Source organism: Rhinolophus sinicus, linkage group LG01 (genome assembly GCF_036562045.2).
Source record: "Rhinolophus sinicus isolate RSC01 linkage group LG01, ASM3656204v1, whole genome shotgun sequence".
Lineage (NCBI taxonomy): Eukaryota > Metazoa > Chordata > Mammalia > Chiroptera > Rhinolophidae > Rhinolophus > Rhinolophus sinicus.
Genome location: NC_133751.1, coordinates 133,298,027 through 133,370,115, shown reverse-complemented (window position 1 = coordinate 133,370,115; position 72,089 = coordinate 133,298,027).

Genomic DNA, 72,089 nt, shown 5'->3' with positions numbered 1-72,089 from the left:
ATTTAAAGATAGAAATGAACAGCCAAATAAAGAGGTATCTAAAACAAGGTCTTGAGAGGTCCCGAGACAAGAGCTTCTATCCCCATAGAGTTGAGGCATGCCACCCTCCTGACATGTGAATGTGTTTGACAACTCGGAAATTCTCCAAATCCCATCATTAGGTGTTTTAATGAAGGTTTCATTACATAAGCATGATTGATTAAGTTATTGGCTCTTGGTGAGGAACTCAATCTCCAGTTCCTCTTTTCTTCCTAGAGGTTGGAGGGTGGGCTGAAAGTTCCAAACTTTTAACCAGGGTCTTTCTGGAGATCAACTACTATCCTGAAGTTATCTAAGAATTAAGAGTACTGTATTAAAACAAAGGCTGTTCCTAAGACCCTCATCATTAAGGAAATTCCAAGGCTTTTAGTAGCTTCATGCCAGGAGCCAGGGAGAAAACCTAAATATCTTTCTATGATCTCTCTCTCTCTCTCTCTCTCTCTCTCTCTCTCTCTCTCTCTCTCCATATATATATACATATATATATAATTATATATATAAAATTATATATATATGTACACATATTGCTTTTGTAAAAAGAAAAATACCATAAAATATGCTATTAGCAAAATATAAACTTCAAATAATATATCTGTACACTAAATGTAAAGTTTATAAATAGTTGTTTCATGCAGTGGATGTCTCTGAACTAAATTATTTATTGAGAAATGTTTAAAATATATCTGAAAGTGTATGTTGAACCAGGTTTACATGGTCACCTATGTGGTATGATTTAGGAGCCACAAAAACACCACCTTCTTACTTGCCATCACTACTGTCCTTGCCACAGATGTTGAATTACTATATAATGGGCATCTGTCTTTAAGTCTGTTTCTCGTATGGACAGCATGAAAAGAAACACCAACATTGACAATAAACCCTGAGAGTTTGTCTATCTTCTAGAAGTAAGGTTATCTTCTAGGAATCTCTCCAATACCTCCAGCCTCCCAACCCTTGGCAACTACCATTCTACTCTCTATCTTTATGAGTTCAGCTTTTTTAGATTCCACTTGAGTGATATTATGCAGTACTTGATTTTCTCTGTGTGACTTATCTCACTTAACATAGTGCTCTCAAGGTCCATCCATATTGTTCTAACAAGTCTTTTGGCTGAGTCTTTAAATGCAATAGCATAGATTTAGAAAACTTTGGAATTAGAAGTAAGTTGATAGATCGCCTAGTCTACTTTCTGAGGAGTGCTTTTCGATTTAGACCATAGGTTGGCAAACTACTGGTTTGGGGCCAAATTTGGCTCACCTTCTTTGTGTGTGTGTGTGTGTGTGTGTGTGTTATATTGGAATAAAGAAGAAGAAGGAGAAGGAGGAGGAGGAGGAAAAGGAAGGAAGAAAAGGAAAGGAAGGAGGGAAAGGAGGGAGGGAGAAAGGAAGAAAGGAAGGAAGGAAAGAAGGAAGGAAGAAAGGAAACTTGAAAAGCAATATAGTTCTTTACTTAAATCTCACAAATGCCAGAGAAAGATTGCATTCTATTCTTCTTTTTCTTGGTGTTACTATAATTGTTGTGTTTTTATTGTTGTTGTTGTTTATTTTTAACCTCCATGAAAAATCTCTTTACAATTCAGAATTTTCTGAATTTTTTCATAGTAATTTCTCTATGGATGTAGAGAAATTGAAATCTTATATAAAGTTGGTGATAATGTAAGATAGCGCAGCTGTTATGGAAAATAATACTGAAGTACAAATTAAAAATAGAACTACCATATGATCCATCAATCCCACTTCTGGGTATATATCCAAAGAATTAAAATCAGGATCTCAAAGAGATACTATTGCAGAATTATTCACAATAGCCAAGATGTGGAAACAATCAGAATATCCATCAAAGGATGAATGGATAAAGAAAATATGATATATACATACAATGAAATATTCCTCAGCCTTTAGAAAGGAAGGAAATCTTGCTATTTGTAATAATATGGATGAACCCAGTGGACTTCATGCTAAGTGAAATAAGCCAGTCAAATAAAGACAAACACTGCATAATTCCACTTATATGAGGTATCAGAAATCATTGAACTCATAGAAACAGAGCGTAGAATGGTGGTTGCCAGAGGCTAGGGAAAGAAGGCTGGAGGAAGAGAAGAACGGAGAGTTGTTGTTTTTTCAATGCAAAAGTTACAGCAATCTAAGATGAATATGTTTTAGAGATTTGCTGTACAACATAGTACTTATCATTAATAATATTATACACTTAAAAGCTTGTTAAGAAGATAAATCTCATGTTTAGTGTTCTTCCCACACATACATACATACACACACACAAAGGGACACAAGGAAACTTTAAGGTGATGGATATGTTTATTACCTTGATCATGGTGATGATTTAATGAGTGCAGCATGTTCAAGCTCATCAAATTATATACATTAAATATGTGCAGTTTTCTGTATATCAATTATATTTTGATAAAGCTATAAGGGAAAAAGAAAGCTCAGAAGATATGAAGCTAAATAGCCTAATATTTCCAATGACCAAGTGAAGCTAAATAACTGAGTGTTTGAAAATAATTCTATTTTAGTCCTAAACTATCCCCAAATAACCTTGATAGTCACCCAAATGCATGTTTAAATTGACCTCTATCTTTGCCAAATCACCCTGGAATCCAAGGTATGTTCTGTTTTGGCATTTATCCAGGATCAATCTCAGTGACGTTTCTTCCTCTACCCTTCCCCTTCATTGAGATTCTACTTACACAGAAGGGTCTAGTGCCCTCCTATTTCCAGTGTCTCAGTTTTTCTTCTCTCAGAGAACATTGTACACTCTGAATCTTTGCCCAACTACTTCCAGAAAGCAAAATGCAATTGTTTTTTATTTCATCCTATGTGGCATATTTATTATATGACCAAGTAAATATATATATACGTACTCTGAAACCAATGCATACTATCAGTTTTGTTTTTCTTCTTTCTGTATTAAACTTATGTTTGTGACATTTTGTTATTTATTAAATTGTGAGTTCCTTATAGATAACAGCACGTCTTAGTCATTCTTCTATCACCAAAATTAAGCAATTAATTGCTTGGTAGATGTAAATTCTAATCTGAACTAAACACTTGACGATAACTGGGCAAGGCTTGTGCTGCCCTGAACCAAACTTTGGTACTTAAATAACAATTAAAAAGACATTTTGAAATAGAAAAAATAATTATGAATAATCACAGTCTTAGCCTGTGCCCCTGACTTCTAAGAAAGAAAAATATTTTGTTGTTGCTTGGGATCCAAACTTTTATTTTGTTTATTGTGTTGACTAAACTGAATTGAGCCATAACTAAAAAGACCTGAAATGGGCTATATTGCTTGCCACCAGATAGATAAAAGTTAATTATAGAAGCTGAAGTACAGGCTTACTAGAAAAAATTCAGAAAATTCTGAATTGTAAAGAGATTTTTCATGGAGGTTAAAAATAAACAACAACAACAATAAAAACACAACAATTACAGTAACACCAAGAAAAAGAAGAATAGAATGCAATCTATTATGAATAATCACAGTCTTATGTGATTCATATAATAATTTGAAGTACTATGTTGTACAGCAAATCTCTAAAACATATTCATCTTAGATTGCTGTAACTTTTGCATTGAAAAAAAACAACTCTCCGTTTTTCTCTTCCTCCAGCCTTCTTTCTCTAGCCTCTGGCAACCACCATTCTACGCTCTGTTTCTATGAGTTCAATGATTTCTGATACCTCATATAAGTGGAATTATGCAGTGTTTGTCTTTATTTGACTGGCTTATTTCACTTAGCATGAAGTCCACTGGGTTCATCCATATTATTACAAATAGCAAGATTTCCTTCCTTTCTAAAGGCTGAGGAATATTTCATTGTATGTATATATCATATTTTCTTTATCCATTCATCCTTTGATGGATATTCTGATTGTTTCCACATCTTGGCTATTGTGAATAATTCTGCAATAGTATCTCTTTGAGATCCTGATTTTAATTCTTTGGATATATACCCAGAAGTGGGATTGATGGATCATATGGTAGTTCTATTTTTAATTTGTACTTCAGTATTATTTTCCATAACAGCTGCGCTATCTTACATTATCACCAACTTTATATAAGATTTCAATTTCTCTACATCCATCCCAATACCTATTTTTTTATAAAAAAATAATTGCCATCATAACATATACAAAGTGATATTTCATTATGGTTTTAGTTTATATTTTCCTAATGATTAGTGATGTTGAGTTCCTTTACATATACTCTGAGTTTTCTGTAAGAGGTGATAGGTTGGTCTAAATATTTCCAACAACACAAAAATTAAAAAAAACACATTTTGCTTGTGGTTTTCACACACACACTCAAAATGTGATATTTTCCAACTGTGGATTATGAGAATGTTCCCCTTAAATCTGGGCCAAAATCACTGAGACTCCTGAGAAGAAAATTCTAATTCCAAAATCTGGAACAGTCAGCACAGCTGTGAAGCCAGTTTGTGGGGCTTATTAGAGCAGCAGCTGGGCATGGATTGAACAAAGAGGATAATTCCAGTGCTTTAGAAGAAAGAGTGCAGTGAAAGGCACAGTTTGGTCTTCTCTTAGCGAAGCACAAAAATCATATATATATATATATACACACACACACACACACACACACATATCACTAAATGATTGGCAGTTTGAATAGCAATGTCATTTTTACAGCACTCTGTAAAGTTCATGTTCCTCATCTCCCCCACACTCATTACTGTCACTCACAGATGATTTTCAAGTCAAATTTTCAGCTCATTTGATTTTTAAACTGGGCATTAGAGTAACTTGGTGTTTAAATTTGTTGAGAAAATTTTATTTTAAATAGGAAAAACAAATAAGGACCCAGTCCACAACACAACCTTTGTGAAGACAAATTAAGGAATTTAGAATTTCCTAAGCGTCCTGACATTGGACTTCAGGGCAAAATGCTAGAAACAGACTCTTTGAAGAAAATTAAAGTTTGCCTTGATTAAATTATCTCTTCAAATGTTTTGTTACAAGATATTTCAGCCTAAGGTTAATTATCAAGTGGTTTGGAAAAATTTTATAGGTGCCATATAATGTTAAAAATAAATCAGATCACATGTGGTGAAGATGGTGGAGTAGGTAAACACTGTGCTTACCTTCTCTCATGACAATATCAAGATTACAACTAAATTAAAGAACAATCTTCATTGAGAATCACCTGAAGTCTAGCTGAACAGAAGTCTCACAACTAAGGATACACAGAAGAAGCCACATTGAGACTGGTAGGAGTGGCAGAGACATGAAATAGGCTGGTCCCACACCCACGTGTGACCATTAAAAATGGGGAGGGATATCTCCACCGCAGAGGGCCTCTTTGTTGAATTTTCTTTCCACCCAGTGTGGTCCTTCCACCCAGCACACACATGCAGGTGGACACTATATCTGAGTCTCCACCAACCTGGTTAACACCATCCAATCCAACCTGGTGATTCCCTGATAATCCTCCCCACCCAACTTGTGAAGCCACCCAAGCAGTTTCCATGGATTTTCCATACAAATGGCCCATTTTGGCTTATGCTGCAGCTATTCCTAACGTCTCTCAAAGGTTCACAAAACACAAACAAGCAGCATCTGGCTTTGGCATGCCCTATACCACTTGCTGAACTGCCCCAAGCCAAGCATTGTGGCAGCCAAATTTGGTTCATCTCCCAGGCGATTCCAAGCCCAGCAGAGGTGGTGACCATTTGTGGATTGCTTTGTGGTACATTCCAGGTTGTCCTGGGCAGGACCCAGACTAGAGCTGAACTTGGTCTGCAGCAGGGCATCTCCCAGGTGGCCCTAGGGCTGGCAGACCAAGCTAGAGCACCACCCAACTACCTCCATGAACAAAGTACCCAAAGGGCAGACTGAGCCTGCATCAAAGTCCTGCTAAAGCAAATTATTCTTCATAGGGTCAGCACCTGCATAAAAGCTCCTCCACTATGGTCATGGCCAGTCCTCACAACCAATCAGTCAGAGGATGCATTCCTCCCATTGACATGCAAAAAGTAACCAAGGGTCAACTACAATTAAAGGGCACATGTAACCCACAAGAAGAACACATTTGCAGCACCCGACTCAGGTAAGCAGAAAGACTATGTCACTGGGTCTTACAGGACACCTACTATGTAACTCCACTGCACTAAGACCAGGAGACATAGTAGCTCTACTTGATACACAGAAACACACACACACACACACACACACACACACACACACACACGGAGGTAGCCAAAATAGGGAGACAAATAAATATGTAATAAATAAAAAAAGAAAACAAAGCTCCAGAAAAATAACTAAATAAAATGGATACAAGCAATCTACCAGGTGCAGACTTCAAAACACTGGTTATAGAAGAAAGATCAAAGATAGCAGAGTAGCTAAACACTGTGTCTGCATACTTCCATGAACACATTAAAATTACAACTAAATTACAGAACAATCAATCTGGAGAAACATCTGAAGTCTAGCTAAACAGAAGTCCCATAACTGAAAATATAAAGAAGAAACCACATCGAGACTGGAAAGAAGGACAGAGATGCGGAACAGGCCCCAAATCTCCCTGTTGCAGTTAAGAATCAGGAGGGATATCCCAACCAAGGAGGTTCCCCTCTGAGGTGAGAAACCCCAGGCCCTCACACCAACCTCCCTAGTCCAGAGTACTGATGCTGGGAAGAGGAGCCCCCCAACATCTGGTTATGAAAAACAGTGGGGATTCCAACCATTTGGGTGGGGCAAAAGGCTATGGGAAACCTAGACTTCCTCTTAAAGAGCCTGTACACAGACTCGCTTGCTCACAGGCACTCACCTTGGGTTCAGCAGAGGGATGGTAGCTCAGGGGGCCTAGGAGACATACGGGTGGCAGACTAGGTATATGGCTTCAGAGGAAGGGCTGGAGGACTTTCGGAATTTTCCCATGAGGGAACTGCAGCCTGTGCAGACTGCAGGCAGGCACCATATTGCCTATGTTGAGCCCGCCCCCACAGGCCAAAACTGAATCTGATTGGTCTGGTGAGCTCTACGACTCTGCCCTGCTGACTCAGCTGGAACCCCATCCCACTCAACTAGCACATGACCAGAGACACTTTCTCCGTGGGCAGCCAGCCTCTCCCGCATTGCACTCTTTGAAAAACTATCAGAATTCATGGGCTCCAGGTGGGTGGTGACTGACCTCAATGTGTCCTGAGACTTTTGCTGAGTAGTTCCAGGCTCATACTGGCACCAAACCACAGTATGCACTAACCTGTTGACCAAAACTTTTCCCAATCTAGTGAATCCCTGGGACCCTGCCTCACCTAACTCACGTACCACACGAGGCTATATCAGTGGCTGAAACTGAAGAGATCCTGCAGGTGGCAGCAAGCCTCCAGGTGTCCTGGCTTTTTTCAGAGTTGCCCCAGACCTGGTGCTGGTGGAAGCCATCCTCATTTCATAGCATGGCCTCTCCCACACACCTCCAAGTTTAACACAGGCAGTAAACAACAGAAGATCGCTTTGTAGCTCCTACCAGGTAGCCCCTGGCCAGTCACAAGCAGTGGCTGACCTGGACCTGCACTGGAGCACCACCCAAGAGGCCCAAAACCAACACACTTGGAAGTTGGCTTCAAATCTTATCAGAGCACTGCTCAATTAGCCCCACATGTGGCACAAACAAAAGGTAGTCTCAACAAGCATCAGAACCTGCTGGGGCAAATCCCATTCAATGGGGTAAGCCTCCCATACAGCAGCCAATAAGCTGTGGACGTGGCCAAACCCCACAACCTGTCAGCCTGAGGGTCAATCCCACCCCTGATGTGCCAATAGCAATCAAGGCTGCACTATAACAGAAGAACACATACAACCTGCACAAGGGACACTCCCTGGTCACCCTGGGTAAGGTGACCAGGGAGACTGTGCTACTGGGCCTCACAGGACACCTGTTACATAAGGCCACCCAACTAGCACTAGGAGACATAGCAGATCTACCTAATATATAGAAACAAACACAGACAGGCAGTCAAAATGAGGAAACAAAGAGCTGTGTCCCAAATGAAAGAACAGGAGGAAAATCCAGAGAAAGAACCAAATAAAATGGAGGCAAGCAACCTAACAGAGACAGAGTTCAAAACAATGCTTATAAGGATGCTCAAGGAACTTAGTAAGAACTTCAACAAAGAGTCTGCAAGCATTAAAAAGGACATAGAAGCCATAAAAAATAAAAAAGAAACAATGAAGAATACAATAAGTGAAGTGAAGAATGCACTAGAAGGAATCACCAGCAGACTAGATGAAAAAGATAATCTAATCAGTGATTTGGAAGATAAGGTAGCAGAAAACACCCAATGAGAACAGCAAAAAGAAGAATGAATCCAAAAAAATGAGGATAGTTTAACGGGTTTCTGGAGCAACATCTAGCATATCAATATTCTCATCATAGGGATACCAGAAAAATAAGAGAGAGAGCAAGAAACTAAAAACCTATTTAAGGAAATAATGACAAAACATTTTTCTTACCTGACAAAGGATATAGACATACAAGCCCAGGAAGCACAGTGAGTCCCAAACGAGACAAACCCAAAGAGGCCCACCCCAAGACACATCATAATTAAAATGCCAAAGGGTAAAGACGGAGTATCTTAAAAGCAGGAAGAGAAAAGGAGTTACCTACAAGAAAGCTTCCATTAAGACTATTAGCTGATTTCTCAATAGATACTTTATAGGCCAGAGGGGATTAGCACGAAATATTCAGTGATGTAAAGCAAAACCTACTATCAAGATTATCTTGTGAGGGGTGTCAATGTCTGCTACACTGTTTTGTACACCTGAACTAATAAAAAACAAATTACTCTACCTAGCAAAGCTATCATTTAGACTTAAAGGACAGATAAGGATAGGTAAATTATTTTACAACAATGTTGGACTAGAAGTTAACTTATGAAAAAATAATACTAATGCAAATCTTTACTGCCCATAATACATATGAGCACATATTATCCCTAATATGGGTTCATACGTGTCAGCAAGTGTATTATTTTATAGAGCTGCCACAACAAAGAACCACAGACTGAGTGGCTTTAAACAGAAATTTATTTTCTCACAGGTCTTGAAACTAGCAATCTGAGATCAAGGAATTGCCAGGTTGATTTATTGTGACTCCTCTTTCCTTGGCTTATATATGGTCATCTCCCTGTGTTCTCACACAGCTTTCCCTATGTATGTCTGTACCCTATTTCCCTTTCTTGTAAAACAAAAACAACAACAACAAAACTATACAAATTGGATTAGGACTTACACTAATGACCTTGTTTTAACTTGAATTACCTCTTTAAATAGTGTTTCTCTAAATACTGTCACATTCTGAGGTACTCAGCATTAGGACTTCCACATATATATTTTTATGGGGACAAAATTCAGCCTGTAATGCCATATTGCTTCATGAATTGAAGAAAATCTGGTGCTCATTTATGTTTACATTATATATATATATATATATATATATATATATATATATATATATATATGCATATTTGCATGTCATTATCCATACAGGTTTTCCTTGTTTGATCTTAATTTATCAGGAAAAAGACAGGGGCTATGCCAGGGTTTGTTAAGTCAGGTCCTATCTCTTAACTACATTAAAGCAAGCTCCCTCCCTAGTAAGAAAGTCATACCGTGTTTCCCCAAAAATAAGACTTAATCGGAAAATAAGCCCTAGCTTGATTTTTCAGCATGACATCCCCTGAACATAAGCCCTAATGCGTCTTTTAGAGCAAAAATTAATATACGACCCAGTCTTATTTTTGGGGAAATACAGTATGATTTAAAAATAATTTGCTTATTGTCTATGTTTGTGCTTCACACCCAATGTTAATGTTAATTTTCTTGATATACATTGGCCAGGTTTGTATGAAATCTCAGAACAACGAAAAATCTTCAGAAAGATTATGAAATTGTGTGTCAACAACATAAGGAAAACAAGTCCTCAAGAAAACCTTGACCTTAAAGTTACAATTCACCTTCAATTCTTCCTCTTCTTAACTAAGACAAGTGAAGGAAAGAGTAAAGGGAAGAAAATCTGATGTGTGTTTTGATAACAGACTAGTTTTCCATGGAATTCTATAGTTATCACTTCGTTATTTCTTTTTATTAAAGCCTCCTTTATTAAGGCCTACTGGGACCAATATTGGTTGAACTGGCTGGTAACCTTTTCCATGAAATGAAGATGATTTTTAGAGGGCTGATGGTATAATGGGGAGAAGAGTGAGAGAAATAAGTACAGATATTAAGCTTATCAAGTTCAGGTCCTAGACTGGAAGAGAGAGAGGCCGAGCTTCATTTCTGTTGGCTCACAAACTTTACAGAAATCTATACTTCTTTTCGTTTAGATTATGACACATTTTAAAAAAGGAGTATGGTTCAGCTCATCTTAAAGATTAGTCATTTCAAATTGTTATGCTTAATTATTTAAGAGCAAATTTATTATAAAAGATGCATTTTGGGAAAATCCCTGTAAGTATATCAAACATTTCTAATGCCGATATAAGAAACAAACTAAAACACTGTGATAAACCACCACAAGGAATGTCAACGACAGCATACCAAATTGTTGGCAAAAAATCCATGCCAAAGAACTTAAAGAAAGGCTTTTAAGAATGCTACACACACCTATACATTTGATAGAACAAAGTGAGGTTTTAAAAATATAAACAAAAACACATCTCTAAGTTACTTAAATCCCTTCAATGAGTCCATTACTTCAAGATAAAATCCAAAGTCTCCATGTGGTCTAAGATAGTCATGACTGAGTTCCTGTGCTCAAGACTCTGAGATTAATTCATGCCACATCCCTGTTCAATGTCCTTGCCTAAGCCGCACAGCTCTCTTTCCATTTCTAAAACACAGCAATCACTTTCTCAGCCCAGATTTTCCCAGCTGTTAAACCTCTGCATGGAGGCTACTCTTTCACATAAAGAGTTCTCCATGCTGGACAGTTCACCATCTGGTTCATCTTAAATATCATTCCCTCAGAAAAGACCTCCCTGGTCACCCAAACTAATAGAGGCCTCAAATTATTTTTTTTATTATAGCATTGTATTCATTTTTATGGAGAGCATTTCTTATAACATATTAAATACATGTGTTTGTTTTATATATATCATATCACTTCCAAAGATTTTCAACTAAGTGAATGCAGGGACTACGTCACTTTGCTTTAAGCACTGTGTGCCCATCTCTTACACTGAGTGCCCATCACCTGGCATGTAGTATGCAGGTGATGCATATATCTATATGAATAAATGAATCTCCAGTAGGAAATACAGAGATATTTGGCTTGAAAAATATCCAAAATGGAAATATTCAAAAGTGGATTTGTAATCATTGCTATACACCGAGTAATTAAAACTTTGGGAGTGAGTGAATGTGATGATGAGAGGAAAACAAATGGAAGATGTAGACTAGGATTAAATCATGGGCATGTGAATACTTACTAAACAAACAAACAAACAAATTTTAAATTTATAAATGTGATACATGATTGTTGTAAAAATAAATCAATAAATGTTCTACTGTGCACTACCCCAACTAGTTCTGTAGGAAGCCGCTGTTAATCATTTGATGACTATCTCTGGATATGTATTTTAGCAACATAAAAACATGTAGGTTAAACAAGTAAATAGAGAAAATGATATTCAACAGAATTGCCCGCAGGTACATCATGCTATTTTGTCTGGAAAAAAAATCTTTCATCCCAATACATTTAATTAAAAAAACAAAAAACAAAAAAAAACTCTTTCACTAGACAACTTCAGGTTGAAGGTAAGACTGCCCCTCCCCCATGAAGAGACTGAAAGAACTGAAGTATGTGCAAAATAAGGAATACCTTTTTTTTTAAAGGGGAATAATTTGCATTTATCTCTGAGGAGTTCAGACATATTATAAAATAAGATGGGAAAAAGGAAGATGGCTGAAACTTTTGGGATCCTGACTTATATTTCTCCTCTACCTCTCCCCAACTCACCCCCCCCCCCACTCACACACACAAACTTAAGTAAAGTTCCAAAAGAAACAAACAAAAAAAGCTTCAGGGTGTGTGTTTGTGTGTGTGTGAATATGTGCTCTAAAGCCATCTTCATGCATAGGCACATATAAAGAAATAGAAAATGTGTAGAGGATATTTACTCTCTTAGACAATAGAATTGGGTAATGGTTGAATTTTCTAAAATGTCCTAACAATATCTGGATAATTTATGTATAATTTTTTAAAACTTATAGAAGCATACTCGAAAAATTGTACTGCAACTTAGTTTTACCTTTTGGCACGAACTTAATTCCATGTTATTACATGTAGATTTTTAAATCCTTTTTTTAAATAACTGAATCAAATCCCATTGTATTTCATTGCGCTATAACTTATTTCTTATCACATATTTATAGACTTTGAAACTGTTCCCATATTTTATTGCACAGTGAAAAACACTTGGATGATGTTGCTGTGTTCTTTATAAATATTTCATCCCTATGTTCCTTGAAGTAGAATCTGGTTCAGCAGATTTTGATTTTGATGAAAATCTGCTTCTCAAAGGCATGTTAATTTTTTACTTTCATCAAAAGCATGTGGGAGTTCCTCTTTTATCACATCCTCTATCCACCAGTGCTATTTTCAATTTTGTTAAATAAATAAATAAATAAATAAATAAATAAATAAATAAGTTTGCCAATCTGATTGAGAAAATATAGCTTGTAGTTATTTTTAAATAGTAGTACTTTAATGATGGATTCAGTTGATTATCTTTTATATATTTATTATTTTTATTTGATTGTTGTGTTGAATACCTTCTGTTTACTTCATGGATCAACCCAATCTCTCTTTGTTTCCTCAATTCTGTTCTACCTATTTTAGTGTAGATGGATTACATCAATTACTCCTGACTTCATTTGATTTCAGCTCAGGCTGAGCCTCAATATGGCACCATTTCCTGATAATGTAGGTAGTGGTGGTGGGGACCAGCATGCTAGATGACAGAAATTTGATTATATTGTACCCCACCTGTTATGAAAAATGCAGTGCTTTGTCCTCATAAAATGAAATAAAATATATTCAGTATATGGATTTGTATCCCTTCTGAAAAAACTTCTGCTAATCATATATCTCACCATATTGTCCCACACAACATTACATCCAACCAACGGACATTTATTTTAACCAAGAACATTCGGAAGTGGCTCCCCATGACATACACTGGTCTTATGGCATGTCCCGTCATCTACAAGCAGCTGGCCCAGAGCTGGATTCCTCAGGGATTTCATATTCTTTAGCTTCTCATTATATTCAGTTAATGGGGATCCTAAAGAATGTAGAAAGAGAAAGGAAGGAAAATAAAATCAGAGTATTTATCCCTTGGCAATCCCTTTCCCTCTGATGAGACACCTTAAACCAACTGTGTCCCTGGACTGAAGGTCACATCTCCCTTTAGGGCAATCAAGCTCTCACAATTCTCTGTCACTCCAGGTTCTGGTAACAATCCCTGTTTTTGTACCTTAAGATCTAAGGCTGGTACTGGATGAAATTTTACTAAATTTGGGATTCTGCACCAATACCACATGGTTTTCCTACACCTACACCTTGTAAAGAAAACTTTCTTGTATTGTCCTATTTTGAATGTTGTAATTATCCTTGACTAAGGCACTTACTCATGCATTTCCTTGAATTTTCAAAAATTCACTTGTAAGTCTTTTTTATTTAAAAAAATAACTTTGTATTTATTAATTTATTACACAAATGTTTATTTGGCCCTTACTAGGATCAAGCTTTGTTCTGGGCTCTATAGTCTCTGTAGCATTGAACACATCCAGCCCACTTGAGCTTACATTTAAGGGGGAGGGGCAGAGAGAAAATAAATAATTACATAAATATATCGTATGCAAAAGGAGGATAAAGAATGGTCAATGGTGGAGGAGCTGCTGTCTTATTGAGAGTAGTTAGCTACATCCTCCTCACCAATTAAACAATATTTAAGCAGAGACTTGAAGGAAGTGAGAAAGTAAGAGCTAGGGAGGTTGCTGGAAAAAGGTTCTTATATGAAGAGCATCAGAACAAGTAAAATGACTTTAAGTGGGGAAATGTGCTTGCTATGTCAGAGGAACAGCCAAGAAACCAACACACTTTAGTGGACTGAGCAAAGAAGAGAGTGGCTGAAAAGAAGGCCAGAATGGTGGCAATGGGCTGGACCATGGGACAGTTGTTCTTAACTTTAGCTATACAAGCTTTAAAAATACCAATAGCCAGGCTTTATGCCACACAAATTAAATCAGAATCTCTAGAGTAGGGCCCCCAAATTCATATATTTTGGAAGCTTGCCAAAAATTTTTAGTGTGCACCCAGAGTTGGGAACCACAGATAAAGAGAAAGTATTGTTACCTTCAAAAGACTCGCTTATACTCTGACAGGGATGGGAAATCACTGAAAGGTTTTAAGGAAAGGAGAGATATGATCTGATTTCTATTTCCAAAGGATCTCTCTGTCTACTGTGTTTAGAACAGACTGTGGTGGAAGGTGAATAGGAGGAGGTGAAGCAGGAAAACCAATTAAGAGGCCATTGACATATACAAGTCCAAGATAATGGTGAAAATGAAAAGCGAAAGTGATGGAATTAGTGAGCTGATGAGTGTATTTTGTAGACAGAGTTGACCTCATATGCTGCTGGGTTGTAGGTGAGACATCACACAAAGAGAGAAGATGAGAGTATCTGCAAGGGTTTTGACAAAGCAAATAGAATAACAAGATTCCTGAAATGGGGAGCATTATGGGAGCTGCAAGTTTGGATGGGGATAGGGTGGGGTTTTATGTTCAACTTAATACATCTTTTTAAGTTTTATAATTTAGCCCTCTATTGAAACAACCATTTAAGCTCGGAATGTCAATTAGAATTCAAGTGTAGATTTCCAATAGGCTATTTTATGTACAAATGTGAAAACTTTTTTAGATATAAAAAGTGAGAATTGTTGACCACAGATGTAACTTGTGAAATCTCCAGCATAGAGATAGTATGCTATCACACGAGCCAGGATGAGATGATTTAGGAAGTGAGGTCCACAGAAAGTAGAGAAGTTTGAGGACTGAGCTGTGGGACCCACAAAAGATGAGAAATGATGATCATGTGGAAAGAGGAAAAGCTACAAAAAGTGGTATTCTAGGAGCAAAGGGAGGAAAGTCAGAAGAAAGAAAAGTGAATATGTCAAATCCTATCTATATGTTATGAATAGCGAGGACTGAAAAGCCACCATTAGATTTAGCAACATAAATGTCATTGGTCACCTTGATGAGAGCTGACTCTCATCAAGCCCATGGGCTAAACCCTGATTAAAGGGAGTTCAAGATAAATGATAGGAAAAAATATTGGAAGCTGCAAAATAAACAACTATGCAGTTTACACTAAAGAACAAAAGAGAAATGCCGTGACAGTAGCTTGGGGACTGTGAGGTCATGGAAGGGATATATATATATATTCCATGATATATCTATGTATCTATGAACAACCAGAGTTCATAGATGTAAAATCAGTGACTTTCAAGCAAAGATTATATATATACACATATATATGTATATGTATATATATGTGTGTATATATATGCATATATATGTATGTATATGCATATATATGTATATGTGTGTATATATATATATATATATATATATATATATATATATATAAAGACGTGGCAGGTATTATAGCATTTTGCATGCTTCATGAAAAAGATATATTAGAAAATTAGTTCCTTGTCATGAATTCTAAAAACATTACTTTCAGTATTTTTCTTTTGACATTGTGTAGGAGCACTAACATTTAAAGAGTAGTAGAATTAAAAGAAAAAGTAGCCTAAATCTGAGAATTCCTCATCTATTGCATAAAGTAAGTCAGAGGAGACTGATGTCAATGGTATTGTAACAGCTTCATACAGTGTCAGAGGGGTAATAGACTGGGCTTTGTGAGGGGTGTAAATGTCTAATCATTATGTTGTTTTGTAGACTTGAAACTAATATAAAAAAAAAGTTTAAAAAAATGTAGAATAGTTTGAGAAGTCAGGTCAAGGTAGGGCCAAGGGATGAAAGCTACTAGAGCTTTATATTAATTCCAGAAGGGTTTCCTGAGATTAAATATTTCATAGAATTCTTGTGTAAGTCTCTTCTCCCAGACTAACTGGATCTTCAGGGTAGAGATGACTCTGTGTGTGTGTGTGTGTGTGTGTGTGTGTGCAAACTGAAGATTAAACAGCAGGAAACAGAGAAAAGAATCAGTATCGCTTTTTTCTTCTCAGACTACAAGACCTTCCAGTGTTCCAAAATAAGTCCCATGAAAGTCATAGCCTTTAATGCTGTTTAAAAGGCCCTGGGTTTTGGAAACTGGCAATGTTTAATCACTCTCTCTATAAGGGAACTTAGAAGATCCTAGATCATTTGAGGAAGAAAAGACACCAATATATGCATCTCTTTTAAGACAGGCATGGTATATGTTTGGAGATCTGACATATGAAAGTAGTACGTCTTTAAAATTATTTTGTCATCGTAGACTCAACATGCATATTTCTAAAATTAAACAAAACCTAGATTACTCTTTAGCCAGAAATTTGAAGAAATTTACATATGGGTTTTAATATAAACATTTAGTCACTTAAATGAATACTGTATCCTTCACAACTCAGAGCCCTCTTAAACTACATAATTGCAACAATTCTTCTATTGCCATCTGCTGTGAAGATGGTACTCATTGAAACAGAACCAGATGTGGTAAATAAATTAACATGTGTGCCATTGTCAAATGTTGTGTTCTAAAGTGTATAAGTGACATGGCAATTAATGCCTGTGAACAGCTGGTTTTAAAGAGTATGGAAAGTGATTACTTTGCCCCATAAATGGACAAATCCACAGATGTTTCAGGTTGGGCTCAGTTGTTGGCATTTGTAAAATATGTTTTTGAAAACACTGTGAATGAAAGCATGCTGTTTTGTAGAACTTTGTTGGATGGCATAACGAAAGAAAACTTTCTGAAATATTTCAAGTGACAGTACAGATTTTATGGTGAATGAGATGCAGTGTGCAGTTCTTAATATGGACTCAAGCAAATCAAAGATTGGGGGAAAAGAGGCTTTCCTGGCCCAGTGCTTTCTGGATATATTGTGCTAGCCACCACAATCATCAAAACGATCATCTTTGGAGAGATGTGAAAAATGGCATCACCTATTGGATTTCTTCTTGCAGATCTTCAATGGCAGTGATGGAAGAATTGAAAAATAGCTAATGAAAGTGTGCTCAAGTGTTACCTTTCTTTCTTCAGCAAAAATAGACTTGGCAGACTAATTAATAATCCATTAAGGTTTATAAAGTCAGCTTCCTAAAATATATATATTTTTTTACCCTTTAGATGATATAAACACTTTTGAGACAAAAAGAAATGCATCCTTATAATTGTTGACAAAATAGAAGCTGCTATAGCAGTTTGTCAATGAAATTAGATTTCAGAATAAGGCTTATTTTCTGGAAAAAAAAAGAAAAAGAAAAAAAAAAAAAGAAACCCTAATTGATTTATCATTCAATAACCATTTATAAATCAAATTGGAAAATATTTCATGATAAGAAAATACAGTTGACTTTCTCAAAATAATTATAACTTTTCTAGAATTACTTTATAGGTATGAGTTATTTTTCTATATTTATCTTTAAAGGTGATTTTTTTATTGTTTACCGAAATAGAATTTATGCCTTACTATTACCCAGTATCACACAGATCCATTTGATTTTTGACTCTAATCCAAATGCATCAGCAAATATATTCAGATCACATATAGTGCTGATTTGAGAGAAATAATTTCAATCAACTGCTTCATATTTCAAAGACTTATTATAATTGTGGTAGTGTAGCAGCATAAATTCACACCCATTATTGTGAATTAAAGAAAGAAATTTCCAGTGTTAAAATAAAAAAGTAAAGTGTGTTGTTTTCCAATTCATCAAAAACAACCAGAGTTCATAGATGTAAAATCAGTGACTTTCAAGCAAAGATTCTCAAGTAATACAGATAGAGATAGTGATGCATGAAGAAGATTTAAAACCACAAGGGTCCTGTTTTTCTACTATTCTCTCTCTCGACAACATCTATACATTCCTATTCATTCTGCATAAGACAGTATCCCTATTTATTCTTAGCTGGTTTTTCTTAAGATTCTAGTTGAAAAAATAATAATGATGGATTCCTTTATGTTTTAGGTGTCCGAAGCAAGAAATAGACATAAAATTGACTGAAAGAAAATGTAAATATATATATATATATATATATATATATATATATATATATATATATATGATTAAACTAATATTAATTCTTTATTTGCATTAGTATGAAGGGGTTAATTACAATTTCTATTTCTATATCAAATAATTTCCCTTATGGACATAATAGAATAACAGAGATCAGATTTACTCTTTTTAATAAAATTTATTGGGATGCCATTGGTTAGTTAAACTACATAGGTTTCAAGTGTACACATCTATTAAACATTATGTCTATATCTATATCTATCTATTTACCTATCTCTCTATCTCTCTATCTCTCTCTCTATCTCTCTATCTCTCTATCTCTCTATCTATCTATCATCTATCTATCTTTGTGTGTTCACCACCCAGAGTCAGTTCTCCTTCCATCACCATATATTTGACCCTCTTTAACTTCTTCTACTACCTTCTCTCCTCTCCTACTCTCTAGTAACCACTAAACTGTTGTCTGTCTATGAGTTTTTGTTTGTCTTGTTCCTTTTTGCTTTCAGTTTTATATCCCAGGAGAGTGAAATCATATGGTTCTTGACTTTTTCTATCAGACTTATTTCGCTTAGCATAATAATCTCAAGATCCTTTCACATTGTCTTAAATGGCAATATTTCATCTTTTCTTATGGCAAAGTAGTATTCTATTGTGTATATATACCACATCTTTATATAATCATTTATTGATGTGCACTTCTGTTGTTCCCATGTCTTGGCCACCGTAAATAATGCTGCAATGAACATAGGATTACATACTCGTATATCTTTATGGATAAATGTTTTCAGATTTTTTGGGTAGATATCCAGAAGAGATTGCTGGGTCATATGGTACTTCCATTTTTAATTTTTTGAAGACCCTCCTTATTGTTTTCATTAGTGGCTGTATGAATTTACATTCCCACCAGCAGTGTATGAGGGTCCCTTTTCCTCTATAGCCTCTCCAACACTTGTTATTATTGTCTTGTTGATTATGACCATTCTAACAGGTACAAAGTGGTATTTCACTGTGGTTTTGATTTGCGTTTTTTCAAGACCTACTGAAGTTGAGTATCTGTTAGCCATTTGTATGTCTTCTTGGGAGAAGTGTCTGTTTAGATCCTCTGCCCATTTGATAGTTGGATTGTTTTTTTGTTTTTTTTATTGTTGTGTTGTATGAGTTCTTTATATATTTTGGATATTAGCCTCTTATTGGAGGTATTGTTTGCAAATATCTCTCCCATTCGTTTGGTTTTCTGTTTTTGTTTGTTTGTTTGTTTGTTTTTGCTATGTAGACTTTTTTTTTAGTTTGATATAGTCCTATTCATTTATTTTTGCTTTTTTCTCCCTTGCCTTTGGGTCAAATATGTAAAATCCTCTCTAAACTCAAGGTCCATAAGTTTAGTATGTATGTTGTCTTCTACGCAATTTATTGTTTCAGATATTATATTTAAATCTTTGATCCATTTTGAGTTAATTTTGGTGTATGGTGACTAATAGCAATGTAGTTTAATTCTTTTCCATGTGGCTTTCTAATTTTCTTGCACCATTTATTGAAGAGGCTTTCTTTACCCCATTGTATATTTCTGGTCACTTTGTCAAAAATTATCTGCCCATATATATGTGGGTTTATTTTGGGGTTCTCAATTCTGTACCATTGCTCTGTGTGTCTGTTTTTCTGCCAATACCATGTTGTTTTACCACTATTGTAATTTTTGTAGTATAATTTGAAGTCATGGAGTGTGGTATCTCTGGCCTTGTTCTTTTTATCTCAGGATTGCTTTGGCTACTAAGGTCTTTTGTGATTCCATACAAATCTGATGATAATTTGTTCTTTAAAAAATGTCTTTGGAATTTTGATGGAGATTACATCAAATCTGCCTATTGCTTTGGGTAATATGGTCATTGTAACTACGCTGATTCTTCTAGTCCATGACCATGGAATATCTTTCCATTCCTTTTAGTCTTCTTTAATTTCTTTTTAAAATGTCTTACAATTTTCAGTATATAAGTCATTCACATTCTTTGTTAAGTTTATTTCTAGGTACTTTATTTTTTTCGTTGCAATTGCAAACAAAATTGATTTTTTCTGAAATTTCATTGTTAGTATATAGTAACACAATTAATTTTTATACATTGAATTTGTATCCTACAAGTTAACTCTACTTGTTTATTGTTTCTAATAGCTTTTTGGTGGAATCTTTAGGGTTTTCTATGTAAAGAATTGTTTCTTCTGCAAAATGACAATTTGACCTCTTAATTCCCAACTTGGATGTCTTTTATGTCTTTCTGTTGCCTGATTGCTCTGGCTAGGACTTCCAACACTATGTTGAATAAAAATGCTGAGGGGGACATCCTTGTCATGTTCCTGATCTTAGAGGAAAACCTTTCAGTTTTTTAACAATTAAGTGTGATAGTAGCTGAGGATTTGTCATATATCACCTTTATTATGTTGAGGTAATTCCCTTCTATACCCATTTGATTAAGTGTTTTAATCATAAATGGATGTTGTATCTTTGTCAAATGTTTTTTCTGCATCTATTAATATGATCATGTGATGTATGTTCTTTTATTTTGTTTATGTGGTGCATCACATTGATCGATTTGCATATGTTGTACCATCCATTCACCCCTGGAATGAACCCCACTTGATTGTGATGTATAATCTTTACAATGTGTTGTTGTATTCAATTTGCTAGTATTTTGTTTAGGATTTTTGCATCTGTATTCATCAGACATATTGGTTTGTAGTTTTCCTTTTCTGTGCTATCTTTATTGTTTTGTTTTGTTGTTGTTGTTTTGTTTTTTATAATCAGGGTAATGTTGGCCTCATAAAATGAGTTAGGAAGTATTGCCTCTTATTAAATTTTCTGGAAGAGTTTGAGAAGGACAGGTATTAAATCACCTTTGAATATTTTGTAGAATTGACTAGTGAAGCCACTGTCCTGGACTTTTGCTTTTGGGGAGGTTTTTGTTGATTGTTTCCATTTTGTTGCTGTTGATTAGTCTATTTAGATTTTCCCCTTCTTAGTGATTCAGCCTAGGGAGGTTCTATATTTCCAAGAACTTGTCCATTTCTTCTAGGTTGTTGAATTTGGTGGCATATAGTCTTTCATAGTATTCTTGTATGATCCTTTGTATTTCTATGTTATCTGTTGTTATTTCTCCTATTTCCTTTCTGATATTGTTTATTTGTGTCTTTTCTCATTTGTCCTTAGTGAATCTAGCCAGGGGTTTGTCAATTTGTTATTTTTTTCAATGAACTAGCACTTTGTTGCATTAATTTTTTTCTATTGTCTTTTGTTCTCTTTTTCATTTAATTATGCTCAACTTTTATTATTTCATTTCTTTTGCTGACTTTAGTTTTCATTTGTTCTTCTCTTTCTAGATTTTTATGATGTAATGTTAGGTTGTTTATTTGGGATTTTTCTTTTTTATTGAGTTAGGCCTGTAATGATATAAATTTTCCTCTTATCACCGCATTTACAGCATCCCAAGTTTTGATATTTTTTATTTTCATACACATTTGTTTCTAGGTATCTTTTGATCTTTTCTGTTATATCTTCTTTGACCCCGTCATTCATTAGTAGAATGTTGTTTAATCTCCACCTATTTGTGTTTTTTCCCACTTTCTTTTTGCAGTTGATGTCTAAATTCAAAGCATTGTGGTCAGAGAATATGTGTGATATGATTTTAATCTTCTTAAATTTGTTGAGGCTTGTTTTGTGTCCCAACATATGGTCTATGAGAATGTTCCATGTTCACTAGAGAAGAATGTATAATCTGGTGTTCTGGGATGAAAGGTTCGGTAAATGTTCATTTGGTTTAATATATCACTTATGGCTGATATTTCCTTATTGATTTTCTGTTTGAATGATCTATCCATAGTTTTCAAAAAGGTATTTGGTCCCCTACTATAATTGTGTTTTTGTCAGTTTCTCCCTTTAGTTCTGTTAGTAGTTACTTTATACATTTTGGTGTTCCCTGATTAGGAGCATATATATTGAAAAGTGTTATATCTTCTTGATGTATTGTCCCTTTTATCATTATGAAATGTCCATCTTTGTCTCTTGTTACCTTTCTTATCTTGAAGTCTATTTTGTCAGATATAAGTATGGCTGCACCCATTTTTCTCTGGATGCCATTTGTTTGTAGTATCATTTTCCACCCTTTGACTTTGAACCTATATTTGTCCTTGCTGCTGAGATGTGCCTCTTGAAAGCAGTATATGGTTGTTTTTGTTTCTTGATCCAATCCGCTACTCTGTGTTTTTTTATTGATGTGGTCAGACCCTTCACATTTAAGGTGATAATTGATATATGAGGATTTTTTATTGCCATTTTATTTTTTGTTTTCTGGTAGCTCAGTGCCTCCATTGTTTCTTTGTCCTTGTATTTCTATCTGTTGTTTTAGTTTGGTGGTATTCTATGATTTTTTCTTCTTTTTTATATTATGTATATCAGTTGTAGAATTGTGTGCATATGTGTGTGTGTAAGCCACACTAAGTTTATATAAAAGAAAGTTTCATATATACAGTAGTCTTTTTTCTTCTGCATGCATCTTATTTCCATTGCTCTTTGCAAATTCAGACCTTTACACCCTCCTCTTTTATATTTTTCGTTGTCTCAAATTATCCCTGTTTATGTTGTGAGTTCATTTCTGAGTTGCTATAGCAAATTGTTTTCTTCTCTTTCTCATACTTTTTATTTTATTTTTTTTTTATGTTTTTACCTCCTTTAACCTCTATGTTATATTTAAATGTATAGTGCCCTATTCTGAATAGGGGTTGCAATTTTCTGCTTCTGTTTGTATATTAGTCATCTTACTCATAGTTTTTATCCTTTTGTCTTTTTGTTTCAGGTAGAATAACACCTTTCAGCATGTCCTGTAATGCAAGCCTTGTGGTGTGAAATTCCCTCAGCTTCTATATGTCTTGAAAGTCTTTATTTCTCCTTCATATCTAAAGGCTAACACTGCTGGGTTATTCTTGGTTGGTAACATCACTCTTTTTATCATTTTAATATTTGATTCCACTCCCTCCTAGCTTGTAGAGTTTCTGCTGAAAAATCAGATGATAATCTAATGTGTTTTCCTTTATAGGTTACTATCCTCATCCCCACTGGCTGCCTTCAGAATTTTTTCTCTGTCATTATTTTTTGACAGTTTTAATATAATGTGCCTTAGAGAAGGCATTTTTGTATTGAGTTAATTAAGTGTTCTGTTTGCTACTTAGATTTGAGGTTTCTGTTCTTTCCATAAGTTTGGGAAGTTCTTGTTGACTATTTGTTTGAACAGGCTCTCTGTGCCCTTCTCCCTCTCTTCTTATGGTACATCCATTATTCTTATAATGTTCTTTCAATGGATCAGATAGTTCTTGTAGTGTTCTTTCGTTTTTTTAAACTCTCAAGTTTATCTCTTCTTCCATCTGCGTCATTTCCAGATTTCTATCTCTGATATCACTAATTCTTTCCTCCATCTAGTAAGCTCTATTTCTTAAGTTTGCTATTTAATTGTTCATTTCTTTTCAGGATTTCTATTTGGTTCTTTTTAAAAAAATTTCAATCTCTTTGGTAAAATTCTATTTGGATTTCTATTTGGTTCTTCAGCTTCAGGATTTCTATTTGGTTCTTTTTAAAAAAATTTCAATCTCTTTGGTAAAATATTAATTCTGTTTGTTGATTTTATTTCTTAGTTCATTAAACTGACTGTTAAGTTTTCTTGTATCTCGTTGAGATTTTTTTCAGAACTGCAATTCTGAATGATTGAAGAGATGACATTTAAGTCACATATTTCCATTCTTTAAGTTTATTTTCTGGAGATTTTTCATTTTCTTTCTGAGCTGCCTTGTTTCTTTGGTTGTTCAGGGTACTTAATTGATTATTTCTCTGCCTAGGCATCTATGAAGGTGAATTCTGCAGCAGGTTGATAAAAAGAGGACTTTCTTTTATTTCCCAGTAGGTGGTGCTGGAGTTTTTTATTTTCTCTTGGCTTTTGGGATCTTTGTTGGGTGGTGGGAGATCCCTTGTACTCCCTGGAGAGGTCATGTTGGTCTCAGGGCATCACCCTCATCGGAGAGTGTGGTGGGCAATTGGGTTCTGAGCCCCTAAAATCGCAGTGCTGCCCTTGCAGCCAGATACAGTACTATGCTGCCTGAGCTATTCCAGGTGTCCCTGCTGGGATAAGCCTGGAAGGATGAGCAGTGGGATTGGCCGGAAGAGGTCACTGGTGTGTTAATGGCTTTGTTCTCCTCCCAGTAGAGACCAATGCCAGACCTCAGCTACTTCACCTCTATATCTCCACCCTTATCACAAGGATTAGCCACAGTGTGTGTGTGTGCTGCTCAGGATCTGTCTCTCCAGTTTTGAGGGCTATAGATATTCTGCTTTGCAACCTGATCCCCACTCCTACCGTTTCTACTGTGGCCCACTGCTAACTCTGGGAGGGTGCAAGGAGGTGAGTAGAAATAGAGCCCTGCTTGGCTGAGTGTGTGCAAAAATATCTGACAGTAAGAGTTAGGCAACTTCAATGCAGTGTGTTGAACAGAACTGAGAATGAATACCACAGATGCAAACTTACACATGTGTTGAGCCATATTGCACAGCTGTGGAATGTGATCTATGTCAGACCAACAAAAGGGGCAATCAAATCACAATTGAATTGATTGACTTTGAACAAACACACTAGGAATTTTGCAATAGAATTAAATAGTACAGCTTGATCTTGTTACAACCTAATACCTGACTTCTCTATGACACTTCATAGTCTACAAAATGTGTTCACAACAACTCCTTTGAGCCTCCTAGTTCAAATAATAAGAACTGATGTAAAGAAGGTAAGTGTTGATATTACTTGCTACATGAAGAAAACTGAGACAAGCAGTAAATTTTTTCAATTTAACATGGTGAGTAAGAATTAGAGGTAATTCCTGAAGCTATGTGGTCCAAAAGTCAGTAATTTTTCTATTGTATACAGTTCTTTCCATTACACTGTCACATGAAAATTGGAAAGAGTATGCAATTCCTTTTTATTTTAATTTTATAGTGCATTCATGCCCCAATTAGATCAGACTTAATTAGTTATGACTCAAGAAATAGTTTTTTATATATATGAACATCCAGGTTTACTCAAAACATAAATGTATAAGATTTTTTTATTTTAAAACTACTATATATATATGGTTCTCATAAATAATGAACTTGCATTTTGACATTTCATAGGAATCAGTTTACCCTGATCCAAACTTTAACAATAGCTATCTCCCACTATCTCTTCTTTCTTTGACTGCCATCTGGCCAGACTTCTATAGATCTCAGCCAGTCCTCTTGATTTGATTGACTTGAAAAGATCTGTTCGCGCTAGTAAAAGTCAAATCCCCCGGCCCATGCCTGGTGGGCCTTCCCCACCATGCTTCTCTGTAGGGAAGAAGTAGAAACTCATAGTATTGGTTGTCCCTCTTACTAATATCAAGTGAGACTGAGTAGGGGTTTTTTCTTTTTTTTCTATTTTCCCAAAAGTGTGACCTAAGCAGAGATAACAGTATAATAAAAAAAACTGAAATGAGATGAGCCCTTGAGGAAGGCTGCAAATGTGATTAAAGAAAAGTGTTCCCCTTTCCAAATCCAAGGGAATTACTTCTTAAGAGTAAGGTCCAAAAGAAAGGGGGAGAGAGAATTGTGTTCTCCAGTGACTGTTTAGGCAGCACACTTGCCGTTGTGCTCCTGTACTACCCAAGCAGACAGAGAGAAATGGAAAGAAATGGCAGAGCTAAGACAGAGGGAGCTGCTTGTCCTTCACCATTTGGCAATGCCTGCTGAATCGACAGAAGGGACTTCATCAGTAAGAGGCTCTGTGATAGATTGATGTTAGTGGGAAACGAATGGCACTGGAGTAGGTCTAGCCAAAGCCTTACCTCTGACAGTAGGGAATTCTGCCCTTAAACACCACTTTGGAAAGAATCCTTAATATCAAAAAGGTGTGCTTCCCCAGAAATCCAACTTTTAGGTAACTGCTACACAGAAAGCAAGAGTAGCCAGTTTTAGTTACTCAAAGAACTCACACTAAGCAACCTAATCAGATTGCCATCTTTCCCCCATAAAGTCAAGAAACACTACCATTTCCCCTCTCCACTCCTCCTTCCAAACAGAATAACTAGAACTAGAAAAGGGAGGAGGTGAGTGTGTAAATAGTGATTCTGCCAGATCTTCCCTCTCTCTTCTCGTCCTTCAAAACACTAAAGCCACAAGAGGCTTTACCTGGGATGGTGGGAAGGAGAAAAAATTATTTGAATCTAGTTTAATGTGATTTTTTGAAATAATAGGACAGTATACCACATACTGAAATGAAACTCTTCTAATTACTGAGAATGACTGTAAGTTTATTGAAAGTCTAAGATATTAAGAGACTCTCTATACAGCAGTACTTGCATAAATAAAATTGTTACATGTTTATACCACCAAAAGTGGATATTGCTTAATAAACTGTCTACACCAGTTAAATGACCCTGGACATTCACTTACAATTTTTGAATTTCAGAGTTGGAAGCATGACTTTAAATTTAGACAGCTAAAGTTATAAGCAATTGAAATCTATGAAGGATAACAAAGAGCTGACAAGGTAGAATTTTTTTTCCTTCTGCCTTCAGTCAGTAGAGAAGAAAAAGGGCTCTGCTGAATGGATTTGAAGGTCAATGTTGTATGGCAAAAAGCCTTAGCTGAACTTAGGACAAAAGGAGAACACTGAAGGAAGACATATCTCAGGCATTAGGAGATAGAACATGACATTAAATGTCCAGAGCGGGATAAGACAGGTCACAAACAGGGAAGGGGGCTATATGACAAACCTAGAGCCACATTTCAAAGCAGAGCAAGTATTAGAAATAGGAAAACCAGAGACACAAGTCTTTAGAGGTCCATAAAACAATTACATTGATATTGTTGAGGCATGTGTTAACTTCACCGTACAAATATCAGTGTCAAACCTGCTAATAAATATGACTGCAAAGGTCTACATGATGCAGCCAAATCCTCGCCCAGATTGCTTATAATCTAAAGAAACAAACATTCTGATGTCCCCACTCTCCCACTTCCTGCCAATAAAAATGTTTTATACATTTTTATATTACTAAATTATTTCTGACTCTCTCAATGTAGTTTATTTTAAACAATTTATTGAAATTAAACGTTCAATGCTTTTAACAGTTAAATTCTGTCAAAATCATTTTTATTGTGTCAATAGTTCTTACAGTTAGTCAATCTAAACAGAATCAAGGCTAAGACTCACTGAGGAAGTGACAGCTACATGTGGAGACTACCTGATTTTGTCTATGCTAGACCATAGAATACTGATTGCCACAATTGGGCAGTTAGCCTAGCCAGGGTTGCTAAACATAAGCATTCTACAAGCATTCATTAACTTGAGGATTATTCAATATGGACTATATATTACTAGAATTACATCTGTTTAAACTCCAGGGATAGGAGAGAACTGTAACTATTTCCCTTGGGATATACCCTTCAGTGAGGTTCTGATTTCTGTTTCACAAAGGATATGATGAGAACTCTAACTGGGGTGGAAGTCCGAGTGGTGAATTTCTGTAAAGGTTTGTTTGGGCTACGTTTTCACTCTGAAATGTCCCAGTTCCATTATGTCAGGTAGGAGCCTTATTACTACTGAAGACAACTTTTGGTTCTTACATTTGCATTTGCTCAAAACAACATCCTTTACTTACAGAAATTTTGCTTTATACCACTAACCTCAAAATCTTATGTTTTTGCTTTACTTATTATTGGGAATGGCAGCAGATACTGTCCTCTCTGTCTCTCCAGTTTAAACATGCTATCTGTACTCTATTTGCTATACACTTTCACCCTGCCACAATCACCATAATACATCCTCTGGTGAAGGGCTTTATGACACAGAATCATTTGCCACCTAGAGCTCCTTGCTGAAAACAGATTCCCCAGTGAACATGTGTATCACCACTGAACACCCTTTATATGCTTAACAATTATAGTGCATCTTGCCATATGCCTCTCAGATCTCTCTTTCAGGATACAGACATTCATTTGCCTGTAATCATGAGTATTGTCTACAGGTGGCTCATAATTGGTTCACTTTGGAAATTACCCTCCACATAAGGAAGCTACCTTTCCCAAAGTCATGCTCATTGGTGGGGTCATCTCTCACGCAATGACGTATTCAAGTTTCTGAAGGCCTAGCCCTATTGCTTTAATTTGGGACAATTCTGAGGAGCCAACCTGTTCCATAAATGTCCGTGGGGCTGGCTGAAGCCTCTATTGCCTATGGTCACAGTTCAACTTCTCCCTCTGGCCAGTCCTGCTTCTTTCACTTCCTTACTGGTGTTGTTCCATATGTCTTTCCTAGTACAGCTCCTGCACGCAAATTTCTACCTTAGATGATGTTTCTGAGGACCCTGACCTAGGTCAACCGGTGCCAAGAGTGAAACTAAAGAGTGAAACGTGAAATGGGATATTGGAGCTAGATCACTTGCTGGCTGGTCAGCATTGTGAATCTTAGTAGTAGTAGTAAGGGGGTGTTCATAAGCCCTGGTATGTTAGAGCAATGCAATCAATGAACTTTTACCAGAAGTGAACAAGTGGAAATAAATGCACTGCATAGTACAATATCTCAGGCATTAAAGAAATAAAAGGAGAATAGTCATTATAATGTATGGAGTTAAATGACTTACTGGGTACTATCAATGCATTGAAAAAAGACAAAAGAAAGGTAGAGTGTGAGTGATCATTATTTTAAGGCAATGTATAAAAGTCACAATGCCTCTTTGGCAATATGTAGAGACTCTTATTTTCTGATGCTATCGAGCAGGAAAAGGTGAAGATCAGGCTCAGAACTGAATTAGAAGTGTGGAAGAACCCCAACAAGTCAACTATGCTGTGTTTTGGGCTTTGGTGGGGTGAGAGTAGAACCCTGAGATTAAGGATGTTGATAGCTGGGTCATGGTCTTTAGAACCTTGACACCTGAGATCACCTAAAATTCTCTGGACTTTCAGAAATGTCTCACTCCTCCCTGTTAAAAGATTGGCGTTTTACCCATGCTTAGAGATGATGCATATACCTCTGCTTGCAAGATAGCGCATACCTCCTTCAGACTATAACCCCACTTCTGTTCTTTGTATGAAGACTCTTCGCTAAGGTCAAATTACAGGATACTTTGGCTGGGAGAGTGCTGGGCCTGCTTTAAAAAAAAAAAAAAAAAATAGGACTAGGTTTCAAAGAATCTGCAGGACCTAGCCAAGATTACAGGCAGGACACTGGAAAATATATATACTGGATTGGATCTGAGGGTGCTGGATCAGGTAGGACAAACTATAAAATTATATATAAGGGAGAATTTCTTCATCTGGGAACACCACCCTGTAGCATAGAATTTAACAATTTGATAAGGACCATGGAAGATGGTGCTAACGTACTATTGAGTGGCTTTTGAAAAGTTGGAAAAAATGTTTGCCAACCATAAAAAGAAATGCAGAGGCACCCTGGAAAACAGCACTTATAGTACATACATCTGTGAAACCCTATGGCAACCCTGAGTACAATTAATTTAGCAAGGTGGTAAGGGATGTGTTAATGAGGTGTGCGTTGTAAATATCTTTGTAAATGTCTTTCGTAGCTGTCCTCTGTAGGCTAGGAATGATTTTAAAAGATGATGTTATCTGAATGAAAGGAAGGTGATGAAATGTCAAATTAATAGAGACCAGGTGGCAGGGCTTAATTGTTAAGAGAAAGATGAGTGAAACTATTGAAATATGTGTCAAAGGCAGAGTTGAAGTCAAGTACCAGACCAAACACCACTGTGGAGATTGTTAGTAGAACACAATGTTTCTGGGAAAAAGCTATATAAGGCAGCCAACAACGATGTTGTTTGATTTATAAAACAAAACAAAAATCCATCGTGCTTGATCACAAGTCAAGATAAGCAGCCCCAATAAAAACTCACTTTCGAAACTTGCATCAGTTTACAGACCAAGAAACCACAGACTAAATAGGAGGCTGCGTCTTCAGCATCCGGAAACATCATAGGAAATATGGAAAGTAATGGTTCTCCAGTCTTCCACAAAAGAATTTATGAATATTTACTCAGTAACCATGGCTTGGGAGTACGTGGTGGTGAGATAATAAATGGAGAAAATGAGCAAACTTGACCCAAGTTCATAGCACTCTGGTTCCAGTTGTACAACAGATAACACATGTTAGGGATTTTCCCAAGTTCCCAAATATATAATTGAAGCACATATCTTGTTCATTAGTATAATCTTCTGTTCTGGTGACGATTTGTGGGGACAGAGCCAGGAATGCAATTTCCAGGCTCTCGGCCTCACGTGGAAAGGTGCTGGCTCAGGTAGTAAAAGGCCATCAACTGTGATTGGATGGTCATCAGCTATGGCTAGTTGGCCATCAGCTGTAACCAGTGAGCCATTGGCCACTAATATAACTGCTGTGGCTACGCTAGCAGACAAATGGGAGCTAGCAAGAAGATGGTGGCTGAGCCTGCAAGCGGCACAGTGAGGGTTGAGAATTGTGTGGCTCCTGTTTCCTGTTTCTCCAACCCAGCCGCCAGCAAGAGTGTAGTGGTATGACTCCCTATCTATGGCTCCGTGGGTGTTCCTTTTTGGCTTCACCATATCCTGCGTTCTTATGTGGGGAGCGGGAGCTGAGACCCCTCATGACACTCTCCATGACACGATTGTATGTAACAATTATCCCAAAGCTTAGTGGCTTGAAATGAACATTTTATTTTTCTCATGTTTGGTGGGTCCAGAATTCAGAAAGAGCTCAGCTAAGTTTCAGGCTTCTCATGCTGGTGGAGTGAAATGTTGGCTGAAGCTTCAGTCATCTGAAGACTCCGCTGGATTAGGTAGATATCCAAGATGGCTCACTCACCTGGATAGCAGCTGATGCCGGCTGTTGGCTAAGAGCTTGGCTGAGACGGTCATGTCCAGCAGGGCATGCTGACTCCTTAGCATGGTATTCTCAGGGTATTCAGACTTCTTACATGGTAGCTGGTTTCTCCCAGAGCAAGCATTCCATGGGGAACAAGTAGAAAGTGCATGGCCTTTTTTGACCTAGCCCAGAAAGGCATATAGCTTAACTTCCACTCTATCCTATTAGTCAAATCAGTCACAAACTACCAAAATTCAAAGGAGAGAGAATGGGATGCATTGGAAGGAATTTTGAAGCTATGCATTAAAATCGCCACACCTCCCACTGATTCCTGTGTGCTAAGAGTGATAATGGGAAAAGACAAAGGAAGTTCCTGGAACTGTTCCTTCAACAACTTGGTCAAGGTAGTAAATCAAAATCTAGAATCTCGTCCTGGAAAGAATGGCAGAGATCAGTGTCAACCTTGGAGTCTTAAAGAATGAGAGGTGATAGTCTCTATTATGTTCCTATTTAATTTACTAGCGTAGCCCCTTCAAAAGCCAGAGGAATCCTGAAGTTTGATAATAGACTATCAGAGGTTCAACTAAGGAGTAGCCCCAATTTCTGTGTTTGTGGTAGAAGTTGTTAGAGCACATTAGCATAACTTAAGGTATGCAATATATAGTAATTATTTGAAGAAAGCATTCTTTTACATCCCTATATGGAAGGCAAATCAAATGCAGTTGACACTCACATGGAATGGACAAGAGTATATATTTATGATCTTGCACTGGTTTACGTCAACTGTCCTTTCTATTATAGTAGATATACTACAAAGGGACCCTATGGATATTCTGTAGAATATTACCATATGATTGGCATTGTGTTAGTTGGACATAATGAGTGAGAAGTAGCATGTTGACAACTTTGGTAGAATTCATGTAGTCATCAAAGTAGGAGTTTAAAACCTATGAAGGTTTTGGAGCCACCCATATTGGTGAAGTGTTTGAGTCCAGTGGACTAGAATATGCCAAAATGCACCATCTGTAATCAAGGACCAGTTACTGCAGCTAGTGCCTCCCATCACCAGGGAGGAAGCATAGCCCTTGTTTGGCTTCTTGAGATTCCACACTTGGAATACTTCTCTAACTCATTTAGTTGGTGACACAGAAGTCAGCTTTGGGTAAGGGGCCGTGCAAGAAAGGATTTATAGCATTTCCAAGCTACAGAATAAACTATAGTGCAAGAAGACTTGCTACTTGGGCATAATGACTCAGCAGACCCAAATTATGGCCCTCAGGACAAATCTTGCCAGTGCTGTATTTTGTAAATAAAGTTTTGTTTTCACATGGCAGTGTCCATGTGTTTATATATTATCTATGACTGCTTTCACACTGCAGCATCAGGGTTGAGTACAGGCAGTCCTTGTTCTGCATGGTTCTGACATGCACAAATTCCAGTTACCACAATTTAGTTAGATAACACCAATCTCCCAAGCGCATGGTTCAAGTTTCAATTATCGCAGTATATTAAATGTAAGTACATAAAGCACAAACTTTGCTGCTAGCTCTTCAGTCCCTAAATCACTATGTAAATAACAGACGTATTTCATAATCAGTGACCCATTGGCAAATGATCCGTCAGCTCAACTATTCAGTTCACACACAGGCAAAAAAGTATGTTATTGTGTTGCCTCCCAGTTTTCTAGTGATAAACTTATATGATATGTTAAAAAATGGATAATCGAAAGACAGACTTGGCAAAAAAAGATGAAAGGGCATCCAAGAAATAGAAAGTAATAATGCTGGAAGTGAAATTTGAGTACAACATAAATAGAGCTAGAGAAGTAATAGCTGACCATGAAAATTGTAACACCACTTCTATTAAAGAGACTGTAGATATACAGCCAGAGCAATTTGATGAAGGAGAACTTATCGACATTGTAAGTAAAATGGTTGTGATGAAAAAAGATGAATATGTCTCACAGGAAGGGATGCTGGCAAAGCCTTCACAATAAAGGAACTCTTAGAGATATTTCATGACATTGAAAAAGCAAAGGATAAAATGTTGGAAGCTGATGCAAGCTTAGAAAAAAGTATGGCAATTCACCAAGGTACAACAAAGATGCCCACTTTATATATTTAGTTATACAAAATCTAGAAGAAAGCAAGAATTCTTCTAACTACTCCGAAGTTTTATAATCAATCTTTTTTCAATTTTTTTCTTTTCAGATAAGTGTAAATTCACATGCAGTGCTATGAAATAATGCAGAGAGCCTGTATGCCCTTTCAGCAGTGGTAACATCTTCCATTCCTATAGTACACTATCACAACCAGGATGATACATTTTATGCAAAAATAAATCACTTTAATTTCCAATATTTTCAATGTTTGAAGTCACAGTGTACTAAATAAATATTAGTTTTAACTATTTTTTCATTTACCTATACATTTACAATTGACTGTGACTACTTACTGATTTAACAAAAATTTTAAAGGCTATGAAACAAACATAGTTTTACCCATTAATTATTAAGATTGCTTCGCATGGTTTTAGCTTACATAATCATTTTTCTGGTCCTTTCTAAATTTATTGTGCAAAGCAAGGATTTTCTGAAGTTCTGACAGAGACTGACTCACAGAGCCTACAGTATTTACTATCAGTCTCTTTATAGAAAAAGTGTGTCAACACCTGATCTACGGTATTAGTAGGCTCCTTACATAGTCTAAGATATTCACATTTACCAGTGTCTACCATCTGACAGGATACCAAAATTTTTATGGAAAAGCTTGAGGAAATTCCAAGAAAGTCACAGCTTGAATATAAATATGAGGTGTGACAATTAAGTTCACGAACTTGTAACAAAGTTGCTAACCCTTTTTGATATCAGAGGGATTATTCATTATGAATTTGTACCAACTGGGCAAACAGTTAACCAAGTTTACTATTTGGAAGTGCTGAAAAGGCTGCATGAAAAAGTTAGACGACCTGAACTTTTCACCAACAATTCATGGCTCTTGCATCACGACAATGCACCAGCTCACATGGCACTGACTGTGAGGGAGTTTTTAGCCAGTAAACGGATAACTGTATGGAAACACCCTCCCCACTCACCTGATCTGGACCCCTGTGACTTCTTTCTTTACCTGAAGATAAAGAAAATATTGAAAGGAAGACATTTTGATAACATTCAAGACATCGAGGGTAATACGATGACAGCTCTGATGGCCATTCCAGAAAGAGTTACAAAATTGTTCTGAAGGGCAGATTAGGCACTGGCATTGGCACATAGTTTTCTAAGGGGAGTACTTCAAAGGTGACCATAGTGATATTCAGCAATGAGGTATGTAGCACTTTTTCTAGGATGAGTTCACAAACTTCATTGTCTGACCTTGAAAGCAACTATTTGGAGTTAAATTTATTTGAACCTGTAAAATTTCTAGCATTTTAGCATTATAGAACATTATAGCATTTTATTAAAACATGGTGATTTTTACTGAGCGATTGAATTAATTGCGTCTCTCCCTGCCCCACATACTCTTCAACAAGAATATGCCTGGGGGGAAAAAAGTGGTAAGATAAGAATAGCATAGTTCTGAGATTTCAGGACAGTTCTTTTAGACTTACATTTTCAGTAATCTATCTAGTTTAATAAAAACAACTGCGTTTTACTTGTATAAATGTTCTGAGATGGAAAGATTTATGTTTTCCCCAGTTTGCCTATCTGTCTTTAACAAAGAAATTCATTTTATACATTTATGTTAAGACATTGTAAGTAATTTTAATAGCAGGAGAGAATTCACAGAGTAGATATTTTTTATTAGCTCTTTTTGGTGTGTTTGTAGGAATAGTTAATTATATGTGAATTTACACTATTATTTTGAACATCACAAGTGATGATATTAAAATGTTTTATTAATTTTAAAAATGGAAGCTAGAGTTGTAGAAAGACAGGAGAGATTTGAGTTCTATCACCATCTGCTCTTTTCTGTCCGTGATACTTTTTGTCACCATCAGTACCTCAGTGCTGAGAAAATCATAGAATAAAAATCAATAACCATAGAAATTATTATTAAGGAGACCCTTCTTGAACAATATGAATATTGAGTTAGGTCTGCAAGAACATGATAAAGACGAAGAGGAGAAACTCTACCCATACACTTTTGATACCCTTAAAAGCCTTACTGAGACTTTTACTTGCATTGATTTTTGCCATGTTGTGTGACTTTGGGCAATGTACTTAACACCTTTAATGGGCAGTTTTCTCACCTGTGAATTGGAAGTAATAATACTATTTACCTCAAATGTTATCTTGAGAATTATAAGCAATACTGCTTGTGAAATGCTTAATACAAGGCTTGGCAAAATGTGCTCTGTTATTATAGCCTATGAATGAGCTCTGAGTCCAGCCAGCAGTCATTTTTTAAAAAGAAAGCTAACTATAATTGATGTGGTAAGTATTACAGAGGCTATTTGGTGTAGTAAGCAGTCAGAAGCCACTTTGCCTATTGACCAAAACCTGCTTTCCAAAGTAGCCAGGTGAATAACCTCTCCTCTTGTGCATTTTATCATACTGGGGCCCACATCTCCTAATAATGAAAAGATATCAGGGGCAGAATAATAGAAGAACATTGTAGATTGGGAAGTGAAGTAAGAAAATGTGCAAACACAAATAAAAGCCATGAGAACAGTGTGCTTTCTGTGTGGTAGCATTTCAAGCACAGTGTCAAGCAAAGGAGGACCTAAAAGAGTCAATTCTCTTTTCCATGACCAGATCATCAATGCATGGAAATAGGAGCTCTTTCCTCATTCTAGCAGAATCATCATTAGATCAGAGACATTTTATTTGCTGTTGCTCCCTTCAGTGGGTCTTTCAGCTTAAAGTCTAAAATGTAGGAGGCTGAAACGTACCAATAGCAGTTAACCACTCAGTCTTTGAGAGACATCAATCAGCTTAAAATGAGAAAACAAACAAACAAACAAAACTATTGAAAAATATTTTGCTAAATTATTTTGGCTCAAGATGAAAAAGAAAAGCATCATTTTGAACAACAATTTGTTATAGAAAACAGATTAAGAATTAGGAATTGTCTGTTTTTCCTTTTCAATATATTGAATTAGTTATGTTTTCTTGAATGAGATAAAAGGTGAGACGACAACATAAATGAATGTAAAATGAAATATGACTGAAGGAAAGTGAGTTGGATGAAATACAGTTATTTAAAAAAATACACAAAATAAATGGGAAGAATTAATACCTGTATTATGGTTAGAAAGGTAGAAATCAAAACTAAATAATCAGACAAGTAATGTGGAAGTCAAACCTGAGATGTTCTACCATAAAGATAAGTAATAGGATAAAGACATTTGAATGATCAGAAAGAGAATGGAGGACTTCTATAAATCAATAATAAAAATATAGACATCCTCAAATAAAAATGGGCAAAAGAATTAAAAAGCACTTTACAAAAAAGATACCCAAATGGTCAGTAAACATATGAAAAGGTGCTCAGTATCATTATTCATCAAGAAAATGCACATTAAAATAAAAAAGAGGTATCACTACATACCTATTGGGATAACTAAAATTTAAAAAGACTGATCACAATAAATAATGGCAAGGATGTAAAGCAAATGTAATTCTCATGCACTGCTTGGTGAGGTACAAAATGATACCTTTTTTAAGACAATTTGGCATTTTCTAATAAACATAGACATGCACATGATATATGCAGTATCTATGACATAGCAATTTTACTGCTAGGTATTAAAACAAATATTTTATATGTCCACAAAAAGATGTGTACAAGAATGTCATAGTGATTTTGTAATAGCTAAAGGCTGAAACCATCCCAAATGTCTGTCAGTAGAAAAATGGATACCCAAATTGTGTTCATGCAGCAGAATACTACTCAGTAATAAAAAATAAAAATAAAAGGTATATATTCAGTATGAATGAATCTTCCAAATAGCATGTCAAATAAAACAAGGCAGACATAAAAGGATAAATAATGTATGATTTCATGTACATTAAGGTAACGAACAGGAAAAACTAATCCACGGTGATTGAAGCCAAAACAGTGCTTACTTTTGTGGGTACAGTTGGGATCAGTTGAGAAGAGTAATGAGAGAAGTTTCAAGTCTGATGGGAACATTCTATGTTGTGATTTGGGTGGTATCTATATGCTGAGTCAAATGCAGTACAATAATACTTGCCAGTTTTAAGTGTATAGTTTGGTAAGTTTTGACAAATGTATTAGGTCTGTAACTACTACCACAATTATGTTAATAGAGCTATTCTGTCCTAGATGGTAGCAAATAGCCATATGTGGCTGGTGAACATTTGATACTAAGATGTGCTGTTAGTGTACAATACCCTTTGGGTGTTAAAAGATTTAGCACAAAAAGAAGAATGTAACATACTCATTAATAACTTTGCATTGGTTACATGTTGAAATGATAACATTTTGTATATATTGGGTTACATAAAGTATATTATTAAAATTAGTTTCACCTGTTTCTTTTTTCTTTTTTCATATGGCTACTACAAAATTTAAAATTACATATGTGCCTCGGATTATAGTTTTATTTAGTAGCATTGATAAGAACATTTGATGGAATGATGGATTTGATTTTAGTCCACTACTGTATTCCTCCTCTCATCCTTTGCATTGTTGGTATAATATATTTTACTTTTATATATGCTATAAATACTGCAATACATTGTTATCATTTTTGCTATGAAGAGACAGTTATATTTTTGAGAAAATTTCAAAAATAAGAATTTTTTTTTCGTAGTTCACCATATAATTACCATTTTTTGGTGCTCCAAGTTTTCCTTCTGCCACAATAGCTTTTTAAATACATCTGTGGTACAGGGCTGCTGGCGATAAATTCTCTCACCTTTATTTGTCTGAGCTGTCTTTGTTTTACTTTCATGCTTGAAAAATAAAATATATTTTTGTTGCTAGATTTCTGGGTAGATAGTAATTTCTTTCAGCACTTTAAAGATGTCACTCCATAACTTTAATCTTTGTGTATATTTATCTTTTATTCTCTGACTTTTAAATTTTCTCTTTATCACTTTATCAGTTTCATTTTAACATGCCTTGATCTGGTTTTCTTTATATGTATTCTGCTTTAGGTTCTTAAAGTTTCTAGGAGCTCTAGAAATATGATTTTCATTAAGTTTTGAAAAGATTCAGCATTTATTTTTCTATATATATATATATATATATATATATATTTTTTTTTTTTTTTTTTTTTTTTTTTTTTCCCTATGCTTCCCTTTCTCTACTCTCCTGGAAATCAAATTATGAATATTATAGCACCCTTGATATTGTTCCTCAGATCAAATCACTGATCCTTTAGTTGTTGTTTTATCTTCTCTCCGTGCCTCATTTTGGATAGTTTCTATGCTAGGTCTGTAAGCCTATTGATTTCTTCTTTAATATCTAATTGCTGTTAATTTTATCCATTTTTGTTCACATCCAATATTGAATTTTATTTCTCTAGAATTTTCATTTGTGTTTTGTTGTTGTTTTCGTTGTTTTTGGTTTGTTTGTTTGTTTGTTTGTTTGTGGTACTGCTCAATTCTCTCACCAGGTTTGTATTTCCCTTCACTATTCTGAACATACGGAACAATGTTTGCTTGTTTTTCTGGATCTCTGTTTAACAATAACATTTTACATAAAACTTACAATTAACAATTACTTCACTGATGTAATTTTTGGGTCTGTTTGCATTGATTGGATTTTATCTTGGTTATGGGTCAGATTTTCCTGTTTCTTAGCATGTCTGGTTATTTGGATGCTAGACAGTATGAATGTTACATTTTGGATTTCTGGTATTATTGCATTCATTTCAATAGTGTTGGACATTTTTTGGAGTGTAGTTAAGTTACTTGGAATTTGTTTAATACTTCTGAGGGTTGCTTTCAAGCTTTGTTAGGTCAGTACAGAACAGTTTTAATCTAGGGCTAATTCAGGTCTATTACTAAGGTGATATTTTCTGAGAACTCTCTCTGATGCCTCATTTATTGACATTGTCCCATTTTTGGCTGGTGGTAATATGAAGTATTCCCAGCCATGTGTGAGCTTTGGAAATTTTTCAGCCTCCTGTTTTCTGATAGGGCTTTTCCCAGGTTTGTGCAGCTTCCCTTAACACAGGCACTGATGAGTACCCAGATGGAGAGTCGAGGGGGCCCTCTGCAGATCCCTTTACCCTTTCTTCTGTGCAACAACCGCTCTCTGTTATTGTGCCAAAATTATAGCCACCATGACCTCCACACACTTTGATCTCTGTCTCCTCGTATTTGTGACCACTATGTTCTTTGTAGAGTTTCTCTCTCTGCACTACAGCTCCCAAATTCCCTCTACGCAGGAAGTCAAAGCAATCGGAGGGCTTACCTCAGGTTTCTCTTGGACTCAGGCCTTCCCATCCCGTGCTTCCTGTTGCCCAATATCTGAAAAATATTTTTCGTAATGTTTTATTATTCATTTTTTCTCTTGTTTGAGGCAAGAGCATAAATACTTTTATTTCATCCATGCCTGAAGTAAAAATTAATAATTGTCTTTTAACTGATGTTTCCAGATTCAGTGGACATGAGATTCAGATACTGTTTTTAAAGTCTGAAATTTTTATTGATTAATGCAGAGAATGGAAAACAAAAATAATGCCCCAGAAAACATTGAAAATGTTTCAGAGTAAACCATGAAAAGAAGTAAAAAGTTAAAAAAATATGTAGGTAAATACTTAATCTCACAGACAATTTATTAGCTTGTTACTCGGCAAAATTTTGGGTGAAATATTAAGAAGAGCCTTTTGAGATTAGAGATTGTTAAAAAATAATGGAGGTTAGTAAAGTAAATTGTTACAAAGTTATTTTTTCCACTACAATATTTAAACTAAAGAAAAACTTTTCTTCCACAAATGTTTTAAACAAGTTCTCTGCAAGAATAAGTCTGAACAAGAAAACTGAGTTTTTTCAAGTTTTGCATTTCATAATAATGGGCTTCTATCTCACTCATCTAAGAATGCTTAATCAGCTAGTTTATATTTTAACTGATTGGCCCTCATCATGCCTGGCTCACTGAGTAACCCAGTCACCATCAGCATTTTGAGAGTGATGAATCATGATGCATATTCTGTCCTTTTTCAGCTCCAGGATGTCTTGTTCATCAAGGTCTGCTTAATAAAAATGTAAATTATTTATTAAGGTATATCATGATATAAAATTTTAGTAAAAGTGAATATTTTAAATGATTGAGACTTACCTCTCTGTTCACCCACGTGCTAATAAATTAAGCAGTTGAGTTTTACATCATTTCTCACCTTCTTAATAAAAATTACCATTTGATATTTGTGATATCAGAGTTACTTATTTGTGAACACAAGAGCAATATAATATTCTCACATACAGTATATGAGGTTCTTGACTTCTTTCCAGATACTAAGATTGCAGAAATTTGATTTCTGGATGAAAGTAAAATTACTGTATAGCTGAATGCCTATAAAACTATATGCAATATTTGTATCAGGGGAACTAAAGATAATATTAAAAATAATATTTATTAATTCATGTGTTTAACGAACATTGTTGAGTATTTGCTATGCTTCAGAGACTATATCTGAGTACCTAATAATAAATGTACATGCTAATTATAAATACTGAGGCTTGGTTAACATCAACACCCTTGTTTTTTTGCATTCAATTTTTTATAATAGATAAACTAATTTATATTTAATATACGATAGTAAAATCAAATTTTTGTCAAGAATTGTTGCCACTCTGATTTACCCCATTTTCTCTCCTAATTCCAAGAACAAATTCTTGAGGTTTGGTCTTGGACAGTTTTGAAAAATAAATTCAAATAGTGATAAAATGTAGTTTTCTCAATATTGTTAAATAAAATAAGCAAATTAATCTCACTTCAGCAGAGATTGAGCCCCACTTCCATTTTCATAAAGGCTTAACTTCACAGTGGCTCTTTTGATAGTGTGTCAAATTCTAACTTCCCTACGTGAGTGATAATAATGAATGAAGGTGGGGACCAGGCTGTGGGGACTGCAGACCTGGCCTGTGAGTCCACAGGCAAGGCCCACAACCTAGAAATGTGGGCCCAGGACCTACAACTATAGTAAAAAAGGAAGAATTGGGGAGAACTCTCTTTAGGCAATCCCTCTCTTACCAATGTGATCTGGTTTACTTGGCACATTTTTCACCATCAAGCCCTGAAAAAACATCTTGATAGAGCATTTCTGTAAGTAGTTTCACAGAATTATTTATGGCTTTGCAAGGATGCCAGATTGCCTCATTTTGAGGCAATTAAAACAGGAATTTAGGCAGCCATTATTTGCATCTTTAGGAGAAAAAGCCATTAGCACAAGGCCAGGGGATCAGTGGGCCCCCGAGAAGCTACCTTGAATAATAATCCTGGACCTCAGTAATTTCCAGCAAGCAGAGCCAGTGATGCCTGTTAGAGCAGTCTGCGTGTAGACGGACACAGAAACAGAAGCTGAGTCTTTTAGGATGAGAACTAATATATTTTTTATGAGGCAAACTAAAATGAGACTCCAGAGAGAGAGACAGAAAAGACTGATCAGAGAGAGTAAAATTGGTGACAAGAATATTGGAAAGTAGAATTCATTGTAGAACATATAAATCATAGGGACGCCTGTGCATGGAGGCAGACTAAACTCCAGAAATCCACATTTTGCTAGAGGTCAGGTTAATGAATTATCAATGTGAATACTTGAAGTCTTTAATATTTTATTACATATGGGAGAAGGCCGGTTGTTGACTGGAAAGAAAATGTCACCTCTATGTCAGGAGGTTCAAAATCATATTAGGAAATATCTGCACAAAGACTGAAGATAAAAATAGACACAAAAAACGCTTTCAAATCTGCATCTTATTATTACCTTTTTTTCACTTTTAAAGTGTTTATTGTATATATTTAATCTTAACTGAATTTATTGGGGTGACAATGGTTAGTAAAATCACATAGTCATAGGTTTCAAGTGTACAATTCTGTAATGAATCATCTATATATCACACTGTGTGTTCACCACCCAGAGTCAGTTCTCCTTCCATCACCATATGTTTTGTCCCCTTTACCCTGTTTCACCTCCCCTCCCCACTTACCCTCTGGTAACAACTGAACTGTTGTCTGTGTCCATGATTCTTTATTTGTTTATCTTGTTCATTTGTTACTTTCATTATTTTTAATTAACAGTTCTTGGTCACTGTGCTAGCAATTAACATACAGATTGACCTACTCCCGTGGTTGATATGAACAATGATATCTCCACATGTTGAAATAAAGATTTAATTAATGTTAGATGAAATATGACCAATGTAATTTAAAACTCAAGGTTAGCTGTTCTAGTAGGGATGGATGTGCTTAGGGGGAAAGGTGAAGTGAGCAAACTATTTTTATTTTTAAAAAGTTCCCTTGTTCTTTGCCTAAGAACCTCTTCTCATATAAAGTTCCACAAATTATTTCAAAATTCACCATGTTCAGGTACTCTGCCAGGTACTAGAAATACAAAGATATGAAAATATTTGGTTTTTGGTTAGATAAATTATATTGTTTTCAAGTGTTAAAGGGACTTCTTTAAGAAGAAGAAAAAAAAGATTAAAGGATCTACAACCAAGATTACTCTACCAGCAAAGCTATGATTTAGAAATGAAGGACAGATGAAGAGCTTCTCAGACAAGAAAAAAATTAAAGGAATTCATCACCACCAAACCAGTATTATAAGAAATCTTAGAGGAGCTTTTTAAGATGAAAAAGAAAAGAATAATAAAATGGAAATAACTACATATCTATCAATAATTCCTGTAAATGTAAATGAATTAAAACTCCAATCAAAAGACAGTGTGGGTGAATGGATAAGAAAAGAAGTCCCTTATACATACTGCCTACAAGAGACTCACTTCAGATTGAAAGGCACACACAGACTAAAGTAAAGGGATGGGGAAAAGATATTTTATGAAAATGGAAAAAAAAAAAAGAAAAAAGGTGAGGTAGCAATAGTTATACCAGACAAAATAGGCTTTAAAACAAAGGCTACAACAAGAGACAAAGAAGGACCCAGTAATCCCACTTTAGGGTATTTACCAATAGTAACTCAAAATGCTACTTCAAGGGGACGAATGCATCTACAGGTATATGTTCATTTCAGCATTGTTTATAACTGCCAAAATACGCAGGCAGCCTGGATGTCCATTGATGAATGAATAGATAAAGAGTAGGTAGTACATATGCACAATGAAATTTTGCTTGGCCTTGGAGAGGAATGGGTTCTTGCCATCTGCATCAGCATGGATGGACCCGGGAGTATTGTGCTGAGTGGAGTATGTCAGAGAGAGAAAGACAGATGCAATGTGATTTTGTTTATATATGGAATCTAAAGAACAAAATAAACAAACAAACAATACAAATACATAGATACAGAGAACATATTGATAGTTGTCAGAGGATAGGGGGTTAGGGGTGAATTAAAAAGGGGAAGGGATGAAGAAGTACAAATTTATTGTTACATAGTAGTCATGGGGATGTAGGGTATAGCATAAGGAATATAGTCAATAATATTGTAATATTTACGTGTGGTGTCAGATGGGTACTACATTTATCGTAGTGATAGATGGGAGAGGGGTTGGAGGGCAGGTTGAAAAAGGTTAAGGGATTAAGATGTACAAATTGCTGGTAACAAAATAGTCATGGGGATGTAAAATAAAGCATAGGGAACATAGTCAATAATATGGTAATAAGTATGCATAGTGCCAGGTACTAGACTAGTCAGGAGGATCACTTCTTAAATTATATAAATGTCTAACCATATGCTATACACCTGAAATTAATATAAAATAATATCGAATGTCAAAATAAATAAAGTCTAAAAAATGCATTAGATGAATTCCAAAATCATATTTTAGAACAAACTTGGCATCAAACATATTGTACTTCATATGTAGTTAAAAATAATTATTGCACAAGAATGTTTCTTAGGAATATTTTTTGTGTATTTTAAATAATTTTAAAATCAAGAAAAAAAATATGAAAAACACACTTTTTTCTTTTCCTCCTGTTTCCATTTGAGGGAAGTCTGTATCCCTTACATTCTCTCTTTTAGGGAAGTTTTGTTTATGGTTTCACCCTTCTTAGTGTCCTAGAAAAGTTTTCTGTGTGTTTATTATTTGCTATCTTATATTGTGTTTTAAAAATAATTATGAATATCAAATTTCTCCACCCAAACTACAAGCTCTTTTGAGTATTTATAAGAGACTTATACTTGTTATATTCTTTATGTTCACAGCCCCAAATAAAATATCTAAAAGTTGCTGAGTCGATTTTTGTAAAAAGTGAGTAAAACATAGTGAGTGAAAAAGAAAAAGCTGTAGTTATTAAAGTTTAATTTGTCTCGATAGATAAAATTTATACAATCAAAGGATAACAATTATTTGTTCAGCGTTTTAGAGTTTAGAAAATACTTCATTTCAGACTATCTCTTTGAGACCTTACAACAGATTCATGAGGCAATTATTTATGCAGATCAGGAGAGAAAACTCCGAGTAGTTAGAGATGTAATGTAAAGGTATAACATGTCATATGGAATTTGACTTGTAGAGCTACAAATCAAATCCAGGAACTTTAGCTATTAAATATCTAAAAGCTTGAATCTGTTTAATTGTAGATTAAGTATATTTTCTGAAAACACATATTATTGTCTTTACAAAAAAGTAAGTCTAACTAGCTTTATGAATAATAGATACATCTTTGAAATAACACTCATTCAAGACACATAGATACATTTGATTCCCATTATTCACTATAGTTCTGTTCTATGAATTTGCTATGAGCACTGAATTAACAAATACTGAATCATTGCTGATAGAAGTAAGATGCTGATAGGGTGGGATCCCTGCAAGCCTTGGCCACATCTTTGTACACATAAGGTTGTTTTATGTCTGCTTTGCTTTACAGACACATATTGAACGCATATTGTTGATTCATTAATATTGAACTCACAATCAATGGCACTATCACTCCTGCTTGAACGAAGCTTATCGAACACGTATTTTCTCAATAAGGCACATCACAGCTTTTTGTCATTTGAAATAGTAGACAGCATTTCAACACTCTGCTTGGTGATAATTTTAAACAGCAACTTCCCCAACAAAATGTAAAATATGTGGTATTAAATTGCCACAAAAATACACTTGTTTTTAGTCTGAAAGATGAAACAAAATGGCAAGCCATTCCTTTCTTTGAACTTAGCTGCAAAAAAAATGCATAATTCTCACCTCTTTGTACATGCACAAGTCTAAATTCTTGGAAAAGTGTCATGAGTATTACAAATAAATTTTAGCCAGTAGGCAAATTTACAAATACAAAAATCCATGAATAATGAGAAATGACTGTTTTAAATTCCCAAATAAGAAATATTATGCTATGTATTAAAGATATGAAGATGAATAAAATAGTATTGCAGATTCCAAATGGTTCAAAGTCTATCTGGGGAGGTAGAATAGAAACAGATAAAGACAGTTCAATGTAATTGACCTATAGTTCATATGTGATTATGTCTTTATAGGAATACTATCTTTCAATATTATACATTAAGAACAGTATGGTAAATTCCTACCACAATTCTTACCATTTTCAAGAACCAGTTCCTTCTTGTTAATGAAAAATGTCTCAATAAGCACTACTTCATTACTCCTCTATCTTTTTAGAGCCCCTCAAGGCAAATCAAGACTTCAAAGATATTTGAATGAAGAAAATTGAAACATTCTTTACATCTCTGTATCACATGTCACCAATTTTATACCTTTCCACTGCACTAGTTCTATAAACTCTATTAGAAACAAACAAACAAACAAAAACCCAAACCAAAAACACCATACCTTTTATTCCATGGAAGGTATTGCCACACTACCACAATATGAGTATTATTATTTCTCTTATTTGAGCCTCATCCAAATAAGGTCTATTTATTTCCATATAGTCCAAATTTCCTCATCTACCTCAACTTCCCACTTGATGATATTTCTTTGGGTAACATAATGCTTTGTTAAAAAAAAATGTATTTTTATGTGTCAGATCTGATATCTAATGCCGTAAGTATGAATATATTTTATACTTGCTTACTTAGAAATCTATAATCCTAATTCTGTTTTCCCATTTTCGTATTTGGGGCTGTAACCTGATTAATAAAGTGCAATTATTTTACTAAGGTATTTCCCCCTATGACATGCCTATTTTCCTCCAGGATCTGTTTTGGTTTCTTTACCTTTTCTTTTGTTTTTCATTTTCTCTGAAAATTGTTTTTCCCTCCACTCATTCTTCATAGTCTTATACCATTTACAACAAAACAACACCAACAGCCCTCATAATTATTTAAAACTCTATTGTTCACGTAAATAAGGCTCCTTCCTGATTATCTGCAGAAGTCTGTCATTTGTTGGAAACCTCTCATTTATTTAAAAGGTCCTTAACACCAGTGCTTGAGATGTCAAAACATGGTTTAAACTTATTTGAGTGGAATGGGGAGTTAACTTCTAAATTGTTACATGCTGGCTTGATGTTTCAAGTGTCATTGCTTCCTATTAATCAAGTTTAAATTTCACAATGAACTATAGACCCCTTTTCATCTGTCCCAATTTTAATTTGCCTTTCATATTGTTATTGTGTAGATTTCTCTTTCTAAGAAAAATATGCACATTTTTTTCATATCTTCATTAACGTGAGCTCTCTATTTTCACTACTCAAACACAAAGACTTTCTTGAGTTTGCATCCTTTGAAATTAGAATTAACCTTCAGCTGTTAATTAAAAAATTATTGACTTAGGTGAAACTGAAATATATATTTACGATCCATTCTAAAATATGGAACCTCCAAAAGAACTTGCTTTCCTACCCCCAGTATTAACAGTACCTAAAGCACTTCGAATGCTATCTTCCTCATCTACCTAACAGCACTGTCACCTGATCCTATTTGCTTGTTGAAATGGTATTCATTTTGGTCAGAACTGAAGGCCTTTTAATGGATATTTACATAAATTTCCAATCAACTTGATCTCTTATGTGGCATCTAAAGAGATTATGCACTTTGGTGAAGTTTGTTCTGTAAAACCTCACAGGTTATTTACCAGTACTTTCTATTTTAAAATTGCAAATTGTTCTGGTTTGCATGGGCACAAAAATATATTAATATTTTATAGGTTTGTACTAATAGAGAAAATAGAGGCTTTGAAATATCACCTTGTAAATCAGTTGATCTTTCCCTTCAATAATTAGACCTTTCAATTTACTTCTAAAATTACTGAAAATGGTATTTTCAGGTGATATAAAGTCGAATTCATTTAATGAAAAAAGTGACATTTGAAAATAATAGATTTTTTTGTTATATTGAATTCTATTATCTCACCACTTTTGGTGACTAATTCACTGCCACTATCATTTAAAACTTTGATCTTCTAATTTTTAATGGTTTAAAATCGAGATAATTAGATAGTACATGATAACGACTAATTAGAATATGAACAGCACTATGCCTAAAGTACAAATAATGAATAGGAAATGTGTTGGATATTTGTAGTATTTGGAATTATACTGGTATTTGAGAAATGCAATTATTATTTTCAATAGCAATTTTGTTCATACAAAGAAGTTTTGAAACAGAATTGCAGCTCAAGACCTCCAAATTTGTTCAAGTATGTTAAAGCTCACTTATGTCCTTTAATTTTGAAATATATAAACTGTGAATTTGAAGCTGAGATTTTTGCCTATTTATAAAATGGAACATTTGGGGTATATTAAAATATGTATCTCATCTCATTTTTAAAATATATTAGACAGTAGGCTAATTCATTACGGGACAGTTGGCTGGCATTGGTGAGGTTACTCAATGAATATTCTGAAAGATATTTAAATTAAAGTTCTGACTATTTACTTATCCTCTCACCAAATGACTAGGCTAAAGTGGTATTTATAGCAGCCATATTACATATTTATGTAGAGAGATATTTAAGTAATTTTATAATACCAAGGATACAGAATACTTTTTGGATAAATTATTGGTTATTACTGAGGATGATTTGGGTTACAGGTGGTTGTGATAATTGTTTTGCCACTAATTCATCTTAAAGTTTTTAAATTATACAGATGTCTATTAGTTCTTGGTCAAAAGCAAACTCATTGGAAGAACTAGCTTTATAAATTGTTCAAGCACCTTAGTTATTTCTAATTTAGGATTGCTCAACTCTCTAACTTCCTCATATGAAAGCTCTATCTTTATAACTTCAGTCACGGTCATAATATACAACTGAAATGATCTGTCCTAGAAAAAAACAGTGAGACTTCAAAATCTAGGTAATTTGATGTGCATAAAAAAATAGACTATTTATAGAATTTCTATAGCACATTGTGATAATTCATAAGAACATTTACTAAAACATTATATAAAGCAATGTGTGTAAATAGAATTTGAAAACTAGCTTTAGTTACACAGTAAGATTAGTTTTAGTTTGTTCAGGTATGAATCTCAAATTTAAGAAGAGTATTTTCTGAATTGGCCAGATAACATTGGGTTTTATCCCATTTCACTTTCAAAATTGGCCAGATTCCCTATGAACATGAGGATTTTGTATCAAGCTAAAAACAAAGAAACACAGAATATGCACTATAGAGCACCTGAGAAAGAAATGATGATACTACCACCTTTTTCAGTTTCTTACCAAGTGCTAGCTAAAAGAAAAGAAAAAAAAAATGCTAAGTTAAACTGATTTTCTATTCAGCAACCATGGTCAAAAGCTATAACAAGGTTCACTGAAGGTTACAACATTTTCTTGGAAGCCTAAACATTTGGATTTCTACATATGTGGCCCTCTGCACTATCAAAGAATTGAGGTGTGCATTCTTAATAGGAAATTTAGAAGACACGGCATATTGGACATAACCTATATCTAACATACTATCTATCCATCCTCACTGTTGTAATGAACAAAGGAAATCAGATTGATAACCTGGACAAACAGACTTATCTCATATCTCAACATCAAGCTCTGGAAATTATAGATCTAAAATTTAGCAGTACATCAGAGCTGTCCTGGAAAACCAGGGAGGATCAACCCAGTTAATACAAACATCAACAGGATCCCTGAAAGCAATTGATATCTACTGGAAAAATTAAAATTATCTAAATTGATTCAAGAATTAAGAAAAAAGGTAGCTATCATAATAACCATAGAAAACATTGAAAATGTCATCTAAACTTTGTACCAAAATATGCATTAGTTCCCAAAGGTTATATAGCTTAGTTTTACAAAACATTGAAGAAATAGAAAATTCCCATGTTATGTAATCTCTTCCAGACAAGCAAGGAAAGATGCTTCACTGAAAGGCATGTAAAATTTTAGCTTTATGAGTCAAAACCAAATCACTATCTCTACTTTTACCATCAATGAATAAAAATTCTCGTTTCGTACTTACCCACCAACACTTGGTGTTATCATACTTATTTATTTTTTTAATAAAAAGAATGTAAATGTTCATTTAAGAAAGGCTTATATGGTAAGGGAATGAGTGGGATTGGGTTGAATTTGTAATATAACACCTTTGGATCAGTGGTCATGAAGAGGGCAAGGGCCTGCAGTAAGTTTATAAGAGAAACTTATAATTTTAATCTATATTTCCCTAACTACCAGATTAGCATCTCTTCATCTATGTTAATTAGTGATTACTTCTGTAAACATGGATAAATCTTGAATACAACGGTATATACAATGTGGTTCATGGATACATAAATTATATCTGTTGACTAGGTACAAAATATATATAGCAATAATATTCACCAAATTCTGCATCATGACTATCTCCAGGGAGGTCTCAAACTAGAGTGAGTCTTAACTATAACTAAGTAAATTAGAGTTTTGTTCACAAATACTCACTCCCTTCTCCCTCTGACATTGATGAGAAAAGTAAATTCCCTACTCTATTGATTTAGGTCTGGGCCATGTAATTCGTTTTGAGCAGAATGTAGGTGGGAGTGAAAGTATGTCAACCCTTAAGAAAAATCCTGTATTTCCACTCATCTCTCCAGGAACTTCCATTTCCTTCATGAGAAATAGATGGTCCAAGTAACAAAGCCCAAAATTGGTGCAGGTGCAATAGACTTGAAATCAATGGCATCCTTTTAGCAGAGCTGTCTAAGCCATCTTGTAGACACAGGAGTAAGAAATCTGTATTATGTAAAATTGTCCTACAAATCAATAGAAAAAAATGACAGACTATGAACACATATATATCACAAAAGACAAAATATAAATGAGCGCCATAAGAAAGATGTTCAATTTTGTTAGGGGAATGCAGGAAAATAGTAAGGAAAATTGTAATTAAAATATCAAATAACACTGCAATTTTCTCTTACCAGTTTGGTAAAATTGATAGCTTGATTAGATACAGTGTTAGTGAGGGTTTGGGGGATAGAGTGATGTATACCTTTGAATATTATTGAAATATTAATGATTACAGCCTTTTTGGAACACAATTTGACAGTATTTGTTAACTTAAAAAATGTGCAAACATAGTGCCCCAGAATGACCAATTCTAGGGACCTATTTTAGAAAAATACTTGTGTACATACATAGAGTCATGCACAACTCTATTTACTGTAGCAGTATTGGTGAGAATTAAACATATCTTCCTGTCTCTTTGTTAACTAATGTTGAGAACAAGCAAAATAACTTAGATGCTTGCTACAGGAAGGGAAGACTTAGAATCAACTACAATTGCATACTTATCAAGAATAGCAGGTTTCTCATATAAATGTACTTCTAGATCCTCAGCTCTTCATGACCACCAATCCAAAGGCACTATATTATAAATTCTGCCCAATCATAATCAGTCCCTTACCATATAAAACTTAAAAAATTACCCCACCCAGGCCCTAAAACCCTCATCTCCTTAAGATATTCTTAAGGCTGTGTCAAATTGATATTCTCTCTTACTACAGCCTATCTAATCAATTTATCATTGCTTAGTTACAGATTTCCCCACTGGTGTATTGAGAATGGAAGGTCAACATTTCAAATAATAGTATCAAAACATACAAAATAGCAGGGAAGAGCATAGTTCTGGAGTCAGAATTCCTGGGGTTGAATTGTGAAATTACATCTTTCTAGCAGTGTGACCTTAAGACAATTATTTCACCTTTCTGGTCCTTTCCTGTAAAGTAGGGATAATAACAATTTATTTATCGAATCCTTGTGAAAAGTAAATTAGGTAATTTATTTAGACTACTTAGGATAAGGGTACAGAGTGAAGCCTCAAAAACTATTAGATATAAACAACAATAAGTAAATAAATGACCTAAGTCTCTATCAGCAGAAGCAAAACTAAAGAATCTACAATACATTCATAGTATGTATAGTTTAAAAGAAATGCAGACTGATAACTGAAAAAAAGCAAATTGAGACATAAAACATATCATGTGAGTATTTAAGTAAAAAAATAATATGGTATATATTTTATACTCAGTCATTATATGAAAATGTTTTTTAAGGATCTCATCAAACGAACAGCAGTGTTTATTTCTGGGGGTAAATAAATGGGATTTCAGATTTTTAAAAGGGATTGTATTTTTCTTAAAAGAAAATATTTATGTAGTAATTAAGTGAAATTCATTTATAAAAGTCATGCTATCAGTGAAGATTTTTTTTTTAACACTATGGTGATGAGAAACTGTATGTGTAGTACATGAAATTTTTAAAAAGTATGTAAAATGCCTACCTTTTTCAACTAAAACTTCCTAATAATTTACAAATGAATATATAAATACTTTCAAATACTAGTTTATTTACAATTTTCAAATAGTCACTTCAGGAAGAAGACTCAGCAGCTGTTTTCACCGAAGCACTAAACAACTTTAATTCATGAAGTGAAGAGTAATTCCTTAACCAATGAAAATGTCAAGAGGAATTTAGGTAGGCAAAATACCATTCTGCCTGGATGATTAGATTGTGTGTTGCTTCATTTAATTTTTGGCAAATTGATCCATTTTGCTTTAGTGGATACCTTTCTAGAAATTATGTGATATCTTACAATAGCTAAGAAGGAAATATTTTCCTCAATAAAACTAAGCAGCATATTTTATCTGGTCTTTACTCTGAACAAGGAAAAATGCATTTCAATCATTAAGCCTTGAGGATTAAAACAAAGCCTTCCCCTATACTTAAGTATCAAGTAGACATAGTTTAATACCACATTGTGAATAACAGCTATCCTCAAAGGCAGTTAATGAATTTCTATGCAATTTTGTTTTTAAAAATGATAATTCATAGCTTTAGAATTTACAAATCTCATTCAGAACCTTGTTTGATTTTTCAATACAGGTAATGCCATAGAAACACATCTGCAAAGACAGATGGGTTTAAGAAAAATAATACCGATCAGAGAACATTAAATACTGTATTTAATTCTGGTAATTACTAGTTCTAATGTCTGATTCACAATTTTTCAAGTTTTATTGATATATAATTGACATACAATTAAGGTGTACAAAATTTGATATATATATATGAGTATATTAGGAAATGCTTAGCACAGTAACATTAGTTAACATTCATCACCTCTCTGGTGGCACCTTTTTTTCTTCTTTGTAATGAGAACTTCTAAGATCTGGGCTCTTAGCAACTTTCAAATATAAAATACAGTATTGTTAATTATAGACAACATGCAGTACATTACATCCTCAGGAATTATTTAGCTTATAACTGGAAGTTTGTACCTTTTGACCACCCATTTCCCTGACACTGACACTCTACTCCTGATAACTATTAATCTTTTTTCTGTTTCTTTGAATTCAAATTCTATATATTTGTGATCAATATTTGTCTTTCTCTATCTGACTTATTTATTTAGAATAGTGACCCTGATGTGACCCAGGTTGTTGCAGATGGCACTATTTCATTCTTTTTATAGCTGAATAATATTCCATTATGTATACATGCACACACCTTTTTTTTTTTTTTTTAATCCATTCATCCATCAGTAGGCACTTAGGCTTTTTCCATGTTTTGGCTATTGTAAATAATGCTGCAATGAACATGGTAGTTCACATACTTTTTCAATTTAGTGTTTTTTGTTTGTTTGGTTGTTTTTTGTTTTTTCTTCAGATAAACACCCAAAAGTGGAATTCTGTATTGTATGATACTTTTGTTCTTAACTTGTTGGTAACTCCATATTTCACAGTGGCTGTACAGATTTACATTCCCACCAACAATTCATAAGGTTTCCTTTTCTTCACATCCTCACCAATACTTGTTATTTTTTAAATTTTTTGTCTTTTTGATAATCACCATTTTAGCAGATGTGAGGTGGTATTTCATTGTCATTTTGATTTGCATTTCCCTGATGATTAATCAAGTTGAGCATCTTTTCATGTACCCATTGACCATCTGCATTTCTTCTTTGGAAAACTGTCTATTTAAATATTTTGCCATTTTTAAATTTTTTCGCTATTGAGTTGTATGAGTTCTTTATGTATTTTGGATACTAGCCCCTTATCAGAAATATGGTTTTCAAATACTTTCTCCTATTCTGTAGATTGCCTTCTCATTTTGTTGATGGTTTCTTTTGCTGTGCAGAGTGTTTTAGTTGAATTTGTCCCACTTGTTTATTTTTGTTTTTGTAGTTTTTGCTTTTGGTACCAGATTAAAAAAACTCATTGTCAAGACCAGGTCAGGGAGCTTACCGCATATGTTTTCTTCTAAGGGTTTTATGGCTTTAGGTCTTACGTTCAAGTCTTTAATACATTTTGAGTTAATGGATTTTTTTTGTTTGTTTCTTTCTTTCTGTTTTGTTTGTTCATTTATTTTGTTTTTTAGATTCCATATATAAGTGAAATCATATGGTATTGGTCTTTCTCTGTCCGACTTATTTCTTGAGTTAATGGATGTTACCTGATCTTTTTAATGAATTATTGAATTCTATTTGCTAATTTTTGTTGAGAATTTTAGAATCTATGTGCATCAGTGATATTGGCTTGTAATGTTCTTTTCTTGTGGCATCCTTGTCTGTTTTGGTATCAGAGTAATGCTGCCTCATAAAATGAATTTGGAAGATTTCCCTCTTCTTTTAGTTTTTGGAAGAGGTTGAGAAAGATTAGTGTTAACTCTTCTTTGAATGTTTGGTAGACTTCACTAGTGAAGCTACTCAGTCCTGGACTTTTGTTTGTTGGGAAGTTTTGATTAGTGGTTTAATCTTCTTACTTATTAATTGATCCTTTCAGATTTTCTTTCATCAAGATTCAGTCTTGATAGGTTGTATATTTCTAGGAATTTATTAATTTGTTCTAGATTGTCTATTTTGTTGACATACAGTTGTTCATGGTATTCTCTTATGTTCCTTTCTATTTTTGTGGTATCAATTATAACATCACCACTTTCATTTCTGATATTTATTTGAGTCTTATTTATTTATTTATTTATTTATTTATTTGCTTACTTATTTATTTTTCTTGGTGATTCTAGTTGAAGGCTTGTCAGTTTTGTTTATCTTTTCAATTAACCAGCTTTTAATTTCATTAATCTTTATATTGTCCATTCAATTTCTATTTCATTTATTTCTGCCTTAATTGTTATTTTCATCCTTCTACTAACTTTGGGTTTTGCTTGTTCTTCTTTTTCTAGTCCCTTGAGGTGTAAAGTTAGGTTGTTTATTAAAGACTTTTCTTGTTTCTTGACATAAGCATTTATTGCAAGAACTTCTTAGAACTGCATTTGTTTCATCCCCCAATTTTACATTGTTTTACCTTGTGCATCCATGAAAAATTCTAGCAGTTATAGTTATTTTTAATACTATTGTGTTTTAAGTTTCATAGTATATTTTTGAAGGATTTACCTACCATCATTACAAAATTCAAGTACTCTGAATTTAATTATATATTTAACTTTACCAGTGATATTTATGCTTTCATGTGTTTTTCTGTTACTAATTATACTTATCTTGTTGCAGCTTAAAGAAGCCCCTTCAACATTTCTTATAAGACAGGTTTGGTTGTAGTGATGGATTCTGTCAGCTTTTGCTGATATGGAACACTCTTTATCTCTCCTTCAAATCTGAATTATAATTTTGGCAGACAGAGTATCCTTGGTTGGTGTTTCTTTTTCCCCCTTTCAGCAGTTTGAATATATCATGTGATTCCTTTTAACCTGCAAAGTTTCCTTTTATTTAATTTTTTTCTCTTGCTGCTTTCAAGATTCTCTCTTTATTTTTAACTTTTGACAATTTAATTATCATGTGTCTCTGTGTGGGTCTCTTTGTGTTTCCCTTATTGGGAACTCTCTGGGCTTTCTGAATCTGGAAGTCTTTGTTGCTGTTTTGTTTTTTGTTTTTTAATTTTTTATTGTTGTTTTGTTTGGTTTGGTTGTTTGTTTTTTTCCCAGATAAGGGGAGTGTTGGGCCATTATTTCTTCAAATAAGCTTTCTTGTTTTTCTTGGAACCTATAATGAAAATATTGGCTTGATTGATAATGTCCCATAAGTCTCTTTGGCTATCTTCAATCTTTTCATTATTTTTCCTTCTTGCTGCTCTGATTGAGTGAATTCCACTTCCCTGTTTCTGATTAATTGATCCTTTGTTCCACTTACCTAGGCTGTTCTTGAATGACTCTATTGTATTTTTTAGTTAAGTTATTGTATTCTTCAGTTGTTTCATTTCTGTTAGTACTTTCCTATATTTTCTATCTGTTTGTTGAATTCTTATTTTGTTGATTCATTGTTGACTTTGATGAGCATCTTTATGACAACTATTTTGAACTCTTCGTCTGGTAAATCACTTATCTCTGTTTCAGATTGTCTGTTTCTGGAATTTTATCTTTTTCTTGTTTTTTTTTTTAATATATTTCTTTGTTTGTTTTTCATTTTCCTTGACTCTCTTTGTTTTTATGCATTAAACAACCACTTCTTCCAGTCTTGATGGAGTGGCTTTGTGATGAACCTTATCATTTAACTCTGCCTTACTTCTTAGTTGTCCTTTAAACTACGTGGTTGTCTAAGCTTCTTTCTTTGTTTTTAGTGGCTCCTAGTGGTTGAGGGTTAGCCAACACATGTTTTGATGTGGGTATTTTCTCTTTCCTATAGTAGTTGCTCAGATAGTTTCTGGGAATCTTTCAGATGGAATTACTCCATGTGTAGTTATACAATCTATGTGTCCTTGGAAGAAAATGAGTTGAGGAGTCTATTATGTCACCGTTTTGGAGCAAAACTGTTTGTGATTAATAGTTTTGTTTCTGTGCATTTCAGTTTTCTCATTTTGATATTAACTTTAGTCCTCTTTTTCTTTTCCCTTCCACAAATATGTAATGCAGTTTATGATGTACTAAGTTCTACATGCTAGGTTCTGACAATGCAAAAATATAATACTAATTCTCTTCTCTCTACCCCTTAGTTTTTAAACAGATATTTAATTTAAAAATACCTCAAATGATGATTATAAAAAAGTATGATCAACATGCTGTGTATGGACAGAGAAGGAAATGGCCTGGCATAGTTAGGGAAGTTTTCAACAGGCATATACAATTTACCCGAATATGAAGAATGGGTAGTATGCCAGGCATAAACATATGAAAGAAAATGATGCTCTAGGCATAGGAAATTGCATGCACAAAAGCATCAGGTTGAGAAAGGTGATCATCTGGGCTTTGCTGAGACCAAAATATAACTGTAGTAGGATTGAAACAGTGACTGAAAATAAGGCTGAAGAGGTAAATTAAATTGGAACTAGAATATGAAGGATCTTATGCACTATGCAAGCAGTTTGAACCTACCTTGGGGACAATGGAGTCACCAGAACATCTTGGAGAAATCATATGATGATTTTTTTCCTCTTAAGTAATATAACAGATAATAGTATGGATGAATGTAAATGAGACCAAATGCAGGCAGATAGCAAAAAACCTAAGAGGTATAAATTGGGCCTGTGGAATACAGGTTAATCATATGCCTGAAATCTGAATACAAAAGTAATACTCTATGTGGACTTCAGAGTTTTTTCAAAATGCAAAAAAAAAAAAAAAAAAAAAAATGAACAAGAGAAAATAAACATATCCTTAATCTCACAACATAGATATTAGTGATTAACATTTCAGTGTAGTTATAATATTTTTAGATTGTTTTCGCTAAACATGTGCATTTTAAAACAAAAATCATGACATGTATGTGAACTATATTCTTAGATAAACAGCTTTCTAAACTATCACTCAACAGATATCATTTATGTGATGAACCATCAATTACTTCCCTTATTAGAAATATAGGGATTTTTACCATTTAAAAAACATTGTGGTAAATGTCTATATTTGTTCCGTTGTCTGATTACATAGAATAAATCACTAGATGTAGAATTTCTGGGCAAAAGAAAAATACCCATTTTAAAGGTTAAAAAATATCTATTTAAATTTTTCATTCAGAAAACAATGTATATTCCTACAAGCAGCTTCCTTTCCTTGCAGCTTTTAAAACAATGAATATTTTTATTTTTTCCTGACAATAGGCAAATATGATATCTTGTTGTGTAATTTACATCCCTTTGATAACTTATGAGGTTAAGTCCTTTCATATTTATGGTTATATTTATGACAGAACTTGCCTGTTCTGTCAGTTTTTCTATTGAGGTGTTTGTAGTTTTATGTTTAATTTTAAAAGACTTTATGATGTCTCCGTTTAGGTAAATAGAAGCTAAAAACTAGAATTAGTCTTTCAGACACAGAGAAGCTGTAGAGGCAGCTTGAAAATTCAAAATGTGTGAAAAACAGGAACACAGCAAGAGTTCAGGTAAAGAGAAATATGTGCAAATACTTGATGAAAGAGTCATAGCTATGCAAACTTACCAAATGTATGCAATATGAACTTAAGGCATGAACAACTGGAGAGTCTCAGGGTTCCAAATGAATGAAGCAATGGAATAAACAGCCTTTGTCCATATGAATGCAAAGAAATTCCCTTGGGTTTGAGAGAAGAAAACTACACTCAAGTGTGGATGGCAGCTAGTTAGCAATGTCAGTTTTCTTTTAATGTGTACATGACAGTAAACAACAAAATGCCAAATTGCAATAACCTTGAAAACTAGTAATAGACATTGGCAACCTATTAAACTTCAAAAATGATAAAGGAAAGCTACGCAAGGAAAAATTGCACAAGATTAACTCATATCCACCCAGAATATCAGTCCCTTACAATGCAGGCAACTTGCTCTACAGAAGCAGACTCCCCTGAGATATGCATGAACAATTTTCTGACATGGTTATACATAGGAAAATACAATAAAACATATATACTTGAGTAACCACTATCAGAGCTAGATGTTAAAAATTTCCACTACATAAGCTCTCTTGTTTCTCTTTGTTTTCTGTCACTATGAACTAAATTAACTTTGTCTAAAATTTTATATAAATGGAATAATAAAAGATGTTCTCCTTTCTATTTGGCTACTTTTGCTCAATATGCTGTTTTTGAGATTCAGCCATGGCTTCAAGCACAATTTGTTGAAAATTCTATTGAATGACTGGTGCCTTTTTCAAAATTAAATTGATCACATATGAGTGAGTCTATTTCTGAAATCTCTATTTAATTGATATAATCAATTATGTCTGATATACTCTGTCTTAATTATTATAGATTTATAATTATCATAAAATTAGGTAGTATAATCTTTCAATTTTGTTCTTTCATTTAAAAAAATTTGGACCATTTCAGGCCCTTTTATTTCTCTACATATTTTAGAATCTTCTCAGTTTCTATAGACAAAAATGCCTACTGGGTAATGATTAGAATTTCATTGAATTTATACATAATTTTTATGAATAAACTTAACAATTAGTTTTCAATTCATAAATCTAGTTCATAGCTCAATTTACCTTGTCATTTTTAATTACCCTAAGCAATATTTTGCACAAAATTTAAGTTTATCCTTAAATATTTAATATCTATTTTTTCCACCAATTTTTATTGATTATATATAGATATAAAATTGAATCCCTCTCTCTAAACTACACTACAGTCTGGGAAGTGCCTATAGAAAGGTGGCCTAGATTATATTTGCACTCACTTCTTCTGCATTCCTTTTCTCAGGTATAATTACATTGATTTGACTATGGACCAATGTCTAAAGACGGTTGTTTCTTTTTTTTTTCAGTGTTATAATTGTTTACTGTGTGATGGCAAGTTTAGTCCCAGTTACTGCATCATAGCCAAAACAGAATTCTTGAATATCTTTATTTTAAATGTGATGCAGTTTTAGAGAAGTAAATAGGCACCTGTGTTCATTGTATCCTGGAAAGTGGAGTCTATGGTATAATAAGCAGATAATGGCAGATCCTTAGGAGCAGAGCAGTCTGAAAGGAATATGTTTTTTCATATATTTTTCCTAACAAGATAAAACTTTTAAAATTTGACAATTTATAAAAGAAAAAAAATTATTTTCCCCACAATCAGGTAAGTACAGAACTGCTACAGGAATTCCGGCTTTAACAACTACAAAACCCTGAGACTTTACTAAGGATTTTACTGTTTAACCTGCACTTCATCATAAAATCTAGAAGGATGTCAGTAAAGGGGGGAGGAAGAATACCAAAGTACATGGCTCTGCTAGATTTTTCTATATTTAGTAATTAAAAAACAATACCAAATCTCTTAGGAAACAATGGATAAATATTGCAGTATAGAGAACAGTAGTATTGCATAACATATAGAGGAAAAGAATACAATGGGGCATATTTTTACCGAAGAAAACACAAAATAATTTTAGAAGTCACCTGAATTTTAAAAACAAAATTCAAGAAATCTTGGACTGCAAAGCAAAGTGATATATGACAAAAAAAAGAGGAGATTTTTAAGAAATAAATGAAACAGAGAAAATAAAATAAAACACAAATTTAAATAAATAAGGATCCCTGCAAGAAATAAAATCATTAGAATAGGAGAAAAATTTGAATAGTTTGCCCAACATTCAGAAGAGGCTAAGATATTAAGAGAAAGACGAGATGAGTATTATCAAAAATGAGCACATATATAATTTATAAGTAATTTACTTAAAGAAAAATATATAAAACACATATATGACAACAGGATAGACGTAATAGTAGAAGACCTAGAATCGACATATTATTTTAATAACTTCATTCTGTGGGTTTATTAGTTAAATTTACCAATATCTTGATAGCCTGGTGAAATTTTTGAAATGCATAGATTAATAGAATTCTTAAGGACAGAGAAGCAGGAAAACAAAACAAGTATACATATGTAGGAATAAAATCAGGGTGACCTCAAACTCTCTCTATTACTAACTCCAGAAGACATTGAAATATCAAAAGAGTTTCATGTGAAATATTACCACTAGGAACTCTGTAACTGTTATGATTGACAGAAAAAGAAGAACATTCTCAGACAGATGGCTCAACAGTGTAATTTTTATATTCTTACAAGGAGGGAAAAACCTTCACAGACATATTCCTGTCTGAGATATGCAACTGTATTAAAGCTGTGTCAAAATTAAGAAGTTAAGAATAAGGTAGTCATGATAAGAGAAGTCCCATGGTCATCATGAAGTAATTTAAACATAATGGTTAAACAAACTAAACACAAATGCCACATTCATTTGGGGATAAAGAGATACATAATTTAAAAAGAAACTGAATTTGAAGCTGAAATATTAAATTATATTAAAATTTGAAAATTTTTATAGGTAGAGAAGGAAAATAAATGTGCTAATTTTTTCTTCTTTAAGAAGGATCAATATATAACATATCAACTGTAATAGTAAGAGAAAGGTAGGTTCAAGGTTTTTATTTTAAAATGCCAAAATTACAAAGGTTTTTTTTTAAACCTTTTAAATAAGTAAAGAAAGAAAACAAAAGAAATTGTATCCTACATCTTAAAAGAGAAAAAAGGAAGAAACACAAACTTTTAAAAATAGTATTAGAAGATTAAGTATATAAATTTGATAATGCAAATATGCTAAAATGTTTTTAATTAAAAAATATTCTCATTTGTGTCAACATATAAAATTCAAACACTTTCTGATGCAGGTTTCTGGGATTTGGGGTTCTTTACATTTACCAAATATTTAAAGATTTGTTTTTATTTTTTATTTTTTTTACTACACAAAGAAAATAATTTATCAAGAAGGCCACAACTCAGCATTCAAATGTCTTTTGTTACCTGCTAGCTCTTCACACTAGGCAAGTTAAAGCACTTCTCTGTGTTGTGGTTTCTTTATCTGTAAAATGAAAATAATAATAGTATCTACGTCACAAGATGTTCTGAGGATCACAGGAGTTAAAATATATAAAGTGCTCAGACAGTACCTATTTTTAGGATGTGCTACATTAATATTTCAATGTAAAGAAATTCAGGAGGAGAAAATTTTAAAGAGGGAAGTACGCTCGGGTGTGAAGATGTCAAAACTATGTTTGAGCTGGGGTTGTGTAGGTGTGCAGTTTTTAATGGGAGAGCAGAGAGATGTTTGTTACTAAGAGTTACAGCTCTAGACACCCATTTGGGAGGTATCAAAGACTGTTCAGATTTCCCAAGCATATTTTACACACCTGAAATAGTGCCAAAATTCTAGGGGCCAGAAATGATCTGGAGTTGGAAGGCTTTATTAAGTATCATTAAATCCCAATTATGCCTGGTAATGTTAGAATGTTTTACTAGAGGACTTTTAGAGCAGAAGTGGTCAACTTTCAACCACAACAACAGCAATGACATCAACAAAAACCTGTTCAATTGGCTGATGACAAATCTCAATGTTTTTCAAAGGAGAAATAGAAGGGCTACTTAATTATGTTTGAACAAGCAAATAATTATGTCCTCTTTAAGAAAATAGAAAGACATGCTGAATAATGTCTTTGATGCTAAAATGCTGTTTGCCAACGTGACAGACATCCTCCATCTACATGGGCGGGTTTGGAGTGCAATGAGTGTGACAAGGGGAGTGAGGTTAAGTGGCCCATTTAGCTTCCACTCTCATTATGAACTGAAAGCTCTCTTGCAGGAACATGCATTGCACATTCGAAAGTAGTACAGTGCAAAGATGAAGAAGAGACAACAATAAGCCAGTTCTAGTCATGATATAGAACTTTGTGCTGACATTTTGTTAGCCTGATTGAGAAAAAGAAAGGGGAGAATATTTAAAAGATAGAATTCATGTCAGGGAATTTTGAATAATGCTCACAGAAAAAAACAAAAAGTCAGATATTTGATACATAAATGCATGTGTTTATTAAAGCTGAAGACGGAGCAGTGAAAATACCCATCATACCTGTTGACAGAAAGAGGAAAGCAAATAAATTTTGGGAATAAAAGCATGCTAAGTTTCTTCAAGTTCTGTGCCACCTGCTGTTCACACATAGGCAAGTATTAATTGTCTCAAATATTAGTGATGTTTAATGAATATCAGCCCCATGAAGAATGCTGCAGACTCTCTTCTGGAACAGCAGGATCAATTCATGCTAGCCACAGCTTATGTACTTGACACTGAAGGCGCAAAGTTTGTCAAAATCAGGACAGATTTGTGTTGCAGTTGAGTAATTTCCCAGTTTCAGCATTTGAAAGGAAGATGACAACGGCTAAAGGGTAAATTTCTAATTCTTCCTATTCATGTTGGGCCTCTGGTGTAGGGAGTACTCCATGAAAAGGGAAGTTAAGAATGTGAAAAAGGACAGGTTGTGAAAAGGGTCTGTCCTATAAAGATGAGAAAGTGAGAGGCACAAGGAGCAAAGAAGTAAACACAATTTGTGCATTGATAGTGATTAGGAAAGAATAACGTAAGGAAGTGAAACTTCAAAACTTATTTATCTAAGAGGAAAAAAGAAATCAACATAACACCAGGAGATGGTATATCACTTTTAAAAATCTTCCTAAAGTTTGGGTTTAAAGAAAATGTATGTGCTTGAGAGAAAAAGGGAGTGGGTGGGGAGAGGATCAAACAATTCAACCTCTGAAGGTGGTAGAACATAAGACTTTGGACCTAGTTACTTTAGTAGAAAAATAAATTAAAATAAAACAAAAATAAACTACAGTTACAAAGAAAAAAATATTTCAGGGGAAAAGAAGGATATGCTAATTACAATTTGAGGATAAATATTTATACTTTGAGTAGCATATACATACTATAAAAGGCTCAGAGACAAATGTTCCAGAAATAAATTCATTAATCAATTAATAAAACAGAACAAGAGAATAAAAAGGTAAAGGGACACAAACTTTTGGCATACAGTTTTTCAGGTTTAAGTAATTGATATTCAATTTGTTAAAAATTTTGTTGGACTGGCTCATGGGAGTTGGATTGTAAATATGTATAATATGTAAATCACTTTTAATGTACTTGAAAGTTTTAAAAAGAGGGATAATAGATATGAAAGTGCTCTACAATGAATACCATTATAGACACTGGAAATGTTGCAAGGGATACCCAAAGAACATTTCCAATTCTTGTCTCATATCTACTTATACGTATTTAATTTCCTGCATAGGATCATTTATAAAATATAAGCTCTTCCTCATTGAATTCATTTTCTTTCAACTAATCTTTCAATTCATTGCCTCTCGGGATTTGTATATAGTGGAGATTCATTTGCCTGCTGTTCTGTATTTATGTTTACTATTGTTGTCATCCGTTTTAGGCCCATAGATTCTAAAAGACAGGAAATAGCCATTTGCATTCCTGGTCTGGAAAAAGTAAATGTTGTATAATAGTGATTGTCAAAGATAAATTTACTAGGTGATATTTAAAAGCAGTTCCATTTTGGAAAATATATTCAATTTAAATTTCTTATATACAGCTTATATGTTCTAATAAAATTTATATTAAAACTGGGTAAGTCTCTTTAATACATAGTCAACTCTCAATTAATAGGCAAATCTTGTTTGCAAATACAGTAAGTTCTCACTTAATGCCGCCAACAGATTCTACCACTTTAAGTGAAACAATGTATAACAAAACCAGTTTTACCATAGGCTAATTGATTTAAACAATATTTAAGTTCCCATGACATCTCATCAACATTATTAAGGACGTTGAACAAAACAATGTTATTCGAGGAACTGCTATACTATTCTTCCAAAAATGTCACTTTCGTCATATTTCAAATGGTTCCTAATCATATACTAAATATGAATCCCCACGTATGGCATTAAAAAATCTCATCCAATATCACCACAGTATAAGCATCAAACTCGTTTTGGTTTTGCTTTGATTCAATTTTGCCAGAACTACTCATCAGAAATTTTCTCCAGTCTGATATACTTCCTCATTTTTTTGCATACTAATGTTTAATATCATGTCTTTACTTCATGTAGAACCTACTTCCTGAAATATCACCTACTGTAATGTTTGTGTCAATGATAATTCAAATTTTCAATAGAATAAGCATCAATGTAAAATACTTATGTTTTTGGAATAAAAAAATTTTTTTATTTTTATTTTAACAATAAAGATCAAGGTGATTTTAAATGTACATTCAGTAACTAAGGTTCAGAGGAAAGATGAGAGAATGGAATATTTTGAAACGGAATCTGAGAATAAACCATTCACCAAGATTTGTTCCTTGAACTTCTTAAGAATGTCTCTTTTCCCCCAGTTTCTCTAGATATCCACTCCCACTCTCTTAGTTTAGACTATCATCATCTTTTGCCAGGAGTTAAAAGGCAAAATTTATAAGGCAAGGATTCATAAGAACTCCTTGCTATATAATTTTCCAATTTTACTATTGTATTTTCTGCAACCCATTTTCTATGTTTTCAAGCAGAACAATATTTCTAAAATATAATCTAATCATGTGACCCCCCTATGTTAGAAACACTTCAATGTCTCCAGATTATGTTTACAATAAATTCTGATTTCCCACCAGGGCACCCAAAGTCCTTCATCCCAGGCACTACTCTGTTTCTTCTGTAAACTTTATGCCCCAAACTCTTGAATCCAATGTCAGGTGCACAAGTGAACCATGTTTCCTATCATCTCCAGGTCTATTTTATTTAGAAAGGACATTTGTTAGGACTAAAGTATTATGTAATGCTGATAAATTTCATTTTGTTTTTTAAGTATTTTATGACTTTAAAATAACTTTGAAAAGGCCTGGTAGTTAATTAGTAGCATATGTAATAGCACTTTAAACATTTTATTGAATTAATCAATTAATTAATGTAACCTTATTCAATCAGTTGTTTGTATAGACAATAGTTTTGCATTAAACCTGAACACTTCCCCTGGTCATTTGGTTTACTATCCATTTTGTCCTTCTCCTCCTCCTTCTTTTAATTGTGGTAAGAACACACCATAAGATTTATCATCTTAAACTTTTTTGTATTCTTCTGTTTTTCTTTTTTTTCTAGTTTTATTAAGATATAATTGACATATCACTGAATGAGTTTTAAGTGTACAGCATAAAGATTTGACTTACATATATTGCAAAACGATTAGCACAATAAGTTTAGTTAACATTCAACATTTTATATAGATACAATTTACTCACTAGTTCTGTGACTTTAGGCAAAGCACTCACTAGGCCTCAATCCGTTTATTCCTGAAGTAAGATACTACCAGATGAGATAGATTCCACCCCAAATGAGACTATGTAAACAGTAAATTTCCATCAGTATTTATTGTTATTAGAAAGGTATACATCACAAGACTCTGTGATTAATCAGAATCTCTCTTTTCCTGGCCATACGTACTATGTTTCCCCGAAAATAAGACCTAGCTGGACAATCAGCTCCAATGCATCTTTTGGAGCAAAAACCAATAAAATATAAGACCCAGTATTATATAATGTTATATTATATTATATTATATTATATTATATTATATTATATTATATTATATTATATTATATTATACCGTGTCTTATTTTACTATAAGACCGGCTCTTATATTAATTTTTGCTCTGAAAAATGCATTAGAGCTGATTGTCCGGCTAGGTGGTATTTTTGGGAAAACACAGTAGAAATGTAAGTAAAAAGTAACTCGGCTAAGGTCAATCTTAACTTTAGATCAAGTTTATGTACTAATGGATTCAGACAAGCTTCACTCAATATCTATCTACAAGATATGAGAACTTGGGGCACAAATGTTCTTAAACACCTACTGTGTTTCCCCAAAAATAAGACCTGGCCAGACAATCAGCTCTAATGCATCTTTTGGAGCAAAAATTAATATAAAACCCGGTCTTATATAAGACTAGGTATTTATTATATTATATTATATTATATTATATTATATTATATTATATTATATTATATTATGTTAACCCAGTTTTGTATAAGACCTTGTCTTATATTATAGTGAGACCGGGTCTTGTATTAATTTTTGCTCCAAAAGATGCATTAGAGCTAATTGTCTGGCTAGGTATTATTATCTGGGAAGCACGGTACTTACAGTCACTTTGGAAAAGAATTGTACATAAATAAATTTGAAAGGAAAACTGAAAAAATAAATGGAGAAAATAATTTTTCCCCTTGTAATGAGAACTCTTGGAATTTACTCTTTTAATAACATATTATATATATATTAATATATATCAATATATATATTATATTAATATATATAATATATATTAATATATATTGATATATATTAATATATAATATATATGGTGTGATCAAAAAATACAGTGAATGCTGCTGCCAAATTCCATCCAGTGGAAAGGCAGGGATCTTCAATATGGGAAGTGGTGCATGGAACCTTAAGAAGAGTGTGTGACAAGTTTCAATTTGTTTGGTACAGTCATTTAGGTTTGAGCTACAGTTGAGAGGTGTGTTTTAAAGTGTGCCATAAATCATCCTCCATCATGAAAATGCTCTGTGTCACATATTGCTTCTGGTTCAGCAACATCTGTCAAGTAAAAATATTAGGGTGTGTCCTCATCCACTTTATTCACCAGAACTGGCACCATGCGACTTCTGGCTCTACCCCAAAGTCAAGATGATTCAGGACATCCAAGCAGCCATGACAGCGCAACTAAAGACACTCAGGAAAGAGGACTTCCAGAACTGCTTCCGAAAGTGGCAAGAACTATGGGATAAGTGTGTTCAAAGTGATGGGGAATATTTTGAGGATGATTAATGGCAATGAATCTTTTATTATAATAATTTTTTTAAACATTCACCACATTGTTTGATCACACGTCATATATATATATATGCAATGTACTATAGTTGTGCTTTTAATCATGTAAATTAAATTTCTAGTACTTATTTATTTAACCAATTTTAAGTGTACAGTACAGTATTGTTAACTATACGCACAGAGTTGTATAGCAGATTTCTAGAATTTATTTCACTTTACATAATTGAAATTTTATACCCATTAAATGTCATCTTCCCATTTCTCCTCAACCCCATTCACTGGCAAACACCATTCTAATTTCTGTTTCTATGAGTTTGACTATTTTAAATACCTCATATAAGTAGGATAATACAGCATTTATTTTTCTGTGACTGACTTATTTCACTTATCATAATGTCCTCAAGGTTCATCCATGGTGTCATATATTACAGAATTTCCTTCTTTTTAAAGACTAAATAACATTTGACCTTTCATATATACCACATTTTCTTTATCCATTCGCTGATAGACATTTAGTTTTTTTCACATCTTGATTATTGTGGCAGGTATTTCTTTAAGACCTTGAGCTCAATTCTTTTGGAATATATATATATATATAGATATAGATATAGATATAGATATAGATATAGATATAGATATAGATATAGATATAGATATAGATACATATATACACATATATATACTATATATTACTATATATAGTAATATATACTATATATACTATATGTTCTATATACTATATACACTATAGATAATATATACTATATGTAATATAATATATATGTGTATCTATGTATATATATATATATTTAATCCATTTTGAGTTGATATTTTTGTATGCTGTAAAATATGGGTCCAATTTCATCCTTTTGTATGTGGATATTCAGTTTTCTCAACACAATTTGTTGAACAGACAATCTTTATCCCATTGTACATTTTTGGCTCTGTTGTCAAAGATCAGTTGACTGTATATGTGTGACTTTATTTCTAGACTTTCTATCTTGTTCCTTTGGTCTATATGTTTATTGTTACCAGTACCAAACTTAGGCATATTCTTTTTTTTTTTATTCTGTTTTTGTATCATTAGACCTCCATGAGAGTAATTTCTTAAGGTTTAGTTAAATTTTTGCTTTATCCAGAATCTGCACCAAGCTAGCCCCTTTAAAATTAAATCTCAGAGCAGCAGAGTTACCTAATGTTTGACTAATGTTATTTGTCTAGTTGGTGATAAAGCTGGAATAAGAATCCTGGTCATGTGAGATCTTGCCCAGTGTTCTTACACCACATGACCAACCACTTTTACATACGACAATAAAAAACTTACCGTGGTTGTGGCATATTGCAAATCTTTCCATTTTCCTGGACCTCATTTCATAATTAGAGGCTAAAAATAAAAACAACAGATGGGAGAGAAAATGAAGACAGCTTACTTCAGCAGCATTCCTTGGACAGCTGGACGAGCAGATTGTGAGAACTGGAAAACAGATCAAATTGCCAATGATGAAGTCACCAATCAGTCATAATCAATTGACTGTCAAACCTAAACCTTGTTCATATTTCTCATAGACCTCAGTGTCTTTCTTATTTTTGTGAACGAAATACACAAAAGGCAAAATTTGAATAAATCATACTGCAAGTCAAAAATTTAGAAATGCTCCTTTACCTCAACATTTCCCTGTCTTCAGTCCGTTCTCTGTACAATTCATAACATTCTTGCCTAATATAAAAAATCAAATATTTATAGTTTGAAGAAAACTGAGCTCTTGTTTACTATTAGTTTATAGAGTATAAATAAATTCTAGATATCCTATTCTAGTGTAAGTTGTGATTCACACATTATTGAAATAAAGGGGGAAATTAAATTTATTTATCTAAAGAAGACTACTACAAATTTCCAGAATGTATAACAGGTAATTGCCTTATCCTAAGACATTTCTTATTCCATTTAACTATGCTTAATAAATATGTTCAATCATTTATTTAGCAAATATTTATAAAATGCTTCCTAGGCACATTAGGGAAGGGACTGTTCTTTATTCACAAATCCAAAGCAAACCAAACAAAGAAAAAACCTGAAAGATCCAAAGTAATTTATAATAGGTTTAGATGAATTGCTAAACCCATATCAGATTCCTGTTGTTAAACTAAGTATGACCAAATGGCCATGGACATGTAAGAACATAGCAAATGTCCAAGTAAAGTTGATTAAAATGACAAGAATGTGAGATCCATGAAGCACAATACCTGAGAAGTATGGGAGCAAGGAGGGCAAAAAAACAATAGATGTCCACATGGTGTGTTCAAGAAAGTTTATTCATGAGATAGGACTAGGAAACAATGGAATAAATCTGTCCCCTGTACTGGATTTTAAGAATGACAAGAAAAGTAATAATGAAAATATTAGCTACCATATATTATTTAGTTATGTAGTTCCTTTAAATTTCACAACAACTTCATGAGTTTGTTTACTCCCCAGTTTTACAGATGAAGAAATCTATATTTTTGGTGGTCAAGCGACATGCCCAAATTGTAAAGCTAATAAATCGCAGAATTCAGAGTATATAAAAGTGTTTTCATTTAATCTATATTACTTCCTGTTTGTAGATCTATGGCCATACTGTGAAATTGCTGCAGAACCAGGTTAAGTCATTGGTGGGTGTATACAGACGGAACAGATAGGTACTGGAGCAGGTTAATCAATGATAAAATGGGACAAAGATGAAAGATGGGAACCAGAAGGGAAAGCTTAAGCAGGCTTATTTCTAAATTATTATTATTTATTTATAATAATATAAAATAGAACAGGAAAAGTTGAATAGAAAAGTGGTTGGATTCTCAAACAAATAAATAAAATTAATCCTCGCTTCCTTGTATCATCTTTAATATGTTAGCAATGCTACTGGGTTTGTTTTTCAACAACTTACCATCCCTGAACTGCCCTTTGCTTCTCCCCTTAGCAATAATTTCTTTATTAGAATTCTCTATAATATGAAGACCATGAGAAATTATTTGCACAGAATATATCATATTTAACACCAGCAACTTTATTCTTATTCAGAGTACTGAAAATTACCCATAATTCTATTTGCTTTTAAAGAGAGATCTAGATAATACACAAAAAATAAAAGCTTTCCCCTAAATAATGAAATGTTTTTATATAGTTATCTGATTTAGTTGTCTAACCACTTTGAAAAGAAATTCTTCTGCAATGCACACAAAATAGATGCCCCCAAAGTGGCTAATGAACAAGTCAATGGTTGAATAAATGTATTTTTAAAAGCAAACATTAACTTTGTTATTCTCTCACAGCACAATAAAGATTAATCAAAGTCTTTATATTGCAAAACAATTATTGCTCATTATAAAAACTGTCTTATTTTACTGCAAGATAAATATGAGCCAATAAGGAATTATGGTTGTGAAAAAAGAAAGAAAAAGAGCTATTGCAAACTTATGATTAATTAATGGAGGCATAATATAACCTAGCAGAGGGGGAGATAATTCCATTTTTCCTATACCAATTAGACAATATGTAGAGGGGTATGCAATATATAGGCTAAAACTTGATTATTATAAGAATTTTCTAGATAGTGAAAAAAACATCAGAAAAAAATGAAAAAGCGGAAAACATGCTATTGAAATTATATTACAAAAAATAACAAGTGATATTTTCAACAGACACCTTACCCAAAATCTACCCATCTGAGTCTCACTCCAGGGTAAGGACAAGGGTTAAGAATAAAGTAAATCTTAGGGATATACTCATATGAAGCACATTTTACAAATAATTATAAAAAAATACTATCTATATTTTTTCAAGTGGAGAAATCAAAGCATCAATGCTTTGCATTTAGAACAGTATCTTGGTATATAACTGCTTCTTTTTAGAAGGGACTTTGTAAAAGTTGGAGTACTGAAAATTGAAATAATCATGGCAATGTGGGTCTTAAGAATCTTTTCAAATAAGGGTATTTTTGAAGAATTCCAGGTCCTATTGTGAGGAGAGGAAATGAAAGGTGGAAACATTCTAGTTTCTGCTTGTTTTAATTATGAAATGGAAAAGATCCTAATAGTCCGTGCTATCAATTTCTAGAAAGCATAAATAACTATTACTTTTAACATTGATGTCCCTCACCAAATTCATTTTAAATATTAGCTCAATAATCACTGGATAGATGGATTAAAGTACATGTTTAGAGTAATTAGATTGTAAGTGAAAACTGAGCTTCTGAAGAACTCTCTACCTGTAAAGGGTAGAAAATTCACTTTGTGAACAAATTACAGCTAATCTGTAAAAATTTTTAAAGTTGGTCCTCCACTACATGTTGATGGGTAAGTAATTGTGGTCATTTAATTCTAGATAGAATTACAACTATACCTACAATTAATTTGCAGGTAGCAGAGTTGTGTAGTTTTGTTTCAGAAGAAAAAAAAAGTCTGCTGCTGAAATTTACTTAGAGGATTAAAGTTATAAAACTTCATGAAGTCCAAAGTAGCTTCATAATACGTGAAAAAGATGTCATCAGAGTTTTCCTAAATGTTGAGTCTTATTCATTTATTAGTCAACACAATTCTTATAAGCCTACCATATGCTGAGCTCTGTTCACATAAGATATAATAAAAGGAAAAATTCTGTCCTCCAGGTACTCACATTTAATTTCAAAGCACTTATATAAGTAAATAATTATAGGAAACTGATACTTGCTAGATTAAAATTTGACGTGGAGGTATAACCTATGAA